The sequence below is a fragment of the Python bivittatus genome, unplaced genomic scaffold, assembly GCF_059951505.1.
Source record: "Python bivittatus isolate LINGU-HERP-01145 unplaced genomic scaffold, Pbiv_v1 ctg000480_np1212, whole genome shotgun sequence".
NCBI lineage: Eukaryota > Metazoa > Chordata > Lepidosauria > Squamata > Pythonidae > Python > Python bivittatus.
Genome location: NW_028277075.1, coordinates 28391742 through 28463830, shown reverse-complemented (window position 1 = coordinate 28463830; position 72089 = coordinate 28391742). Strand labels below are relative to the sequence as shown.

Below are 72089 nucleotides of genomic sequence, written 5' to 3'. Positions count from 1 at the left end.
TATAAATGGATTAGAAAAACAATGATTTTGCTCAGAATTTTTCAGGAAATACAATTATGGAGAAAACAGATAAAATGGATGAGCAGAATCAGAGATCCCTGGAATAATTTTGGAAACTTTTCCAAATAGTACTAAAACCAAGTTGAGATGGTGAGCATTTGTCTATGTAGGTGTCAGGATTCAAGTCAGACTTGATGACATCTCACTTCTACAATAACTGTTCTCCTTCCACTTGCCTCCTCTTCTTTCCTCCTTGCCTCTCTCTCCTTTCTTCCATCTTCTTTTTAGTTTCTTATGCCTCAATCTCTATCCTCTTCCTTTCTTTATAGCTCCTTTGATCTTTCCCTAAGGATACTAGATCTGGGTTGCAAAAATCTGAACAAGCAATAGGTGGCACTGAAGAAATAACAAAAGCTAACTTTGCTGCCCTACTTTCTCCTCTATTTCTTGGATCCATTTAAAAGGTTCCATAGCCTATATGAGCTGTTCTTCCCTTTTCCTCCAGCTGATTACATTCAAGCTGCCATGCATTATTTCAACAAAAGGGCTACTGTATCAAGGCCACAAAAATCCAATTACTGGACGGCAGCAAAGAAATACAGAAAGATATCAGCAGCAGCAGCAGCAGCAGCAGCAGCAGCAGCAGCAGCCAGATTTTTGTAGCCAGTATGCAGGAGCCCTGATGACCAGTAAGTTCAGCATTTGTTATTCCTAGAACAGTATGGGCAATTCTTACCTATTTGTTGCAGACGTAAAGAGAGAGAGTTTTCCAATTTCTTCTGGTCAGGAAATAATTTCCAAACGCTAACTCATTTGCTGGCTGTTTCAGATAACCATCCCTAGAACCTGTTGCAAAGGATTCTGGATCACACTCAGGAGGCACATTCAGTTACTTTCAGTATAAATTAGCCCGTGTTATTCTTATGGATTGTACTTTGAATTAATATAAAAACAGACTATGATGAATTCACTTTGCAGTTAAGTGTATCAGCTGACAAGGAAAAGTGTTTTCTGCTTTTGCTTTTTTCAAAGCAAAGATGAAAAAATGTCACCTGCTTTTGCTTGTCCATCAAACTGATATTATAGGTAGTCCTTGCTTAATGACCCTAATTGGGACCGGCAACTCTGCTGCTAAGCGAAGTGGTCACTAAGTGGGAAATCACGTGACCATGACTATGCTTTCTGGCTGGAAAGAGACAAGACTACTCAGTTTCACACCTTCAGCTTTTATTTGCCTCCTAACCACTCCACAGCTCTTCAGAATACTTGAGTGCCTGCTTATGGTCTTGTACACATCGAAAGCAATGTGTTCACGCCACAGCCCAGGGCTGGGAGCTGTGGGTATGCTACTCAAATAGCTCACTCTCTTGAAATCCTGTTCTCTCCAATCTCTTCACTCTGCGGGGGGGGGGGGGAGCAAGCAATTTCTGTAGGCAATCTCTCCTTTGCCTGACCCTTCCCCTCCCCTCGCATGCTCTTCTGTACATTGAGAGCAGTGCGATCACGCTGGCAACAGGAAAGGGTCAGGCAAAGGAGAGATTGCCTACCGAAATCACTTGCTTCCCCCTGTCCCCCAAGAGCAGAGAGATTGGAAAGGAAGGGATTTCAAGAAAGTACTGTAACCTGTTTGCATAATGTGCCGCAGCTCCCAGCCCTGGGCTGCTGGTGTGACTGCATTGCTCTCAATGTGTAGAAAAGCAAACAGCTTACTCTCTTGCAATCCCTTTCTCTCCAATCTCTCTACTCTGCAAGGGGGGGAGGAAAAAACCACAGGTCATGCACAGGACAATGTATATCGACTGTAATGGCAATCATGTGATTGAGGGACATTGCAAAGGTCATAAATGGTTGTAAATGAGCCATAAAGTTATTTTTCAGCATTGTCATAACTTCGAACGGTCACTGAACAAATGGTCAGTAAGTGAGGACTACCTGTAAAAACACAGCTACAGAGACCAACTGAATAAGCAAGCAATCGTAAACACAACCAGGAGGGGATTCTAGTGCCTGCTGAGAAATTTTAACTACTAAATAAATGTATTCCCTATGGGAGTAACATAAAAATAGAGACATTTGTGAAAAGTATATGCAAAATTGAAATAGAAAAGTTTCAGGATCTTCAGTTAAGGATCTATGTTTGCGCACGGGTAAGCAGTGGGGACAGAAAGTGGGGAAGTGCTTGGGGGAAATTTCTACCACTGGCAACATTTCATGCTGAATTATTTCCACAGCTGCCTTTTGAAAAGCCATAGCCCCAATTAACTGTGCATTAGGTCTCACCCACAGCCCATTACGATATGGTCAATGGACTGTGACAAATTCCCTCTCAGGTTAAAAAAGAGCCTTATCTAGAGAAAGAATGAAAGATAAGAATCAAGTCGGTGCAAAATGAAGCTTTTGGCTTTCTCTCAGCATTCCAGGCATGCCTCATTAGGTTGATTTAGAAGCCAGGTATTTTTTTAAATGCTGCCTCAACCATTTCCTTGTCCTTCTCCAAATCCTTGAATTAGCAAGAAGTGCAGCTACAAGTGTTTTGTCTAGCTTGTGAACTCTCTCCAGCCCCTGGATATATGACATTTGGCATGCAGAGCCACTCCACAAACCATACCTAGGTCTGGCCTAGATGCTGTATGGAGACTGTCACTCTGTCAGATTTCTCTTCACATCCCTACCCTCATTATCTTAACAGAATTTCCCACTTGAGCTGGGTGCATTGCAGAGTTCTACGTCAACCACAAACACCACTGGCATGGATCCAATCTAGGTGGGTACACCCTGGGAACTGGTGAGCTTTTTGAACTCTATGACATTTCTGCTACTTCTGGTAAAGTGTAACTCTTTTTTATTTTTTAAATGATTTAGACCAGCCTTCCCTAAGGAGAGACCCTTGAAATGCTTCAAGTCACAACTTCCATCATATTTCATCAATGGCCATGCCGGCTGATTCAAACAGGAGTCATGTGCAAAATGTCTGGTGGGACTTCAAGGTGGGAAAAGGCTGATTATCTACAGTAAGATTATACCAAGTGGACAATTGAAATATGAAATGTTTTCCTATTTCAAAAACACACTGCAGCTATATTCTTACAACACAAGCACAAATGAGCCAACCAGACTTTAGCCTACAGCATGGCGCAAACTCAGCCTGTATAGTCAGATTATGATTCAGTATGTTGTGCAAATGCAGAAAACTGGGTTAGATGAATAAACTATGACGAATTTAAGGAAGGGTAAGCATGTAGTATGAACATGGACAATGATTAGTCCAAGGTCCTTAAGCACTACAGCATACATTTTGGCAGTTGAGACAGACAGCCTCTCATACACTTGATGTAAGTAGTAATAGTAATAGCAACAGCAGCAGCAGCCGCCTTGGTTCATGCAACATGTTATAGCCCAGCATGTTGTATGAATCCAGCTACTATCATGCATTTTCAGTATGTATGTTGAAAAGGCAATGTTTATCTTAGTATATAGGGATGGGGGGAAAAGGGACAGTAAGGCTTCAAACCTGTGTGGTTCCATCCTGGAAAATGAAGATAAATTGCCAATCAGGTTTTGGCAGACTGAGAAACTTGATTCTTTCATCATGCTAGAAACATTCACCATCAGCACACAGTAATAATGTGAAGATTCTGATGAAGCAAAAAGTCGATGAGGATGAAAGCCACAACAACAGCAACGCGTAACAAGAAGGACTTTCCCTGATTCTTTTTGATCTCTCTTAATATATCCCGAAACGCATAGCAGGGTTTGTTAAAAGGCCCACAAATCCCCAGTGAAGCAGGAACGCTTCTGCGGTAATTGCTAAGGAAAAGTGGGAGGTCAATCATAGGAGTTGCAGCAGCAGCAGGGGTGTGGTGGTGGTGGTGGTGGTGTGTGAATGCAATGTGATAATTGCTCCAAGCGCACCTGCCTTGCCTCTGCTAAAAAGGCCCATAAACGCAAGGTCAAGTCTCAGCAGCAAATCCGAGCAAAGCCTGGATGAATGGAGTGAAACTGAAAGTGGTGAGTTGCTTTCTTCCTTTCAATTCTTTCAGTTCTGCCATGACTGAGAATGAGAATGAGAATGACCAACCTCCCCCCGCCCCCCCATTAGGTTGGGAGGAAACTGGAATTCAGCTCAGTCTTGCCTTAAGTGTCAGCGCACATCAAAAGCCACAGCTCTATAAAGGATGGCAGCAACTTCTCTTGTTCTTTTGTGGCTTTAGGAATACAAGAAAAGAATTCTGGGTTGTGAGAAGTTTCCTGAAGAGAAAAATCATCTTTGAACTTGTGCTGTTTAGTAGAAATAAATGAAAGGTAGTTCATAGGAAGAGACTGAGGATTAGAGAGGCCCTTCAAGTGACGGAGAATCAATTCCCACCCACGCACTTGGGCTGTTTTTGTATAACACACTAAACCAAAAAGTCCCATTACCAACTACATATGTGCATCGTATTTCCCCTCTGCCCCCACTGAATATAACTCTTGAACCAGAATTGTACGTTTACCCTGTTATCCAAATCTGGAGAATCTGTCACTTGAAGTTCATGAAAAGTAGAATTTGTGGCCTATGACAAGCCTTGGTTACCAGTTCCATTCATCTAGGTTGAGACAACATAACAAGGTTAAGATTTTGATCAAAGAGAGTTTGGGCTCGGCCAAGTTGATCATTTTGCTATCAGAGTAATACTGCAGGGGGAGGAAGGAGGAGATGTGTGAAGATTTCAGAACACTAGATTGCGCTTACCTGAAAGGAAGACTCTCTTTTCCCCCAAATAATGTCTGAAACAATAAATCTGGAGGCAGATTAATTTTTCTATTGAATCTTGCACTTTAGAATGTTGTTTGTGGAGATGTATTTCTCATTTATATTTGAAGCAATCTAGGATGTGACCTACAGGTGACAAAAAGGAAGTAGTTCTCTAGTGAAGGCAGCACCAGTGCGCTTTGCATCACCCTCAGAGAACAAAGCCTTGCATCAGGGCATAGCCATTCCAACCTGATCATGATCTAAAGGGTCAGGAGAAGGCAGCAATACAGAGTGGTTAGAGAAAATTCTAAATTGCAGAGAAAAATGTCCAAAGATGGGGAAAGAAAATAAATGCTTGCCATTTGGAAATTCTGATCTATGGGTATATATTCATAATTGGAAATAATTTCAGCCCTGCATGCCTCAGCAGGTGGCAGCATTGGGGCAACCTTCTCAGGGCTCCAAAGCTAAGCAGACAGGGGTGTCCACAGGGAGGGGCTCAGAAAAGTTAAGATGGCAGCCACAACGATTCAGTCAAAGCCTCCCTTCCATAGGTTGTTCCTTTCCTTATACAGTACAGAATTTAGGGGGCACAGGGAAGAGTAATTGCTCCTTTTTCTTTAAACTGCCATCAGCAGCAAGCTGACCTTGGGTGGTGAAAGGGTCTTTTTAGTGGTGCATCCTGGATACATTTCCCAGCAGGTCTGCCTGGCAGCCATTGTGCTTTCGTTCTTGTTCAGTGCCAAGCAAAGGCCTTTTGACTTTCCTGATACATTTACTTGCATTCATTATAGCTTTTCCTTCTGTTTCAGCCTCTCTGTCGCCTTCTCTCCTTTTTATATTTAAGGCTCGAATAATAAATATTTCTCCTCTTCTTCCTCTATAAACTTTTTTTGGGTTTTTGGTGGGGGGGGGGCGTGGAGGGAGATCACAAGCTACCTGCAGAATTTTGGCCTTTAACTTCTGCAAACAAATTAAAAAAAAAGAAAGTTGTGGAGTCCTCACACCTTTAGCTTTCTGGGTGCCAACTGGTAGGTAAGATAAAGTGGAAATTGGAGCTCAAAACCAGACCTGGGTAATCTGGTCAGTTAAGTCACAAAGACTAGCAAGTTCTTCTATGCGGGCCAAGAAAAAGTACAGGAATAACTTAAGAGATATTCCAGTACCTTGTGGGTGCTGCTTCTGTGATGTGTTCCTTTTAAAGTCTCTCCTGTGTCAGATTAAAAAAAAATTATTAGCCACTTAAGAAGAAAAAGATTACTGGACTGCATTTAGGATTCATCTGAACAAATGGTTAATGGGGAAGACACAATAATAGGAAATTTTGCAAATGGGGATGCTAAGAACGCTCAGATGTAAACACCCCATAATTTATAAACTTTTATGGACAAGAGGCATGGTAATGTCATTAAGATAAAGTAAACAGTCAAATATAATTGACCTTATAACATCAGCCTGCTTAAGATTTCCTGTTAGACAAATACCTTGTAAGCTGTTTTTTTGTTCACAGTTAGCATAAGGAAGGCCTAGCCAGATTCTGGCAAGTAAAAATGCTAAATGCTGAAAATGTAAAACATCAGTGGACAGTCACATGGTCATGTTGCTCAGATTTCTTGAGAGCAAGCCTGAAGCATGATGTTACAAAAAGGGGAATCTGATTTGGGTTTATACTTTTTTTACTTATATATTTTAATGTCCTTGATATCGCTCTCTCTTGGGCAAAGAAGTGATTGGTCCCAACCAACAGATTTGTGGCCAGATCAATGTGGGCAAAATATTTGACAAATGAATTCTGAGCTTCAGTCCACGAATGGCTATTTGAATGTTTAGCTTTTCAACCATGGACCAGTTGACAAAAGTGTATATAGAAGAGCTGGAAACCTACATTCAGTAATGGAATAATTTCAAGCTTACTGGAATGATAATTGTAATCATATTAAGTAGGGTGGATCTTGTTTATTTCTGTTTGGGGTTTTTGGAGGGGCATTAAGTATCTTAACTCTTTATAGTTTACCATTCTGTGATGAGCATAAGACATTGGAAATGAAACAAAATGCCCCTCTTTGAAGTCTTTATGAACAGGAACTAAGCCTTGATGCCTTCCAGGGTTCAAAATTTATCTCCAATAGATCAGGAGCTCTCCATTCTCAGCACGGTGTCGTGTCCCATGACGAATAGAATTGTGATAATCAGTCCCAGCAGGGTTAGTTTCTGTTTGCTAGGGATTCTGGGACAAGTAGTCCCACTTCTGTCCTTGACACAACAAGATGATCCACTGGGACCAGGAGAGCCTTTCCTCTCATCCATGTTAATGCACATTTCTCATTTCTTTGAGTTAGAAGGGAAGTATGCCACTATAAATGGTGCTGCCCCTGCACCACATCTCAGCAATGAGGCTGGGCAGTGTTGCATGGAAATTTCAGAACAGCAAATGGTGGAAACGCTCCCTTGAAACCGAGAGTCCTCTGAAATGATTTTATGGACAACCTCTAGATGGCAGCTTCTATTAAACTGTTTTACACAGCATAAGATTTCTACTGTACATCTAAGCCAACACTTCCCCCCGCTCCAAAATCTGCCTGATTAATTTGAAATACAAAGCAGAAAAAGAAGCAGAGAACTGTTCATGTTATTGTGCCTCTGGATCTTTCTCTTTTCCGTCTCATACCAAATTTCCTCCAAGGATCATTTTTGCTCAGGAAAAGAGCCTCTTCTCCCCCCTATTCCCTCATTCCACATTTGTGCATATGTGGATGTTGTGTGCTTACCCTACTTTACGATCTCTCCAGCACACATGAGTGCATACACATACATACCACAACATATATATATATATATATATATATATATATATATACATACACACACACACACATACACACACACACACACACACACACATATATATACCAAATAGCAAGATTCCTGGATGATAATCTAATGAAGTTTAGTATTTCAATGTAAAGCGTAAAAGACCAAGGACCAATCCATTCTGGAAGCCAAACCAAACTGGGCATGGAGGCCCAGAGCCCGGCATCCTGATGAAGGACATTTCTATAGTAGACTTGTTGGATCAGATGAGCAGATTGCTGATAGATGCCAATATCATAATGCCCTTATATAAATCAAGGGTACAACTGCATATACAGGTTTTTTTTTTTTACAGTTTTTTTATGTGTAATTGTTTTCATGTAGTTATTTTTTTTAATTGTTGTATGCTGCCCAGAGCCACCTTATAAATATGATAAAAAAATAAATCTGGAATATTGTGTGCAATTCTGGTTGCCACGCTTCAAAAAGGAGCTACAGAAAGTTCAGAGGAGGGCAACTAAGATGATCACGGGGCTGGAGCAGCTTCCCTATAAAGAAAGGTTGTGAAATATGGGGCTTTTCACCTAGAAAGGAGGCAAATAAGAGGGGACATGACCAAGGGGTACAAAATTATGTATGGTGTGGGTAAAGTGGACATATAGAAGCTATTTCCCCCTTCCCAAAATACTAGAACTGGAGGTGGCCCTATGAAATTGAATCTTGGAAGAATCAGGACAAAATTACAACTCCTAATTCACCTTTGGAATTCACTACCATGAGATGCAGCGCTGGCTACCAACTTGACTGGCTTCAAAAGGAGTTGGACCAATTCATGGAAGTCATGGGGATCAATGGCTGTTAGCCTTGATGGCAGGGTAACTACCTCGGAAGGCCATCTACTGGGAGACTAGTGGGCTTCCTTGTGTAGCTGATTGGACACTATGAGAACAGCCTGCTGGACTAGATGAGCCAGGGGTCTGATCCAGCAGGACACTACTTATGTTCTTATGCTTTTCCTGCCCCTGTCTTGTCCCTGAAGCACACTAGATTTTCTGCATGGGAGGTTTTGAATCAGGAGAAAAAGGAAAATACAAATGATGTCTTTAGGCTACCTCAGCATGATAGATAACATTGTGAGAAGTGTCTTCATGCTGTGGCAGGCAGGACAAGATCATAGCCAGAGTATAGCATTGCCACAAAAGCCAAAAAACCCACAAAATACAGAAAACCCAAATGTATGTTACAAAATGAAAACGCTATTTTAACTCTCTGCATTGTGGTAATGCTGTTTAAAATATCATGAACATATGGTGAACCACTGAAGAGTGTTTGTATTAATTCAGTGGCCTTTTCTCCATTTAAACCTGAAGTTAAATATTATGTGGCGTAAAAAGTACAACTGAATTAAGTAGCATTTCTTTTTATTGAGATTTTCTAAAATAAAACTGAGACAAGAGTGTTAATTTAATTCCACTATGCACAGAAAGAAGTTACTGGAATCTTTGTTACCTCCAAAACATAGTTTTTATCAACTCAGAAAATTGTATAATTGAATCAGCTGATAGCATTTGAATACGCTATTACTATATCATTTTATTTCAGTTTATAACCCACTTTTTCATCTTTCAGCATTCTAGGTGTTAAAAGACCACTACAATTAAAGTATCAAACAGTTAAAAATTTTTGAAAACCTAAAGAGCAGCTAAAATCAACAATCTTACTCAAAATACTTCTTTGTAACATGGTTAGATACATGTACGGAAATATGCTGATTCTACAAATTTTAGAGGAAGCTAGTTGGATGTAAAGCCTGAATCTGCCAAGCAGGAATAAGCCCTACTCAGATCAGACAGAGCCATTGTATAAAGCTAGAGCAGGTGCCATCTGATCCCAAGGCTGAGAAGAGAATGGCCGAAAGGCTATTGACCCAAAAAGGCAAGAGAAAAAGGGCTTAAGATTTAAACCCTGAGGTTGATAGATGTAGTTAGGGCTTTGATTTCTGTGTTCTGCATTAGACAGATCTTCTGAATGAATATATATATAAAGATCTTTCTTGTCTGCCATACTGAATTTTTTAAGTTTCCAGTGTTAGCTAGTCCTGAATGCAAAAATTAGTTTCTAAAGAGATTTAGAGTCATGGCTTACTGTCTTGAAGTGTGACGTAGCCCATTGAATTTTACAGGTAGTCTGCAATGTTGTTGCTATGGAACTGGTACTATCTTAAGTGATTGATTCCTGAATCCTCTATAATGAATTTTTAAAAATTCATTATTTCAAGATGCTATAAGATGTAAACGATATGCATATTTTGTGCTGTGTAAATGGCAGCCAAGGGGAGCCTTCAGGTCTCCAGGTCTGTGGAAGCTTTCTTTCATATGCATATAGCAACTTCAGGGAGATTGTGTTCATTAGCATAGTGCAGGGAGATGAAAATCTGATTTTCCTTTTCTTAGAGCTCCATATAACTTCTATTTGCTTAACAATTAAAAAAAATGCTAATTTAAATAGTGCAATTAAGATCATATATAGTTTCACCTCAAGTCACCCGGAAATTATGCCAGATATCCCAAAATGAACTATTGCTTGGGAATACTGGTACCTCTAGTTGCGAACGCCTCTCCTTACAAATTTTTCAAGATACGACCAGCTCTGGCCCCAAAAATTTACCTCGACATGCGAACTCCGCCTCTACTTACGAACCGGATCTGCGGCCATTTTCCCTGCTGCCACACGGTCGCGGCTTTCTGTGGGCGAGATCGCGGTAACAAGGAGACTTCGGTGAGGCTTGTGGTGTGTTTTGTGGTGTTTGGAAGGTTTTTGTGGCGTTTGGAAGGTTTTTGAGGTTTAAAAATAAAATGCATATGTTTCAGAACTGTTTAGCCATATTTACATTGAACCTTATGGGGGAAATTTACCTCGGAGTGCGACCAAATTCGGAGGGCGGATTAGCCGTATTTACATTGAACCTTATGGGGAAATTTGCCTCGTGGTGCGACCAAATTCGGAGGGCGGAATGGATTAACTGTATTTACATTGAACCTTATGGGAAACTTTACCTCGACTTGAGGCCAACTCGAGTTGCAACCAGAGTCACGGAATGGATTAAGTTCGTAACTAGAGGTACCACTGTATACTGTAAACCTGAAAACAGATTACAGTAAAGAATTTGATTTAAATATTTGGGTTAATAATCAGCTAAAATAGTCTTACAATGCAGACATATGACACTGGAATTCAGCCAGTTGGTCTCCTTGTCAGCCTCCAAAGTTGATTCTTCTACCACTTGGAAACCATAATGTCAGGAAGCTTGAATATATTACTTGATGAAGATAAAGGGACATTCTGAAGGAGCCATAGATCTACTAGATTCAATGCCATGTCCCCACCTATTTGAAACATTTGATAGAATCAGAGTTGGAAGGGATCTCAGAGGACATTTAGCAATGCAGGATCTGCTAAAGCCTCTGTTTGGAGATCTCCAGTGAAAAGGAACCTACCACTTCATGAGACAACCTGTGCCATTGGTTGACATCATTTTTTTGTCAAGAAATTGCTGGTAATATCTGATCTGAATCTGCAGTTTCAACCAATTGGTTATGGCCCTGCATTCCAGGGTGGCTGTGAAGAATTATCTATACGACCACTCTTTATATATCTGAAAACTATCATATTTTCCCTCAGTCATTTTTTTCTGCATAAACATACTAGTTCCTTAACCTGCTCCTCATAAGACTTAGTTTCTAGCTCTCTCGCCATCTTGGTAGCCCTCCCCTGAACTTGATCAAATTTATTCCTGTCCCTTTAGACTAGGATGCCCAGAACTTGACACTGGGGCCAATCAAGGCACAATAGAATGAGATACTTATTTCCCATGAACAGGATTCTATGTTCTTGTTCATATGTTCCAAAGTAGCATATGCCTTTTTAACAGTTGCATGACACATGAGCATACGTACTATTGCCAAGCCTGGTCTCCCTCATTGTATACTTATGTGTTTCATTCCCCCCGCCCCCCAGATGCAGGACTTCATTTTTTTTTCCTTATTAAATTTCATCCTTTTTATTTGGCTTATGGTTCAAGCCTATCTCAATCTTTTAAAATCTTATTTTTCTCTTCTAAATGTTAGCTATTCCTTGTAGTTTTGTGCCATCTACAAATTATCTTCTCAACACTTTCATCCAGGTCATTAATAAAAATATTGAGCAAGACAGAACTCCATGCCATTCCACCTGACATCACTCTCCAAGCTAATCTGGTAAGTACATTTATAAGTATTCTCTGAGCACTTTTTTATTATTATAGAGAAGTTTACTCTTTTCCAGTGTTCTGGACCTCATCAGTTATCCAGGAGTTCTGAAAGATTCGTGATTTTGCATTTGACCCACCTACTTCCTTCAATCCCCTAGGTTGTAATTATCTGCTTTGAAGATTTGAATTATTTTGGTTTAGCTAAGTATTCTTTTACCTCTCCTTGTCTATCCTGAGCTGCAGCTCCATCCTTCCACAACAGCAGCCAGCTGGGGTTTAAATTCTCTTCTGAGAAAACATAAAATGCAAGTTAAGTTCTGCCCTCTGGTTATTGCCCATTAACCAATTCATCCCTCCTGCTCCTGCCCCTGCCCCACCTCACAACAGGCCTGTATCCCTTTGCCTTTCCCTTTGTTTCTGACGTACCTTTTTTGTTATTATTTTGGTAATTTCTTGCAAGCATCAGATCACTGTGAGCTCTAAACTTTCTGACACATTCCCTTCAGGTTCTGGCAATGGTCTTGTATTCTCCTTTGGTTATCAGCCCCTTCTTCCATTCCCTATACACAAGCATTTTCTTTTTAACATTTTAGAAAGCTCTGTCTGAAGGCAACCTATTTTTCCTTTTAGCAGGAATTGTTTGCAGTTGCACCATCAGAATCTCACTTCACAGGATTTCCCATCTTTCTGGACACTTTCCACCTTCAGGGTTTCAAGCCAGTGGATCTAACCTATCTTCTGAGTTCATCAAAATCTAGTCCTCTGAAATCCCATATACAGTACATATCAACTCAACTGGTTAAGAAAAGGTCTTTCCATCACTGTACCTGCCAGAGAATTAGAAACATTAGAATAGAGGTCCTCACGCTTCATCAGTATAGGGTTGTTGTGTTTGTTGAATCATACTATTAATTCTAATCAATTAACTTTACATACAAAAGCAAGAGTTTTGAGGGGAAAGCACGCTGGCTGAAGATCTCAAAAAGCTAAGCAGATCTGGACTTAGTCCTTGGATAGAAGATCACCAAGAAATCTGTGTGCTGCACATACTACTGGGAAGTTTTTTAAAAAGCATTCAAGAAGAAGTGAGTAGCAAACCATTTTTGTCCTGTTGCCAAGAAAACTATCTGGATATATCCATGAAGGAGATCAGTTTGATCTGAAAGAGAGAGACTTTGGCTTTATAACAACCTTTGTTTGGTTTGGCCTTAGTACAGTATGTGAACCAAGCCATTGTAGGTTTCAAATGACTTATGGTTTAGCATGATGTGTGAATCAAGCTACTGTGACTTATTTAACAAGCCATGCTTAAACCAGACCAGGGCTGAGCATCCTGTGAGCGTATGCATGTCTTTTCTTTAAAAAGAATCTACCATACAATTAATTTACTTGTTGATGAAAAATTCTTTCCTAGTGGAACCAGTTAATCTGCTGAATGGCTTGGTCTGCTCTATTGTAAAAGACTGATGGCCTGGGCAGGGGGAGAGAATGAAGTGCAGCATTCACTGTTGCTGCTCCTAGGTAGCAGCCCTACTACTGAAGGGAAGAGCCAATTTGGTGTAGTGGTTGAGGCATCGGGCTAGAAAGTGGAGGGTGTGGGTTCTAGTCCCGCCTTAAGCACAATGCTAGCTGGGTGGTCTTGGGCCAGGCACTCTTTCTCATCCTAGGAAGGAGGCAATGGAAGCCACTTCTGAAATCTTGCCAAGGAAACTGCAGGACTAGTCCAGGCAGTCACCAGGAGTCAACGCTGACTCGAAGGCACCAAAACGACAACTACTGTAAGACCCCATACCTACATTTTCAAACTAGCCCCCCTCCCCCCGGTATGTCTGCAATGCTAAATTGCATTTACAATGATATAAATGATATGAATGAATGATATGAATGAAAAGGGGTGGGGGGCAATTTATAATAATTTATTTATTATAATGATAAATTGCCCCCTCCCCGCCCCTTTTCAGGCAAATGATCTGGACCACAAATACTTCACAGGGGTTAAAACAAAGACATTTCCTTGGAGACAGGTCCCTGGGGAAAACGCCTAAGGTCAATGCCCATGCTTCTGCCTTTCTGCCTTTTAGATTTTCCTCGTATTGCTGTTCATTCTTCCAGAAAAGAATGGTGCTGATCTTGACACTGGCATGTGCTTGTTTGCATGATTGGCTTTTGCTTTGTTTGATTTCGGCAGACTGCTCACTTCCAGGAATATCCTCCAACACTTTAACCTTCTGCAGTTGTTGTGTCTCTCTATTCCTACAGCAGGGCAGGGAGCAGAACCCTCCTGTTCTTCTTTTAGTGACCCCCTGCCTGTCACAGCCTTGCCTGGGAGGTTGAGATGGGTGATTCAGAGATTACATAAGAGATCCATCCCCTCCTACGCTAGGAGGCATGTATGTGCTACCAGCATAAAGAATCAAGGATTTAACATTTCAGATGGCAGGCTTTTAGGCACCCCAATGGTTGGCAATAAAAATTCAAATCCACAGGAGAACAGAGGATGAATTCCCTATGAACAACACTTGCAGATACTTACCCCTCTGGAAAATGTTCATGTGTGTGACATGGACTTTTTCCTCTCTTATTTGATGAGAGCGGCCACAGTCTGAAGTACAACTTTGGAGTAATTTCATTGAGTTTCTCATTCTTGGAGCATCATGCCAGGTTCACCCATAGTTTAGTTTAGCCACAACCAGTTCCTACACTATGCTAAGCCATAAATCATGGTTTGCAGAGGAACAATTGGGTTCATACAACCCACTAAGTAAAACCCATGCATTCCATCTTATTGCTCAGGATAAACTCAGTCTCAGAATCATAAGGATTTGATTTGCAAAGGCTTGCAAAACCCCAGTGGAAAGTCAGGTCCCTGGCCTCTGCTGAACCCAGCTCAGGAAGACATGTAATGGTCCAGGAGGAAATGTTAGAGATGGCTAATTTGAGACAAAGCAAAAGACTAAACCTAAGTGGGGTTGTACAGTTAAATTAGGATGCTTTTTGAAAAATGTGATTGTAAAATTGCCAGTACTAATGAAATCATGCAGACCCTATTAAGATGTTCTGCCATTACCAGCTACAGAAAGTGAGATTGTACGATGGCTGTGTAAAACGTATGCACCCCTTGCACCGAGTCCACCTAACAACAGGCTGCAGAAATTGCTGCTGTATTCCAATGTTGGCCTTGATATCTTATTCCCTAACAGCCAGTTGTTCCTTTATTCCCTTAAAGTTTTGTTTATTGTGGCTGATATGTATGCACTGACTTTCTCCAGTCACAAGAGTTATTGTTTGCATTGCTGAGCAAACTGTAATAACCTTTGCTCCTATTTTACATGGCCAAATATATGCAGTGTACCCTACCAACGAAAATCCATCTCGATTGTAATTTCCAATATGCCTCTGCAAACCTTGTAAACCTATCAAAAGAAAATACTTCTCTGAAGCACCCACATCCTCCTCAGTCTTCCTTAATAGGAAACTCTAAGACAGAGATCTGATTCACGTGTAACACTAATCATATCAGTTTATTTCTCGTATCACATTAAGTCATAAATCCGGGTGGCTGGGTTCACGCATCACGCTTAGCATGATATGTAAAGCCAACCAGTTGTGATTTACCCAGTAAATCATAGATTTATGAGATATGTGAAGCTAATCTACAGGTTAGCACAATACATGAGCTACAATAGTTGTTCCTTGAACAGCTGTTGTACTCAGGCTTGTTTGCTGCCTTGACCTTCTCTTTCCATTCCATATGATGCCAGTGAATGGGGTCTATATGAAGGTTTTCTTTCCAGGGCTCCTGGGAACAATATACTGGAAAACTGGTGAGCCAAGAGAAAGGAAGCCAGCAACAACTTTCTAAAATCAAGCTCCCTATTAACGTCTGTAATCCAAAAGACAGCCAGGGTCTGTGCACCTGGAATGTAAGTCTTTGAGGTTAATTACCTGCTTCACAGCCAAGCATTTGGATGGGCTCCTATAATAAGAAGTGAAGAATGTTTTATGAAGGAAAAGGGGGTTTGGAAGCTCTACCTCTGCTTTGCACAATCTTCTTCATAATGATAGTTCGCTACCTGAATCAAATTGTTTACTCAGAGATGGCTGTGTGACTTAAAGTACACACCTTGTAGTTAAATTTGTTTGGACAAGTTACCTAAAAATATAATTACATGTCCTACTCAGATTTATTTAGCAGAACCCAGATGCTCTTTGTTTTTCAGGAAAAGCCATTCAGAAATGAAGTGATTTAGAATGGAAAATGTTGGTGGACTATTGACTCTCCCTAAGTTGCTTTTTCCTCTAAAAAGGTAAAGTCTCGTTTGAATCAAGCTTGACTCCATGTGATTTTATAGACTTGTCTTATAGTTTTCTTGGCATGAACATAAAAATGGCTTATTATCTTCTTTAGGAGTTTTTTAAAAATTCCCCAGTATATCCTACAGCCTGCTGGTAACCCATCCAACATATTCTGGGCCCTACTTTGAATAATTTCTGATCAGCAAGGTCAGTTAGATGCCCCCATCTAGATGGGCATCTCAAATGCCCGTCGAACATCTTGTCTATTCCTTGGAGCATAATATTTCCACTTGAAAACAGTATTATTCATTGGTAGGGTTTACATAACATGTTCAGCTATAAACACTGCTTTTGGGTTAGCATATTGTAGTTCATAAATCAGGGTTTATAGCTTAGCATGTTGTGCAAAATCAAATAATCATTGTTTATTCAGCAAATCAATGGTTAAATAAATTATGGCTTAGTCACATGAATTACATCTGTATCACAAAAGGCTGCCTCACTTCTATAAAAGTTTCTGCATACCAAGAGGGCATCCAGAAAGCCATAGTTTTTTTTTGCTTTGTAAAGTGCTGAGTCTGACACTGTGCTTTCAATATCTGGTTAAGAATCTGCAGTTAGTTTATAAATGGCTTAGAGGAAGAATCCAGTGAAAGTGAATCAGAAAACACCTTTGCTCTGTAGGAATGGAAAGACAATTCATAGGACCTTGAAGCACAAAGCATATTTATTCCACAACTTCATTATCACTGCTTTTAGAGCCCAGCTTTTATATTCCAGGGTTTTGTTTTGTTTTTTGAGAGCTCATGGGGGCTTATATGAGGTATCCTCTCATTTTCTTACCACAACAAGGTTATCCCCAGAAGAAAGCTGTGGCTGACAAATGTGACTCATACCCTTATCAACGCACAGCTAGACTTTTGCAATGCAAAAACAGAGAAACTGGCTTGGTGGTCAAGCTGGGACCTGAATCTGGGTATCCTTTGTCCAAATTCAAGGTCATAATCACTAAACTACATTGATTCTCATGAAAAAGGGGCAGAGGAAATACTGGGCAGAAGGAAGAATTGAAAATTAGGCACCATAGAGAACATACAGTTTTACAGTAGAACTCTAAACCATTTGACAGCCTCTCTCTAGTGGGCATCTAGTCACCGTCTTTCCATTTCTATCCTACCATTCTTTGCTTATGAGGGAAGGCAAGCTGATGTGAATCCTTTTCATAGTGCTACCCAGCACTGGACTTTCCACTGCAGCTGTCCATGTGATTAATTAACAGAGTGATATAACACTATCATCAAAAATAAACTGAAATACTCCTCCACATTTTTCTCTTTCATGCTTATGAAACATGACATAAAAATAATTGGCACCAGAAATGAAATTCAACTGGAAGCTAATGGAAGTTCTCTTCTCCTTAAGACACTCTTAACCAGCAACTTTTCTAGCCTTTTCCCCTGTCAGTACAGTTAAAACTGCCAGACCTGACTGGTACAGCACAGAGGGATTTTATGCCAAGGCAGCAGGATTAAGACATTAGGGCAAAGAATGAGAGAAACAGGACCTGCCAGTCCTAAGGCTGTGAAGCAGCAAGAGCTATGAACAAAGATTTAGGAAGTTTGGTTCTGATATATTTTGACTTTGCCTATCTTCCAGGGAGCTCAGGAAGCGATGCCAGTCTCTCCCCCTCCCACCCAGAAACGCATCTTAGGTTCACATAGTTCTATGAGGCAGCCTAGGCTGAAAGGCTGAGTTCCCACATTGCACTAAGCTATAATGTTTTGTGTGTGTGTCTGAACTCAGGCATTGTGATTTGTAAATCATGGCTTATGGTTAGTATATTATTGTAATTTATTTAGTAATTGGGTTTATACTTCATACTAAACCAGGGTTTTATTAACCACTGTTGATCAGACAGCACAAAACGGATTTGCTCTGGATGTTATGCTAAGCCCAAATGTTTTTAGGAAGCTGTGTGTCGTTTTTGCTTCTCCTCTCAAATGTCACCTTAGCATGCTGATACACTCCATAGAAAACACAACAAATAATAAGGATAGTGAGAGTGAGGATCAAAAACCATACGACACCTTGATTGGTCCCATTTACACAATCCAAGAATAACCCAGCTATCGATTTCTCAGTTAACTGACTCATCTTTGCACATTGGCAGCACCTGGTCTCAGATGACTCAATCTTCCAGTGGCCATGCATTTGGTCCTCAAAGCCAGACTGTCCCTTTCTGCCTCACTCCCTGGGGTTTGCTTGCCCCTCCAGAGAGGGTGGGAAATCCACGGTGGCATGACTGGTATTAGCAATATTGTAGGCAGGTTCAGGGTGTCCTATTAAACTTCACCTCCACCCTCTTTTTATATTGCCAGGGTAGATGACGGAACAAAAAATAAAACACCCACAGAGACAGAGTGCCATTTTTGAAGGCCCTCTCGAGGACTTTATCTCAGTCACGGCTATAGGTAGGGGTACTTAAGCCTCCAGTAAGTATTTTGCACTGTTGGGCAGAGGACTTAGCTGAACGCAGAAAACTGATTTAGTTTAAAAAAAGACTAGGTCTGTTGAGGTTAAATCTAACCTTCTCCAGGTAAATTGATTGGATCAATTAACATTTGAGGGTTGTATGATACACTTATTTGCCTCTCCGTCCTTCCATGAGCCATTTAAATGTGTTGTACAAACTGGGCCATTATGTCCCATGTTGCTGATTAGCTACTTCTGCTTCTTCCTTTTCCTTCTTTTCATCCTCCTTTATGGGCTCTCACATCTGAATTTGTTTTAATCTTTCTGTGTTAATCTCAAGATGCAAAGAGAGAACTCTTTACAAAAACTGGTGTTCCAAAACAATTAGTGACTGATAATAGGCCACAGTTTGTAGCAAAACTGTTTCAGACTTTCCTAAAAATGAATGGAATCAGACATAAAACATTAGCACTGTACCACTCATCTTACAAATGTATTGGCTGAAATATTTGCTCAAAGTTTCAAGAATGCTTGATGATCAGTGCCTGGAGAAAGCATACCGAATATAAAACTTATGATTTTATATTTGAATCTTGCAATGCAGTACAGGCAACAAGAAATCAAATGTCAATAATGTTGTTCTGAGGTCATACCTTACATTTAGGATTGGACCTTCTCAAACCTGAGTTGACAAGAGGTGTTCAGGACAAAAAGCTGAAAGAAGCTGAGCAACTTTCTCAAGCTGAAACATGACACACTGTCCAGCTGAAGGGACCAGAGGGAAAGAAGATGTGTGTGTTATGGTTGGAGACTCAACTGTAATTCTTGAGTTTCCACCAGCAGCACCTACTCCTGAAGCAGATACACAACTGGAGAACACTCCATGATTACCTGTATCATTGGACACGCTGAGCATTTATGTGTCTGGTGACAGATCTTATCCCATTCACATACAAAAGCCACCACAGTGCCTAGATTGGTAAATACAATATGACCTGTATCTTGATGGGTATATTGTATTGGGTTATTTTTATTCCTGCCTGAATAGACATGCTTGTGATTACCTTGTTACTTGATTACCTTAGGTTGTAATTCTTGCAGACCCACTGGAGCTCTTCTAGAAGTTTCAGTAAAGCAAGTGGCAGAAAAACATATCCCTGCCTCTACTTGCCTTTTATTTGATCAGTACAAAAGACACCACAGTAAGCACTAACAGTAAATCACAAAGAACCTGTCAGGGTGGAAAAAAGATAAGCTGGAAGGAGATAGAAACTCAGAAGTCTAGAATGATGCCATGTAGATTTTTATATAATCTTGAGGCTCATGCACCATTATTTATTTATTTGTTTATTTTTGTACCTTCAAGTCACTGTTGACTCTGGTGACTGCCTGGACTAAGCCTGGCAGTTTTCTTGGCAAGGTTTTTCAGAAGTGGTTTGCCCTTGCCTCCTTCCTAGGCTGAGAGAGAGTGACTGACCCAAGGTCACCCAGCTGGCTTCGTGCCTAAGGTGGAACAAGAACTCGTGGCCTCCTGGTTTCTAGCCTGATGCCTTAACCTCTACTCCAGACTGGCTCCCAAATTACCATTTACTCATCTATAATAAATAATTTAAAAATATATTCCATTTACAATTGACTTTATTTAATCAGATCAACGTGGCTGCAGAATGTGAATATTAGCAAGAACAAAATCTGCAGAATCATTCAGCTGTTTGTGGTTTCTGGCCTTCAGGTAGGAGAACTGAAACAAAAAGCTGGAAAACTGGCAGTATTTCTTGGCAGTTCTAATGGAAGCCATACATTATGCTTTTCAGAGTAGTGGAAAATTCTAGCACACATCTTTGGCTGAACAGGGATCCAAAAGTGGAGGGAAGACAAAATATCAGCATTAGATTTTTCAGAAAGGGAAAACAAACCAAATTGGCTTCATCTGACTGATAGGGCACTCTGAATAAATGAAACCTATAGCTGCAACTAACAGGTGCCTCTCATGCAAATCTTGCTTTCATATAGCTTCTGGTAGAATTACTTACCCAGATCCTGATCGAATAAGGTTTGCAATTCCCCACTTTTCAACCAGCAGCTGCTGATATGGAACATGGACAAGGAAATGCAAAATGTCAAGATGACCTCTGTACCTAAGGAAGTTTTATTCAATCGTATTGGAAGGGTAAGGGAGAGGAATGCGCAGCTGTTTTTTTTCCTAACATGATTGGGCTAGCCCAGTTTTCTTACAGACTGTTCAAAAATATGCCATAATGGCAATATTCTTTTTCTCTGATGAAATGACAGCCGGAAGATCTTCATGGAACCGTTCAGGATTTTCTGACTGTTTGGATGCCTTCAGATTAGTGAGTCAGATGTGAAGTTGTTCAGAATGTCTTTCGTTGTTACAGAGGGCTGAATGTACAGGCAAGATATGGAGAAAGATATAGTACTGACAAAATGAGTAGAAAAGAGTGTCAATGAGTGCAAAGGGACCATATGGTTAATGAGCAAAATCATACAATTGCTATTCCAGTTAATGTAAGAAAAGAGCAAAAAAACTAGCATAAAGTTATTGCATTTACTAAAAAAAAGGTCCAACAAAGTGTATGATCCAACACAGAAATAGACAGGTTAGAATACCCAGAAGCAATCAAACTTTGATTAAATTCATACCTTGCAATAAACCTGGTTTATTTAATCAGTTTACTGAGGAAATCAAATTACTGGAATGAATTATTAACCACAATGGCTGGATTCACCCATTATGGTAAACTATAATGTGGTTTTAATTTTGACTTAGCATCGTGGGAATCCTAGCCATCAAGCCTTACTCAATAAACAATGATTAAAACAAACTATGGGCTTAGCACAAAGTACAAATTCTCCTTTTTGAGTTTTACATCAGAGCAAGGGCAATATAGACCCATTTCCTCAAATGGATTTTCCAAAATGAAAATTGTCCTACTTAACACCCATCTATAGCCCAGCAGCCATTAAGTGTTCCAACCCTACAGATGGCCATCTCCTTTACTTGCAAGGAGTTCAGGTTTTTAGGTTCTCGTATGGATATTTCTTCACCTGCCTTTTTACAGTTACACCTTCTGATGTTTAGACTCTGTTGTATTGCTCTGTGATTCACATTTCCCATCAGAAGCAAAGGGAGAGTTCTCAGAGTCTCAAGGGAGTGACTCAAAAAACTGGAGGAGAGCCAGGGGTTTCGTTACTCTCAGGAGTGCAATAATAGCTTCTTTTTTAAAAAAAATCTGCTTTCTCCAGAAGCTCCAGATCTTCCTCTTAAGTAATATCCTAAAAAGGATGTATGGTGTGACCAAACTAAAGAAGCAGTGATATCAGCTTTGTTTCCATGCCTGGCTTGGATTGACCAGCCAAAGGGGAGGGGTTAGAATTTATGTGCTTTCATCTTTTTCAATTTAGAGCAGTTCTTTGTTCCATTTGACCATTATTACATTTTCCCCCAGTTAATAGAGTGAACTACAGTTGGTAAACACATGGATATTATTTACTTTGGGAACTGCAAGTTGTAATGCTGTTCTCTGTGGCTTCCGCAACTTTAATAAATCCTTCTTTTATTGTATAATCAGAACTATGTGTTGCGTTGTTGGGAATACCTATAATAGTAATGTAATATTAAGTATTTTATTTCTATCATGTGGTCTTTGATTTTTTACTTTTTTTTTTGACAGATTATGTTCAGCTTTCCAGGGAAGACTCCATTGTCTCTCCAACACCTGCTTTTTAGTGGCAGTAGTAGTTAATATTAAGACAACAGACTATTTTCCACTATGCATAGCTTTGTCTTTAACATCTGTAATTTCACTACTTATTACTTTTGCAGTTTGATTAGTTTTTTCATTATTTCTTAGGATCTCAAATCCTGTGTTAATGTGATTTCTTTTGCAGACCTGGTTATAATATATCTGCTAATTCTGTGGAAACAAGATCAAAGTAGGTTGAGAAGAAAATGCAATCACAAAGTTTTATTAAAGGGGAAGTTCTGGAATAGTAATTTCAAATTGTCTGCTATACAGTTGGACTTAATTAGGTTACTCCGGGATATGGCAAAATTGAAAGTAACAAGAGCAGATTTATCAGTCTTAAATGTCCAGAAAATCCAAATTTTATGTTTTCAGAAAAAAAAATCCAAGTGCTCTTTGCTTCATCAGTTTAAGATACACGCTACTGTCCAAATGGTACACTAGAAAATCCTATTTTATTAAAACATGACTACTGTTATTTTCTTGTTAAGATGAAGAAAGGTTTGATAACACTGCAAGATGCAGTCAAGAATTAAATCACAAAAGTTGGGGGAAAGTAGAAAGTTATTCATTTTCTGTATATTTTTCTGTGAGATGATAGTTGTGAATTTTCTGAATATTTTTTCAGGATGATAAAATAATAATTCGTCTCCCTCTTTCAAATTAGGAATTTTCAGGCACTATACTGAGGCAGTCTCACAGCTGGGTAAGAATTGATATCCAGCCCGTGGCTTAATTCTTAATTCAGCTCAATTCATGTGGCTGCTGGCCTAATTTCCAAAGTTGGTTGTGGCCAATTTTGGCAAGAGCAACCTCTCAGACTTAAAAATCCCACTGCTATCTTTCCAATAATGTTCTCCAACGAGGTACAGAAACTAGATAGTGATGTTTTAGCCTAATGTGATTTGCAAACCCAGTTTAGTTTATAGTTCAGTTATGTTATACAAGCCTAGAAATCTGAGTCTGCAGAATAAACTCTGGGTAACTGTGTCATGCAAACATCATCTAAGTGACAGTGTGCTACTGAGGCCAAGGCTATGGAGTTTCCCATTTTATTCTCCTTTGATTTCACCAACCTGATCGTTTCTGAAGTAACTCTTCTAAATGATCAAAAGTTTGTTTTCTGGTAAGGCTAAAACTGACAAGAAGTATCCACTAACACAGATTCATTCTATTGTTTTGTATTATTTCACAAACATTGGAAAAATCAAACACGTCTATCCAAAGCTAGCGTGGTACTCGGGTGTTAAAAGTAAGCATCCATTTGTGTTATTTATGCCACTGCAGCTATGTGGTTTGAACACTTATCTTATTTATGAGCCCTAAGAGCTCTCAATTGGCTCAGTGTTACTATAGTAACAAGGGAAATGTCCAGCCGAATAATCATATCACATGAGGCCACTAATATGAATGGTGACATGTTATACCTCCAGTACCAGGTAGGTAGTGATTCAGCAGTTTTGATTTGACTCTGCTGCGTCAACCCTTCTTAGCGCATCTACAAGGTTTGCTCTAGGCCCTGATCTGTGCACTGGACCTCTACTTATCACTGATCCCGTATGTGACAGACTGGAGAAGATAGACATGTGTATCATTTTGTCACATGACCTCCCGTATTTTCTTTCCCTCTTTTTCCTATTGAGTTCACCTCTTAGCTCCATAAGCAACTGAGGACAATTTGCGTCTTTTTCTGAAATGAGCAGTCTCATTCTGACAGAGATTTTAGTTTACCATGTATCACAACCACTCTGCAAGCCACAGAAAGGCAAGAAAGTGAGAGCAAAGGAGATTTTTCCACTGTCTTCCTCCTGAGGAAATGTGCAAAGAGGAATTTTCTCTGTAAAAAAGTGGGTAGTGGCAGTGACTGATCAGATTCTCCAAAGGATTGCAGGAAAGTAAAATAGTATGGATTGTGGAGGATGGGGAAGGACTCCTTTTTGAGGGAACCAGAGAGACCAACCCACCACATCCCTGGGCACATGTGTGCAAGTGTATGCTCCATTTCACAATAATGTAAAGGTAAAAACATTGAGGTTTGGTATTAGTCCACTACAGCTATTATGTGAACATGTCTTAAACACGTGCTTTGTTTTGCATTTCATCTCATGATAACATTACAGGGGTGCCTTGGCTCAAGAATTTATTTTATTTTGGGAAAGGGGGCAGAGTCAAAGACTTTAAGGAACAAGAATTCTATCTTGGAAAATTGCAGAAGGATTGGTGTTGAATACACTACCTTCATTTATTAAACTACAAAGAGTGAAGTGCAGATGTTGCTCTGAGGACATGACTAATGTGTACAAGTCTCTACCAGGTTGCCAAGTCATCATTTCCTAGTTAATCCATGGTATCTGTAAATTGACCAATACAAAATCTTTGTGAGAGCAGTTCTAAATTACTACCCCATAAATGTTTAGCTTGTACAACTATAATCCCTTGTGTTTTATATACCAATATTTGCATGCATTCTATAGTATAGTTTAGCAGTATTCCATTTGAATTCAGTCTGGCAGCTAGGAATCTTCTGTAGTTTCTTTCAGTCCATAAGATAAGACTACTGATCCCCACTGAATGCTGCCTGAATACAACTCAGACAACTGAGACTTGTAATTTTTGTTCTGAATTCTTTAACTCTGGTCACATTTGGACACCGAGATTCCCTTTTTCTTCCTGGGTGTCTAACACATACGTTGCTTTTACCAGAGCTTTAAAAGAGCCTGAAGACTTGCCTGGTCCTCAAGATTCTTCCCTAACTTTCAATTTGGGGCAGATTCCCTTCATTCAGTCTGTTGGATTGAAATGGCAGAGTGCCTTTCAAGAGACTTGCAACACACCTCTGAGCTACTGGTTCTGAACCCACTGGCATTGGTGGTCAAATAGGCATTTAGAGAATTTGGGAAAGCTGCTTCCAAAATCCTGAGCCAAGTGTAACATCTTCTTAAATTCTACTTTTATTCCAAATTGTTTTGGCCCTAGACTCTATGATAAACCTCCATTGTCTCCTCATAATTCCCACAGGAACCTGTCGTGTCAGAACATATCTTCCATTTGGCTGCTTTCTGACAACAGTGTTTTCAAATGGACCTAAACAGCTTGAAGTGTTTTGCCACTTTTAAGGTAATATCTGAAAACTGGGAAACCCAGAGTCTCTCTAACTTTCCACAATCACCCCAGAAATGAAGTCTCATGTATGTCTTGGCTATTTCTTCTCTGCTCTCTCTCTTTATTTGGTTCATTGTTTTCACCAGTATTCCAGCTTTCTTGACATAAAGGAATCCTTTGCCATAATGCTCTGGCCTCTCCTTTTATTCATTCTCTAAGAAATCCCAGTCTCCCTATCTATGTTAGGACTTGACAGTAAGGACTGTATCTAGCACAGGGTTGAACTGTTGGCTTCTTGGTGTTCTCTGAGCTTGGGTGTTTTCCTGGAGGTGTCTCATTACCAGGCTAGGTAATATTATCAGTGCATGGAAGAAGGGAGTTTGCTGGTTGTTTATACAACCCTATGTATATAGTAGCTTGCCCTGCCAGCCTTGGTTGGGGTGTGGCTACTTTTGGATGGTTCTTTGATTAGGATATTGTTTCTTCCCTGATTGTTTATCTGGTACTGTTTCCTACTTTTGTAGGTGTTGGCTGTTAAGACTATTGTTGTATAATAAACCATTTTCCTATTGTGTAATCTTTTGTTTATGTGTTAGAAACAATGGATTTGTGATTTTGGAGTAACCTATAGTAGTAACCATTTTAGTTTGGGGTAATTTATGTATAACAGCAACCTGTGCTAACTATGGACTTAAGCTCTAGACAACTATTTTAGAGTGTGACTGAAGGAATGAATAGAAATGCACCAAAGTGGCTGAAAAGTCAAAAGTAAGACTGGAGAAATAGTGAAATATTGAAAGCAAGTTTGTTCAGCCTATGCAATGAACACGTTACAATGGCTAAACATAGGATGCCAAAAGAAACTATCTTAGATTGTGAGAAAAGTACCAGAGCCTAATAAGAATAATTTGAATAATCATTGAGGTGCTACTTATAATTTGTTATGCCAAATCAGTGGTGAGATTAAGGAGTTGAGATGATTGACAGACTTGAAGAGCTTGTACACTATCCCACCATGATCAAAATATTAGCTTCTTGAAAGTTGGCATTCCTTTTATATCAAGATAATGAAGCTGTGTGTTGCAATGGTTAAGGTATTGGACTAGGCTAAGGAGACCCAGGTTCAAGTCTACCTTAAGTCACTGAAATATCTTGGGTGACTAGGACAGTTTTCTTGGCCCAAATTACCCCACAAGATTCCTGTTATAGGAAACGGTGAAGTGAAGGAGAATATTCTTTCTACTAACTTGATATCTTGGAGGAAACTTAATAGAAGTCTCACAAATAAATTGCATTGGGGTTCTTATAATCCTGAGCCTTTTTAAAACTTTGTCCTCTGCAGAGTTGCTTTCATTATACTTTGGGACAGAACTCTAATTTGCTCTTTCCAGTTGGGAACATTTTTATAAATGCTCTTTATTGGTTTCAGTCCAATTGCCTTGCTGTTGATCTGTTCAGTGATCTGGAATCAATCAACAATTTGCATTTTCAGACTTGAGAAGGTAAAGCTCATTTATTTCCTGGGAGTCTTGGGGAGTCATCAGATAGGGATGAAATTGAAAAAGAATGGGGATAACTTCTTAACGTACCGACTTCTTAACGTACCATTAATAATTGTTTTTTCCATTTATCTTCTTGCTAAATTTTCTGAATACAATGTCATACCATAAAGTCTGAAAAGAGGAATTACTGAGAATTTTATAGTGAGACATTGAGCTAGTGCAATGTAGTGGTTAAGGCACTGGACTAGGATCAGGGAGAACCAGCTTCTAGTCCTCCCTTATCTTACAAAAGCTGGATAGTGGCTTTAGGCCAGTCACTCTGCCTCATCCCTACATCTCTCCAGCAATTCCCATTGGACCAGCATGGTGGATTACAGTCTACAACCTTCAATGAAGAGGCCTTTATCCTGCAGTGGATTCTCTTGGGATGATAAGAACACAATGACATGACATGAATTCTGAATGGATGGGAGGCAGGAACATTTTCACTGATCAGGTCTGGGTGGTGCTGAGGGAGTCATTTAGTTTGATGCGGATAGCATTATGATTGTTGCTTGGCATGTAGAATGTTATTCCTTACACTGTTATTTTATTATGTAGTTACATTTATGTTGTTATGCTTTAGCTTTATTACTGTTTGGGACAGTGCACAAGCTACTTAGAGTCAGGCATGATTGGAGTGGCATATAAGCCAAATCAAACAAACTAAATGAATAAATAAGCTTCTGCTCCTGACATGTTACATCCTCAATCTAGATCATAACTGTGGAGCAAAAAGCAACTCTGAGAACTCTAAGTCAAACATTTAATATAGTGTATATGTAATACAGTATACAGTTTTAGTATGCATTACTGCAATCCAGGTCTCTATGATGCAAGTACAAATTCAGAACCAGTTGTTCTTGGGAATGTCAATTACATAAGAAAACCACACACAGTTTGCTTCTACTTGCTTAGTTGCAAGTAGAAAGTACAGAAGGTCTATGTAAAAACAAATCTTGGACGGCTGTAGTATTTTGATTTAATTGTTCATTTAACCTACATTTATGCCAGATGATTTTAAGGAGTTAGATGGCACAAATGCTATGCTTTGCTGGCATTCAGCTCCCTTTTAGAAGCCTATAGATTTAACATGCAATTCACAACTGAAACGCTGAGAAGGTATTATAGGAACACAGCCATATAAATTTAGACAGGCTTGATGCTAACCGGCCAGAGAGCATTCTGATTGTGTCCAGCTTTTCTTTTTTAATAATTAACACAACTTCATTCATAACATCCTTTCCATGAACACATGTCTTTGTTTCTAGGGAGTTCTACCTTTCATCCACATAAATAGCCCACATAAAGCAAACCCTTTAGTTAATAGCTGTTCATTTCAGGGACAGCTTTTATAATGATGCAATGAATGCATAATAGATGTCAGTCTCTAAGTATAAATATAACTATGCATCTGTGGAATGGAAGACATTCTGGGCATAATTCATAGTTCTTAATTCCAAGATATTGAAAAGACATTGTTAAGCATGTTTATTCAAAGGTAAGACCTCCTGAATTCAGGCTCTTATGGGACTTATTCCTAATAACAATTTATTTGTTTATAACTTAACTTCTAAACTAGTAGTCAGTGATTATTAAATATCAATGGTATGTTGTGCCAAAGAAGATGTTATTTACAATCATTAAAAGGTTAAAAAAACTCAGGTAGCAATGCATTATTTTAAGAAGTGTGCATGAGAGCTATGAACACTTTTCAATATCTTGGAATTAAGAACTATGAATTATGCCCAGAATGTCTTCCATTCCACAGATGCATAGTTATATTTATACTTAGAGACTGACATCTATTATGCATTCATTGCATCATTATAAAAGCTGTCCCTGAAATGAACCATTGCATTTTCCTATAAGCAGATGCCCATTAATTTCCTGGATGTTTTCTCTGGCATATTTTAAGCCTAAAAGCTCTGATTTGGTCATAAAATCATAAAACTGTTTTGGCCACTAAATCCAACTCCAGCAAGGGCTGATGGCAGGAACATGCCCTGGTAACAAAAATTTCAACTCCTCCTCCTCTGTTCTCATGATGTTTAAATCATCCTTATCTGTGTTGATGTTAAAAATAACACCATCCTCTTTGAACAGGCATCAGGCAGGGTGGCTTTTGGCATGGATGCAATCTGAGAAGCTTCACCAACCTCTAGGTGGGATTAGGGGGGCACCTATGGGCCATTTGGGACTTGTATAGGTAGGTCCTCTCCTCTCTGAAGCCTGAGCATTGCCTTCTAAAGCCATTCTTCTCTAGGGATCTCCCTTTCTTCTACTGCATCTCTGAGCCAGCTCAGAGACCTGGTTCAGCTTGAAGGGCAATGAACAGTGGGTGATTGGTGGGGGCACTGCACTGTGAAGTGGGGAAGAAAAAAATCTCTCTGCTGCTGCTTCATGATGCAACTCTCCCTGTGCCTGTCAGCTGTTGCTTTTGAACATGGGTTTAGGGCTCTTTTTGGATAGAAGGACCCTGACTATCAGCTGATATAGTGAGGTTGGGTTCCCTTTGAACACAGTCATGCAAAATACTTGAGTAAAATCAAGTTTTGACAGATGATTACATTTGCTTGTCCATTCACCTATCAAAAGTTGCCTACCCCATCTCCCTTCCCCATTAATGATAGTTATTGTTGGATGTCTCCCCAATCACTGGTATGGGTTGGGAGGCGGAGAAGTAAACTCAGGGGAATCCATAAACCCTTGTCCTTAATGTGCCCTTGTACAGTGTAAAAAAGGTTCGCGCCACTTGCAGGCCTCACGCCTGTGGCAAGATAGGGATTACCAGAGAAAGCAGCACATAATATGCCTGAAGTGTTTTCTACCAAATTAAAGACTGTGGTAGAACTTTAACTTAGCAACAATGATGAACTCTTAGTCTCACCTGCTACAAATCTACCCAACAGTAGCTTTCTCTATTCCCCATCTAACCAGTTTATCAATCATCCTGCTGAAATCAAAATATCCTACATCTGCAGCATACTCTTCATTTATCACACTAGTGATAACTGTACCACAAAGGGAAATAGAGTTAGCTTGATATGTTCTTTAGAAGTTTGTTAATTACTTAATGCTCCCAGGCTATAGGCTAGATCAGTGTTTCTCAACCTTGTCAACTTTAAGATGCGTGGACTTCAACTCCCAGAATTCCCCAGCCAGCTGGCTGGGGACTTCTGGGAGTTGAAGTCCACGCATCTTAAAGTTGACAAGGTTGAGAAACACTGGGCTAGATGCTATATCCTTTCCAAATATTGATGTCAAGCTGATCTGATTGGAATCTTTTTCCCCCGCATTTTGAAATGGGAAAAAACAATTGCCCACCTCCACTCTTTCAATACTTCATACTGTACTTCATATAATACTATCTGTCTATCCATCTATTGTTTTTTAATTACCATAGAATGGATAAAGACTTTGAGAAAACTATTGCAAGTCCCTTTAGTAACCTATGATGCATTTTATTCTACCCTTGAATTCCTCTAGAGAGGCTTAATGTTTCTGAACTACCTCTTTATCTATCTTGCACTGCAACTTCTTCCCTTTATTATTTGATCTATTTTTGGCATGGTTTCAGTCATGGAAGGAGAATAAGAAATGAGAGAAATTAGGCAGGTATAGTTTCCTTCCATTGTAATATTTTAGAGAGTCATTTTCCCAGTGCAAAGTGACTGAATTTTCACACCCTGTTGTTCACACCCTATTTAATTACTGCAGTAAGTTAAAGGCAAGCTTGCTTCATTGCAACAGTCCTATTAGATTCAATTCACACAGCTGGAAAATACCGTTCAAGATGTTTTCCCTAGTCAAGGATAGTATTTATATAAGATGAAAGAGCTACGTCCTTGATAGCAGATAGTTAAGAGAAGCTTATTTATCATATTCCATTGCTGTTGTAATGAAAAAAAAATGTTTGCATGTACTCAACTTGATAAAAGGATCTGAGGAAAAATTACCCCATTTTTATAGATCTTTCTAATCCTGATTGTTTAAGCCTGATCTGTTTGCCCAGTCATTAAAATGTGCTGTTTAAACAATGCCTGATAAGTTTCTGATGTGAACTTATTGAGGGATGGGCAACATTCAAAAGCTAGACGCTCCCTGCTGTGAAAAGGATCCATTTGACTTCCTGAAGCACATGTTGATTTCATCCCACTATTTAATCAACTTTCCCCATCTAGGCCTTCTTCAGATTTGTTGGAACTGTAACTTCAAGAATTATTAGCAAGTATGGCCTGCTGGCCAGGAATATGGATAATTACAGTCTGATTGGAAAAGGCCAATTTAATAAATCGTTATAAATGAAACCACAACAACCTTTTCAGAAAGGAAAGGTAAGGATAATGGAAATGCTGGGAGACTTATGAAGTATTGTTGTGGATAGGAGAGGCCTGAGAAAGATGCAAATATCTGAAAGGACTTGAATGCACCCATCAAGAATAGAGAGTACATGAAGGTACTCTCATGGATGTAACTAAGCTTCAAGAAGAGAATGTCCATGTACTAACATCATGTCTAGCAAAGTTTTTTTCTGTGGTATCCTCTTAGTGGATACAAAATCAGGCTACTGGCTGTTAACAGACCTGGGTTTTAGTTCTGCTTTTTCCCATGATTCATCACATGACCTTTAGATATTCAAAGCATCTTCTGTGCAACATGTAAATCTTTTTTTAAATTAGAAATGTAAAATTTAAATATCTGTGATAAATGAAGATGGGGAAAAAAACCCCCAAAATTTCGGGGAAACACCTAAATGGCTTTAAAATAAGTTATCACAATAGCCAGACAAAGACGGAGGATGAAAGCCTTGAGCAACGGGAAGGACATACGACAACTACATCAAGTGAGAAAGAACGCAAGAAAATATTTCAATCAAAAATGTCAACAAATAGAGAGAAATAACAAGAAAAGAAAATGAGAGATGTTTTTCAGATAATCAGTGAAATCACCAAAAAATGTATAGTCAAGGAAAGCATACTCAAGCATAATCACAGAAGAAATCCAGTAGAGGCAAATGAGTTGAAATAAAATAGAAAGGCTACACTGTAATCCTTTAAAAATTAGATTAAAGAATGACAGAGGCTTAGAGAGAGAATAAATTTAGGAACAGTCTCTATTACAAAGTGAGGTACAAGAAGCAAAAGAGCAGTGATCAAATAAGAAAACAGTAGGCACAGATAAAATATCCATTGAACTGTTTAAAGTGCAAGAGAAGACACAGAGAGCTAACAGCTTTATGTCAGCAAATATGGAATGTGACTTCCTTGCCTAGAGGCTACAAAAGATAGTAGTGAAGCAAATGGATAAGCCCCCCTCCCCCCTTGGGCTCAAGGATAGATAAAGATGGGCAGTGTAATGGATAAATAAATACGGAATTAATCTGTCAACAGAAGTCAGCAATAAACTTAGACAATACTATAAGGGCAAGGATGACAAGATTAGTTAAAATACTGGACTTCTTTTGGTAATGCATGGCTATAAAAGCTGAACATTCAGCAAAAATGAGAGACAGCATCAGTCCTGGAAGAAATGAGGACTGAATACTTGTCCTGAGACAATGATTAACAAGCAGAAACTCACATACTTTGAGTATGTGATATAAACATATGAACAGATGGACTACGCTGAAGTAGAATGTGGAAGACAGTGGATGAATGGGATCAAAGAGATTACAGAACTGTCCTTAAAAGAGCTATGAGATATTGCTGGGGACAGGTTGAGATGGGAAACATTTGCCTGAGAGGTCACCAGGAGCTGAATCTGACTCAGTAGCACCTAACTAACAAATTTCAAATTTTTATCCCACCAAAATCTCCACAGTGCCTAAAGCAGGTGTAGGCTACACTTCTATATCCTTATCTTCCTCACCTGGGTCATGTAGATGTTTTGTACTAGATGGGAAAGCTGGGAGTTGTAGTCCTAATACAACTGACTGAATTGCTATACATATTTCCCTGGGAATTCTTTTGAATAGATGTCACAGAGTTACTTTAAACACAATATTAATATCACACGTGAAAATATGCTTAGTTTATATGATTGCTTTGTTGATCATGAAATTTTCTATTTATAAAAATTTGAGAAATTTGAATTTAATGTTATTTTTGAAGCACTTTCAGATCTTTGCTTAAAAGCTATTCGAGATGTATAGAATAATAATCATTCTAAAAAATAAGGTTTTTTTCCACTAATGGATCAACACAACGGGAGCTAAATCAACATGTGTTTGTGTAGGAGTAAATGACTCACTTGGACAGCTTAGAAACTTGCTGCTAACAGTATTGTAACATTCCTCAAAATAAAGCCTGACAAATACCAAAAAGCAAATGGATTGATGCAATGATGAATGATAAATGTCATATACAGATGCACATAGATCATCCTTGTACATTTAATGATGCCTGTTGCTCTAAATTGCACTTCATGCTTGGTATATTATAGACATTATTTAGTTCAAAGGTGCATTGATAAAGCATCAAGATTGCCAGAAGAGAAATTCCAGAGGAGGTCTGACCATTAGATCATATGTTTGCGTGTTTGGGGTGGAGGGAAAGCTGTGTTCATCCAAATCCAGTAGCAACAGCAGGGTTAAAGTCCATATGAGGCACATATGGCTGTTGGGTCAACCTTTGTTGTTGTTTCAATTGAGATACTAAGCAAATGGTTTCCTTGAATTTCTAGACTTATCCCATGAGTGTATATTATTCCAGTATGTTTCAGTGAGGGGAAATCTGAGAAAATACAGAACATTAATTTGGATTTCTCTTTCCTGACTTATTTATATAGGTGTGTTCCTCCAAAGAACTCAAAGGATTTATACATGGTTCTCAAGTTGTCATTCATTTGGGCAACTTACACATCCAGGCTTTCTTCTAATAATCCTCTGTCACGGGCCTTCAAGGCATTCCCTAAACCCAGAAGTATAAGCAAGCCTACACCACAGGACAATTGGCTATCACTGCCCCATGTACCTCATGTCAACAACTTGGTGTTTGGATCTCCTTTTGATTTCAAAAGTGATTTGGTGTGAAGCTTAAGGATGCTTTTCCGGGAGCAAAATTCCAAAGCAAGGGTGTTATCTAAATTAAGCAAGGCTAACCTTGGTCCCAAGCCACAGCAGATTGCATGCCAACAGGGACAGTGCAGCTGGTAGCGACAGTACAGAAGGCAGCACCCTGGGTCTGCTGCCGGAAAGCATGAATGCTCTGTTCAGCTTCAGCCTGCCGAGCTGCTATTTCTTTCTAAAAGGAAGAGGAAGAATCTAGCAACCAGTTTGTAAGAACTAGATCAAACTGGCTAGATAACAACCTTAGTCCTAAGCCATTCTAAGATTATTCAATTACTTGTAGGGTTCTTTGAACCTTCAATATACAATGGGAAATTAAACATGACTATCTCTTTAACATAGTGCCTTGCAAGGCTAGGATCCATTCTTGAGGTTGTATATTCCTTTGTGTGGTTTCCCCAATCTTGTACCCCTCCTTCCAAAATGTTGGGATGAGAATTTCCAAAATACTTAGCCATCATGGCACCAGGTTGCTTTAAATATACATATAGTCTTCATTGGAGGTGCTATGAGTAAGCAGCATTCTGTACAAGAATTGTCAAATGGAAAGCCCCATATGTATGCAGAATATTGCATTATTTAATCAGGAAAAAAAAAAACCTTCTGAGAACTTGGAGCCTAGAGGGATTTTTTTCACAACTTCCTAATATAACAGAATGTAGCACTAAACACATTTTACAACACAGATTTTTCTCTGTTTGGGGAAGAAGGTTCAACTCTTCTGCTCATCAGAACAAATCAGTCTTTGATTTTTCAATATGTGCTAGTCTGTGAAGTAAAGCCTGTTATGAAGGTGTCTTTCTCACTGTAGCAGAAGAATCTGGACACAGTTCACTAGGAACTTCTTCTGTTACCCTGTCTCTACTTGCAATTAACCCTGACAAATCATACCCTGCTAGCATCAATTCCCCATGATAGTATTCTTCTCTCCTCCCCAGGCTTAAATCATTGTTAGCTATACTAGCATAAAAGTAGCATTTCCCCCATAAGCCAGAATTATCCCATCATAGCTTCAAGTTGTGTAAAACCTGTTATGCTCTGTCCCTGATGATCTGAAAGAGGTTGGCTGACCTGTTGTGGGTATTGGTGAAGGTCTGTTTTGGTGTTCCAGGCTGATGCAGGCACATGCCTTCTCTCTCCTCATTAGCCAGTCTCTGTCCCAGCCATTTGTCTCCCAGGATTTGCTATTTCCACAAGCACTTTGTTCTTTTCATTCATTCTCTTCACCTCTGCAACCCCCTTGGACACCAACTTCTCTCCAAGCTTCCAACAGGGGACAGCAGGGAGCAGAACCCCAAGGTTTCATTTGGCGAAGATGGGGATTGGGGAGGGGCATGTGTTTATGCTAATCCATTTTAACAGTATTCTGATTTTTTCTTGAACTTCGCTTGCAGCAGCCTTGCCATCCCTCTTTACAGTTTCAGAGAATCATGAGAGATGTTGAACTGGCTTATTTGTCAGTTTCACCCCATCCCTAGCAAAGATTCACAACAGCTCTTCTGCTCTTCAGAGATCTAGTTAAGTCTGCCTCCCTCCTCTCTTGTGCTGTTTCTGCCCTTGTTCCTTCCTATATGTTGCTTTATTTCACATTATTTTAACTTGCAAGAATGACCAAATGGGTCGTGGAAGAAGGGACAGACAAATCAGCCTAGAGAGTCAGATTAAGTCCTAAACCAGACCGTCCCCATCCCTGCTTCATTCCTCTGATAGCAGATGTTTCTCCCACTGGGTGGATGACGTGGGAAGGACATGAAACACACTTACATAAAACCAATTATCTTACCTATAACCCACATAGCAGACTTCTAACTTAGGGCAACACTATTTGGCAGTGACTTGGAACTGATGCATTAGAGATAGGACAGCAGATTTTATAGTGGCCCTGGTTTGTGTTGCTTTAAGGATGGGTGGACAGCAGTTTAATTGGGTAATGGGGAAAGGCACAATGCTCCCATTCTTATGCTCAGAGATAGAATGGGTCTTGCCCCATAAAAAAAAAAAAAATCCTTGTTTATTTCGGTGGGAAAGGAAGCATTCTATCTCCAGGGTTTAGTTACTCTAGTACAGTGTTTCTCAACCTTGGCAACTTTAAGATATGTGGACTTCAACTCCCAGAATTCCCCTGCCAGCATTCTTGGAGTTGGAAGTCCACATATCTTAAAGTTACCAGGGTTGAAAAACACTGCTCTAGAATCTAAAGAGTTGGGGGGTTGATAGCAAGAGCTGTGGTAATGATCAATCCAGAGTTCAGAATCAAACAAGGCAGTTTTTGTAGGGTAAATTCAGTCAGTAGGCACAAAGCATATGGGATATGGCACACTGATCAGGAACTGTGGAGGATCCCTTCCAAGTGTTGCTAACTGATACAAACGTTGGCTGGACTCACACACTGCACTAAGTCCTGGCTTATTTAACCATGGTTTATTGAAGAACTGCATTTTCTTGATTTCCATAGCATATTAAGCCATTCACCATAGTTTACAAACCACAGTAGAGATGCTCATGGAGATGCTAAATCAAAGTCAAAGAAGCTACCTTAAATCTCAATATAATGTGCAGAATCTGCTGGCTGGGATCACAGCTTGTGCTCCGCTAGAGCACGTTGCTGAGAAACTTTCATGCTTCGGCCTTCAGAGCTCCACTCAGTGCTGCTCATCTAACTGGGCAAATGTCCATATGGGGAGCAAGGGTTAGCTTTGAAGGGGAACAATGATTCCAAGGAGTTGTTCCCACCAAGAAACCCCATGTCCCCTGATCCCGTGGCGTTTGTAGAACTTGGTAGTATCTCTGTCCCTTGGTCAGATTTGATTGCCAAGTCCCTGAACATAACAAAGGACAGCCCAGGAATATATGCCTGCATATATCTGGCTGTGCGCATGCGCACACACACATTGTGTTAGGTGGGATAAACTTCTGGTAGATGCAGGAACTCTCTGTGTGCATTAAGCCCCTCTTCTTACAGCTGAACTACCGGTAAAACGATATGAGAAATTGTGAGAATTCTTGTGGCTCTTTTTCTGGATCATGATGTACTTCCAGCAGGTTTATGACATTTTTCCTAATGTATTAATCTGCAAACTACAATGAAAATAGTTCATGGCAATTATTTATACAGAAGAACTGAGCAGACATGCCCAGAGATTTCATTATGATTAAAGTAATACTCTCCATGACAACGGATGTTGTTTTCCTCCCTCAGACTACAGCAAAAAGGACAAATAAAACCAGAGGATAGACTGTGAAATCTTCATCACCTTTCAGAGCATGCTGTTTATTTCCCAAAGCTTTCTTAAAAGTATGAGGGTCTTAGTGTAGGTCTCATGCCGCTAATAAAATGCATATCATATTGTTCCTCTAAATCTGAGACATGTTTGCTTTTCGGGAGCTCAGTGAAGTGACTCAAAATGAAGGACAGCCATCTTTTTCCTGCCTTCATAGTCCCGTTTCTTTTCTCTTTTCTATATTAACAGCTCACCTAGAAGATTAAAGTTTGTTCCTTTTCATATTGGCAACAGTACTCTAGCGATTTTGCATTACCAGCATTGTGTTGTAAAATATTGTGTCCCTTTTATTAAAAAGAGCCTGCAGTAATATTAATTGTCCATGTGCCTGTAGTCTAGGAATACATATGTACATTAATATCTGCACCAATTTCAGTATGTTAAGATATAGATTTAATAATTTCACAGATCAAAATGTTACCGAACGGTGCAAAGTGAACCAGCAGCCATAGTGCTATGAATCTCTTACAGCAAAGGGCTACTATAGCCTTGCAGCCTTTAATGTATCAAAGTTCTTGCCGATATGACTTGTCAAGATCAGAGAACCATAGATTGCAAGAAAATGTACTTTGATCAGGATTGTGGACATGTTTTTTAGCTACAATGTTTAAAGCATGCACTAGTAGACAGGGAAGAGGAGTTATCACAATAGCCTGTCTGTGAGGCGCGTTTTGAATTATGGGCCTGTGACAAAATGTTGCAGTGTATTTTCACCTTCTAACACAGTGTTTCTCAACCTCAGCAAGTTTAAGATATGTGGACTTCAACTCCCAGAATTCCCCAGCCAGCCATGCTGGCTGGGGAATCCTGGGAGTTGAAGCCCACATATCTTAAACTTGCTGAGGTTGAGAAACACTGTTCTAACACAAGAGTGTTCACATTCAGGGTTCCAGCCAGCCAGCTTCAGGGCACTCCATTCTGATTCTCTTTCATAAGGTTTCCATTTTGCTTTCCAAAATTACTGAGATAATGAATTTTTGTTATTACCTGGCATTCATCATTCCATGGCTGATTGTTGGGGTGGGGGGTGGGGGAGATGGAGTTGATGCTTTCTGATTCTGTTTTTGTTACTTTTTTAATGTGTTGTTTGACATATCAACTATCAAAGAATTTCTCCATCAACAATATCACCTCCTTTTTTCCAAGAGTAGGTGTGTAAAGATATTTCTCACAAGCAATATGGCATCCAAATGTTTCTAAAAGTATCCTGATCAGTTACAAAAGGGTAACACTTACATATCTTACACTGGGCAACAGTGTTCACCATATTCCAAGGGTTGCTATGCCACAGAACAGTATGAATGCATAATCAAAGATGTATGGCTTTTTAAAAAAATTCTTTCTCCAGCGATCTCCAACATGGAATTTGCCTTTTTCACAAATTCCAAAGGACACCAAATTGTAGAAGGCTGAGCTGTTTTTCTCTTTCAAAATTGTGTGGTCCTGCAATTACCAACTCCTTCCATAGGTTTTTTTTTTTAAGTAATGTGTTTAAAGGGATATACAAAATGCCACTGCATGAGTGTGGGGATATTTCAGGGAGCCTGGTGGTTTCCAGAAAGATGCCTTTGGCCCGACTGTCGACATGGGCACCCTCCCAGAGTGCACCCTCCCAAAATAAGGGCTCTTCTCAAAAGGTACTGAGATGTTTTGCAACAATTGAACAAGGATTGTATGTTTTATGCTGAAAAAAGTAAATCTAGAAAAACACCTAGTAGTAAGTAGTAACTTAATCTCACTTGTTGGAAATAAAATAGGAATGGAGAAATAAATAATGATAAAGAAAATGGTATAAGAATATAAAAGCAATACCTATTGCTGATTCCAAAAGATGACCGAGAGGAGGAAAGAAAAACAGGTGGGAAAGGGGAATATTTTTTTGTTTTTAGATAAGGGGCAAAGCTGGTAAGAAGAAAATTGTAGAACATCTGAGCCGCAAAGCTGCAAATATGTCCAAAGTGAATTTATTTCTTTAAAAATAGCAAGAGGTGAATGAAGAAGACAATGAAGTAATGTGAAAAATGACAGTTCAATGTACTGAGAGGAGAATCTATTTTCTTAAACAACTTCTCTGTATTTTCTTTCCAAATCTCATTCAGTCTAACACGGTCTCTTTTGTATGTTATTTTGTTTATTTATCGTATTTATATATACGCACAGCTCCATCTTATTTTGTTTCTGTTTTATCACATTGCAACAGGAGTTTCAGCAAAAGGTTTTCCTCAGATGGCTTTTGTTCCATAAGCTTTCAAAGTCTTTTACAACATTTCTTAACTAATTTGGAATTTACAGCCACTTTACGTTCCCTTCTCTGCCTACCAGATTCTGTTTGAGTCATTCCAGCCTGTGCTCTACCAAGGACAAACAGCTCTGTCAAAACATTCTAGCAAACAGCTTTTTTAACAAAAGATGTTTAAATACAAATATCGACCTGAAGTGTCTTTTAACAGTGTTTAAACAATGCTTCATCTCGTTTTGCTCATCTTCCAATTCCATGCCATTGAAATGAAACAACAGTAACTGAAAATTTATAAGCAAAAGACCTGATTTTGCAATTTCTCATTTTTAGCTGTTTTATTATGTCTTACTGGAGAATATGAAATCTCTTTGAGAACATTTGCTTTCAAGGGAAATGAACATTTGATTTATCAAGGGAAAAAGGGTTGCGCAAGCAAAGAACACATTCAGAATAACAAAAAATAACTGACCATCTTCTTTAATAATTCTTCATCTACAAAGAATATTTTTCTACACTTGAAGAAATAGCCATATAATTAACATGAAGGCATATATCCTTAACATAGTTTGTAATAAATTTGTTTTCCCAAGGAGGTTAGTCCCTACTCTTTAGTATATTTAAATAATATGTGGCTGTATGTCAATTCCGCTGAGTTTTTAGTGAATGTTATTGTTCACTGTTTTTTAAAAAAAATCTACTCCCATTTTGATTGTTTTGATGTGCAAGCAGAATTTAATTTAATTTAATTTAATTTAATTTAATTTAATTTAATATGCTTTCTTGAGTTTCCATTGGAAGAGGACTGATCTATAACTAAGAAATAGATGAATGGCAACACCATGGAAAACCTGATGAATATGATTCTGTGTGGTTAACTAATTGTTTAAGACATGATACCATTGTATATTGAATTATTCTAATGTGTATTAGCTTTATTCCCCCCTCCCTCCCTCCCTCCCTCCCTCCCTCCCTCCCTCCCTCCCTTCCTTCCTTCCTTCCTTCCTTCCTTCCTTCCTTCCTTCCTTCCTTCCTTCCTTCCTTCCTTCCTTCCTTCCTTCCCTTGTTATTTGTTTTGTTTTCTGTACCACTTATTACTGTATATGGCTATTGTCTTATATTTTTCTTTTGCTATAGCTTAAAAAGCTTTTTAAAAAAACATCAAGTAAGTGAATAACTGTTTGTTGACAGAGAGACCTTGGGTTGAAAACTTTGCAGATTAGAATCAAATTCCCTGCATTCTATGTCAGCCGAGCTGTGTAGGATGAAAAGCAAGCCCTTCAACTATAAATGTTTCCATAACAATCCAGAATCCTTCTGGGCAAAAGACTCAGATGACATCCGAGGGCCAATCCCATAGTCTCTGATAATGATCCAAATCAGTTGCATCAGCTGATATTGAAGGAGGCCTGTATCTGTTGGAACAATTAGCCCATGCCTCTCCCATTTTCTAACATGTGGCCAATTTCCAATACTGTACAGCATCCAGGCCTACAGCTTGAGCAGAAGTGACCTATATTCAAGGATCTATTAACTCTCTGTACTGTTGCCTATATAAATATGGGCCTGAAACACTATAGTGGAGGAACAGTTTGGAGGGGAGCTGGTATGATGTTTTAAGAGAAGAAAGAACAGCCTAGGGACCTTTCATTTGGGGTCAGTGGTCCATTCAAAATAACAGCTTCCCACAGATGCTTTTTATTGAAAGAACAAAAGGAAATGCTAGCATCTTCATTTACATATAATAATGTGCACTTTGTTTCTCAGGCCAAGTCAAATTAGTTCAAGGATTATAGAAACTTTGCAGAAGGAGCTTGCATACAATGTTGTATTTTAAGAGGATGTGATAAGTTACTAAAATTGTTTATACTTGTGATGAGGGTGGGAATTCACTTCTTTATATTTCTTTTCTTTTTCTTTACATTCTTACTTTTCTTTCTTTTCTCTCTATTTTTCCTTTTTTTTTCTTTTCTGCACCTTCTAATCTTTCTTCGTATTCTTGTATTTTTTTTAGTTTGTATTAGTTTTTACTGATTACTATAAAAATATCTATTCCTTTTGACTTTAAAATCTGAAAAGTAGTCTAAAGCCCTCTAGACTGCTTGCTGCAGCATATAACAGCAGAGGAAGTCATCAACGTGAGATGCAGTGACCAGTGATGTATCTCATAATCATGACACTGCCGGCAGATGCACTGCTGCAAACATTACAGCTCAGGAAGGAAATCAAAAGAGTTCACATGGCTATAAAAACACATAACAGTAAGAGTCTGCATAGGAAAAGACAGCATAATTGGTTCACAACATGTTTTGCAATATAATATTTACAAATCTGTTTAAACTAGGCTGAATTTAAGCTTGGGAGGGCGGTTTCTTCAAACAATGAACATTTTATCTTTATCTATTTATTTTTGTTTTTTTGTTGGGGGAGGAAAACTCTGAACAGCAGCAAACATTTTTGTTCCTATAAAATACAGTGGCTACCCTCACTGGGAATCAGTAGTGTGACATCACAATGCATGTTTTTTCTTTTAATCGGGGACCATTGTAATCATCCAGAGGGAGGGCATTTTGGTTTAGTTTTGTGAAGTCCTTGGCCCAATCTGGATGGTTATCTGATCATTGTAATCAGGACATTTTCAGGGCCATTCATAAATGGCAGATGCAACTGGGTCATCCAAGCCCTGCCTCTTTTTATGCGTGTGCAGTGTGTGGGGCTGCCCTTAGCTACAACATAATGACATTCTCCCTTGCCTAGCTCCTTGCTTGTGATTATGTGGTCAGTAGTAACACATATTTGTAATAATTATAAAAAAGCAGGCAAGGAAGAGCCTCAAATAATGGAAAAGGATGTGGAAAGTGGGCATCAATGATCATTTTGGACCTTTGAAAGCCTCATTTTTTCCTCATAGTTGTTTGAGTGTGACAATTTGATGAAGCTTCATCTTAAACTGGCTTCAAATGACTAAAGCAAATTATATGTTCTACAATTTTAGATGCAAGGTATAAAAAGTACATTTCCCCCATTTTGAGCTCTTGTTAAAAACCTAAGTTATCAGTTGCCTGGATGAATCAAGAGATCATACAACCAAAATAGGAGGAGATTGTAGCAAAGTCTGTTTATCTGAATACAAATGGGCCTAGCTGAAACCAAAACACATCAGACTGCAGATGCTGCCCAGTGCTACAATTGTACATACAATAATGTACAAGAACGAAAAGATAATAAATATTAACAAAATGAAGTACTTTCCAGTCTATGTTAATCTCACGCCAACAATTAAGGAATGCTAAGAGGCACACAATTATTTCAGCCATTCATTCTGAGTAAGAAGTTGATTATGAACATATGGGTATTTTGGGAGGAGCTGCCGTGAGCCCAGGTGGACTTAAAAATGAAATCCTTATTTCTGCCTTACTATACAAAATTAGTAGCTTTGTGTTTGCACAGGTTGTCTTGACTGATAAAGAGTAACATACTTGGAAAAACTCCTACTTGCCAGGAGTTTTCATTACTGTTCTAGTAATTACTATTCTCATATCTTAAGAAACTGTTTAGATACAAAATGAGGGGGAAGGCATTGTCACTGATTATTCAGATGACTGGGAACACACAGTTCTAAAGAAGAATAGGAGAAGGTGTTAGCAAAATTTCGTGGAGGAAAATCTGTCAAGGGCTAATAAACCTCAAGAGTTACTCTTACCTCCCAGTTAGGGAGAACAGGCATCCATATAACTGTTAGAGGGAGACAACAGTGGAGGGAAAGTTACAGTTCCAACTCCTGCTCTTTGGGCATCTCAGAGGTTTGGTTGGCTTGTGAAAAGGAAAGTGCCAGACTAGGTGGAGGCTTGGACTGGTACAGATCTATTCTTATGTGCTTAAGAAATTTTGGGTTATATGTGTTTCTCTTCCTGAATTACTGAACTGTTGGGTTGACTATATTAATGTTAGACCAATAATTCTTTTAGCCCAATATGGTTAACCTGCATAACTTGGGGTGCTGAGCCAGAGGAGATAATAGAGACAGAGATGTTGAACTCATGAACAATATGTTGATTGTTTATCAGAAACTGGTATTATAGAATGTAGCCTATCAAAAATCCAGCATGTAAATTTATTAACCTCCCACTAGTCAAAACAGAAAAAAGTAAACAAACAAACAAAAAAAGTAGAAGGTGATACATGGTTAGCTCTTCTAGGTAAACCTTCAGTAGCAATTCTGAAAGGCTGGTGATTTTACTTACTTTTTCATATTGGTCTTCCCATAGTTAAAACAAAAAGAGTTTTCTGGTTAGCATTTGCCTCATGGCCATGAAATATAGTACCTGGATATTTTACCTTATAGGTAAATTTATTTTTCTATTTCTGCATGTAAATCCAGGAATGGTATGAACATAGCTCTCCAATTTCTATGATGTGGGCTTTGCCAATGTCAGAATCTATGACAGAATTGTACATAGCACTTCCAAAAGGAAGTGAATGTAAGCTAAAGCTACAAATCCATATGCACTCTGCTTTATAATTTATTTTAGTAATTGCAGCTACCATGGTTACCAATTGTGCACTTGGCTACTTTCAGTTGAGGAGATTTGGTGTCATGATGCTTTGCATTGTCTAGATAAATCATGTGGGAGGCTTGTAGATGTGACTAACCACCCACTGCAGAAGGAGCAAGTTTGCAGATGCTTAGTAGGTTAGATGTTAGAGGAGTACATTTCTAGATCTTTTTACATCTGGTAGATCTGTAAAGATGCCCCAAACAAACTGAACTGAGGACTACCGACAGAATTAGGGCATATTTTGGCTCTAGCCCTCAATGTATATACATTATATCTATGTTTTAGTTGGGTTTTACATGTTTGATTGCATTTGAATTAATTTATTATGTTTATGTCAATTTGTTTCTATCCATTGTATCAATTAATGATTTGTATTCATTTGCAGAATTAAAGGTATAAATCCAATGAATACCTGTAAAAAGGTAATGCAAGTTATATTCTATGGATATTTAGAAGTGATACATCTATTTCAGAATCTTCTTTACCTGGCACACTTTTTCCCAAGTAAACTGGGAACTTTTTTGTTGGGGCAAGCTACACATTCACAAGGGCAGCAATAAAAGCATTCTGAGAAATGAATGAAACTGACATCAATAGAACTAAATTTCCTATTAATAGCTTAGCTTCACAATCCAGTATTTATAGTACAGAAACATAGATCTCATTGAGTTCCAAGATGTTCCAAAAAGGATAAAGGATTGCCGCCTAAATCAGTGGAATTCTGTTGGTAGGATATAAATATTGTATAATATCAGCCTACTCTAATGGTACCTTTGACCTTCAAAGCCCTACCTGGCATTGCTCCAAGGTATTTCCTGAGCTGTCTTCTCCTTCCAGTATGAACCCACCAACATGAAAGTCCCAGGAGGATCTCTGATAGTTCCCCAGGTTCAGGAAGCAAGGGAGATGGCTTGTTTTTCTGTCGCTATGCCTGCCCTTTGGAGTACCTCTCCCCCTGATTCTCAGAGTATTAGCTTTTCAGAAATACTGAAAACAGAAATATTTAGGAGAGTTTTTGAACTATGGATGTCACATTCTATTTATAGGTTGTACTTTTTGTCTGTTTTTGTATGTTTAAACAATCGTGTTATATGGTAGCTTAATCATTCGCTTTTTAAAATTTTGAGTTGATTATTGTTTTATACCAGAGACATTTTAATATACCTGAGATGAGGTATATTAATTATAATCTTGATGAGAATATAATCTGCCAAGTGTATTTTGACTGTGGGGGCAAGAAATCAAATCAATAAATAAGAATTCTACTCTGGTTTAGAATTCTGGAAGCTATAATCTCAGAGAACCAGAGGTCAGTTCCATAAAACATAAGGCTATAAATCCAAGATGAAAGATTAAAAAAATGAAGTCAATTATGCAAACAGTCATAGCTTGTTTCTAATCTGCCCCAAAATGAAGTGATACCTTGGAGTCACATTAATTACTAATTAATTCCTAACCAGGATGTCAATTATTTAGCTACAATTTAATGAGAACAAGTCAAACTGATGATTTTTTTCCTTTTTTTGTGAAAATGTTTATTAAAAAAAAGATTTTACAAAGATTTAAAAAATTACAGAAACATAGAAGAAATAGAAAGAGATGATAAAAAGGTAAAAGAAAAAATGAAGAATAACAAAAAAGCAGGAAAAAGAAAGATATCTAAAGAAGCAACTTCTGATCTTTGCAGCAGTTTCAAACATAGCAATTATTATCTCCACCCTCCCATATTGCATATCATAGTTCCCTTCTTCCTATAAACAAACCTTTTAGTCCATAAATCCATAAATCATTTTTATCAATTTTTAGCAAAAAGTCTATAAAGGGTTTCCAGTCTTTTATAAAAGTAGCTGTAGTTCCCTCCTTAATCAAACAAGTCAATTTAGCTATTTCTGCAAATCCAGCCATCTCTCTCTGGTGTCATATACCAATGGTACATCATTTTAAAAAAGTTTTTTTTTTAATTGTAAGACAGTGTGAAGTTCAGACTTTTTAACCACATTCTCTCCCATTGATCCCTTTGAATATTATAACCAACATTCTTAGCCCATTTTACCACACATTCTTTAACTTGCTCTTCCTCCATTTCAAATCTCAGCAAAAGTTTATACATTTTAGCAATCACATGTTCATCATTTGTATATAATTCATTTTCAAATTCTGTTTTATCACATTCTATTCCTGGTACTTTTTAATCTATCTTAAACCTTTCCCTTAATTGTGCTTATTAGAACCATTGAAAACTAAATCTCTCTGCAGTCAATTGTTCTCTTGATTTCATCTTAAGCTCCCCATTTTTCTGTACTAGCAAGTCTTTATATGTCAACCATTTGTCTTTGCCCACTGTTCCTTTTCTATAAAACACTTCATGAGCTGAGGCCAACAGGGCATAGTATCTGGGCTTGTATCTATTCTGTATTCGTAGTATGACATTCCTAATATAATGATTTTTAAAATCTACATTTACTTTAACTTTATCATACCATAAATAACCATGCCACCCAAATCTCAGACCATGATCTTTTAAATCTAAAAGTCTCTTAACCACAGCCATTCCTTCATCCAAACCAAACAGCAGCCAGCAAAATACAATTTAAAATCAAGTAATCCCAGTCCTCCACTTTCCTTTGCATACTGGAGAATCTTATATTTAACCCTTGGTTTTTTCCCCTGCCACATATATCTGGATATGTCTTTTTGCCACTGTTTAAATGGCGCATCAGTTCTCAAAACAGGCATTGTCTGAAATAAGAACAACGTTCTAGGTAACACATTTATTTTTACCACAGAAATTCTTCCCAACAGTGACAGTTGTATTTTTTCCCATCTTAATAAATCCTTCTTAATTTCATTCCATACGTTAACATAGTTATTTTGAAATAACATGCAATTCATGTTAGTTATAATAATACCCAAATATTTCACTTTTTTCTCAATCTGAAAACCAGTTTTTATAGACAATTCTTTTTGGTCTTCCATCTTCATATTCTTTGTCAGCATCTTTGTTTTTTCCTTATTAATTTTAAATCCAACCAATGCGCCAAATTCTCTTCATTTTTCCATTAATACATCTATGATTCTCCAAAATTAAAACCAAATCATCGGCGAATGCCCTTAGTTTATAGTTTATTCTTTTTTAACTTTCACTCCAGCAATTCTCTCATCTTGTCTTATGTCTCTGTTCAAAACTTCAAGAGCCAGAATGAATAACAATGGAGAAAGAAACTGATGACCTTTTCCTACTTGCACGTAAACACAGCCCAAACATGCTGTTGTAGCTAGTTTTCCTGTCATTTCCTCATCATGTTGTTTTTATTGTATCTCCATCCCTTGCCTGAGGCAATTTTCCTTCACCTTTAGCTATTCTAGTGTTAAAGTGCCATTTTTGTCAGACTTTTGTTGTGGCAACCTGGATTGAAAACTTTTAAATCAAACAGCAGTTTCCTCAGTGCTAAGGGTGGGAATATTTACTAGAAAGAAGATTAAAGGTACAACACAAGAATTTCAGCAAGTACTCTACTTTCAGCGAGAACTGACTTTGAGTGGGGAATTCCAGATTCTACTCTCCACTCTTAGCTGTGGAAGCTCACAGGGTGACTTTGGGCCAATCATTCTTCCTCAGTCCAACTTAGGTCACAGAGTTGTTGTGGGAAAAACTCCAGAAGAGGAGTGTCACTTTGCCCTCCTGATATAAACCAAATACATCACTATAAGTAAGAAAACTATGCATAGGCAACTGAAGGCAGAAATATCCAGTTTCATTTTCTTGTACTGCTTTGTTGTAAAGGAAAGGAGGCTGGCCTCTTTAGTAACAATGGGGCAGACTACATCTGTTGATTAGTTTGAAAATGGCTACTATGTGAAAACAAACTCTCAGAGTCTTCCTCTTTAAGCAGTTTGGCCATTGGCATGACCTGATGTACTCCACTAACCATTGGGTCAGTCAGCTGAGCCCTATTGACCACTCTGGCTGGTGTGGGCTTCCCTTCCTTCAAGACCATTCTTTTTTGGGTGAGGGGGGGCAGTCCAGAGCTTTCAGTCTGGGCTTTCCCCTGTACTAACAGGTCTCCAAGCCAATCCTCAGTTTTGAGACCTTGAACGGCTCCAGTAACAGTTGATTGGTAATTGCTGGTGAGGCTTCAAAGTGAAGCAGAAAAAGACTCTGCCACTTCACAATACAGGGCCCACACCATGCAGGTGAGCTGTTATTCAGACTGTTTTAAAGCACTGGTTTACTCCCCCCAACCTTTTTTTTTTTTTTTTTAAGAATGCCAAAACTACATTTAAAAATAACCTGACTTAAAAGCTATCAGATGCCTGAATCCAAGCTGAAGTGGCAGAATTTTCCCACTGCACTGAGGATGCTCCCTGCCAGCTGTTAACTGGGCTACTTTTAAATACCGGCTTGGTGCTCATATGAAAAAGCTGTCAACCTGTGTTCAAAGTGAAACTGGAACACAGATTTAGCATTATTTCAGTACAGTACTAAACTGGGGTTTAAATGTAGCCCCCAAGACAGTCGACATGTCCTGAAAGGGCATGTAGAAAATCTCTCTCCTCTTCCCCTGCCACCCTCCCAGCCTGGAGATCACCTGTCAACTCTTTACCTGTCTGGTCATCTATCCACAGAGCTGATCTTCCTCTGCTTCTCCTCCACTTCTTTCAGCCAGGAGATCAGCTGCTAAGGTTTGGAGGCGTGGCAGCAAAAGTAGGGCAGCCTTTCCTGCTTTAACTGGCACCTACCTCACAGATCAGGTGTCTCAGTGCCAGTTTTTGACAGACATTTTTTGACCAACACTCCTTCCTTGTAGTATTGTATGTTTGTTATAGGTTATTAAAGAAGAACATGATTTTGCAGCCCACAAAACCTTTGGGGAAATAAAGATCCAGCATTTTCTCCCTCCCATGCTCCCTTTAACCAGCTTATCAATTTCACAAGCAGATCTAATCAGCAAATCCAGTCTTCATCCTTTCTAGTCAGTCCGACCATTCCTAAAGAAAATCCCCCTCCTTGAATGTGTTACGTAAGTATCTCTAGCAAGATCCAATAGATAAAATTGATAGTATTACAACTTTAGCACACTGTACTCAGCAGACACAGAAGCTGCAGTTGTCCACCCCCCCTCCAGATTTGTCATAAAAACAGTCATGGAGAAAGCAGATTTAGAAGGAAAATAGCATCAGGAGGATGGGTTGGAATGTATACTATGTGTTCCATGAATAAAACATTTAAAAAATAACAAAATATAATATACATATAGATCCACCTCCGGGTTAACTCATTCTTCATCTGTGAGGCTTATCACATGCTTCTGGGCAAATGTAACTTTTCTTACAGAGTTATTGTAAAGAAAATTATTAAGTTTATTAAGTTTACGCACAGGTCTGGAAAGGCCTCCAGCATCATGACTTCCAGCAATGGTGGCAATACAAAATCTAGGACTCAGGGCATCTGCATTGGCTATTGCCTATCCTGGCTTATAGGTAACTTTGTAATCATAAGCCTAAAGCAAGAGGTTTCAGCACTTCATACAAGTGGTAATATTGGCATAGGCTTGGTATTAGAGAAGATTCCCCAAAAAAGCTTGAGGAGAATTTTAACACTGGCATGATGGGTCTTCATCATCAACTGATTGAAGATCTCCTTGCCTGAGAAGACTTTCAAGCTCTTCTTTAATTTTTCCATGTAAGACAAAAGGGACATATCTGGCTTTCATGGGAACTGGTGCAATGGATACATCCAAATGAAATGACAATGGCTTCTCTTTATGTGTTCCCAGTTCCTCAGATTACCCTTTTGAAAACCTATTAACTAATTCTGTTAGTTGAACAGTGGCAGTAGTGTCTACCCTCCGACAGTATGCCTGATCAACTCCTTAAAATGTTTTTAGTTTCCTCCCTACCTCAGTGATTGGAAGCTTCCCTCAGAAAGATCCAGACTGCATATCCACCATGTAGCTTCCCACCCGCTTTCTGTTATAATCCCAGAGAAAACATTATGGCCTCCACATCTTGGGAGGAGGCTCCTGTGAAAATACATGATGGAAAGGGTCCTTGTTAATTACAAATAGTCCAGAGCCAGAGTCAACTTCCATCTTGTATTACTAAGTTTCAGCTCATATCCTTACAAGCACTGCGTCATTTTGAGGGACCTTGTTACACAGATTCTGAGGCATGATACAGCTTCTGATCTTTGTTATCCTGTGGAAAGTCAATTAGGCGATATTGTCAATTAGTACAATGCTTAGTCCATACTAAGGAAATGTATATGGTATATTCAGTGAATATTCATCTTCTGATTAATACAAACTACCTTCTACATCCTTGAATCTGCACGCAGAGTGGTGGTGTTGTTGGTGTGGGACAGGCTTGGTTGAAACCCCATATTTTCCAACAGATGTAACCCTCCACAGCCTGAGCAAGGACTGGTTTGCCTGGACCTATGTTTGGTCATGGTGGAGGAGGCATTTCTTATATTAGCTAAGTTTGCTGCCCTGCGCTTTCAGTCGGCTTGGTGTGAATAACATTTACCTTAGTTTCTGTCTCCTTGTAGTGATGCAATTTCACCAGCTACTGCCCTTTCTTGAGTACTGCAAATGTCAGTTTTGCTTCAGACAAAAACCTCTGCTGGGTGCTCCACTGTGAGTCCATGTACTAGGTAAATTTTCAACATCTTTTCTAGAAAGTCCCTAAAATTGCAATGGGGCGGTACGTAGCATTATAATATAAGCAACAATACCTTCCCCAGGTTGCTGAATGTGAAATCCAAATTGCTGTTCAATGGCTGATGCTACAGGTAAGAAATGATCCTTCAACTGGTAATTTTACAAATTCATCAAATGTTTTAGACTTTAGTGAAGGAGAAGTGGTGGGTGCTCTTCTTATAGCCAATGTCTGGGCTGCTGAACAGGCAGACCAGAGGATAGCTTGTTTTTGTTTAGGCTTTTTTAAAACTTGGAGATAAAGAGAAAGCTTCTTTGCATATGAGTTGCAGGAAGCAGGCTGACTAATGTCAAAACTCTTCAATGTGTCCAAGTCTAGCTGTTAAAAAAAAGAAGAAGCCAGAATCTGTTCAGGTTTCCAATTAGATTGTACTTCTGACTCTTTGCCAAAGCCCTTGATGAATATGCAAGCACTTTCCTGCTGATCTCTAGCAATTAATAATCTCATCCTCGTCACCAATGATGCTATGTTGGGGTTTATGAACAACTGTTAGGACTGCTGACAAAACTAAAACAGGGCATCCATGGGGTGGGTGAGGGTGGCAGAATTCAAGAAGGCATTCACAAGGGTGGGATCAAAGGCCTCCCCCTTTTTATGTGCATTGTGGACATATTTTTACATTTTTGTGATTCCCCCCCTCCCTTATGGAAACACCTGGCCCAGCAGCTACAGCTCTTTCAAAACTGCATGTTACTATTGCATAACTACCCCCTAGCATGCGTAACTACCACCCTGAATAAAAAGGTTCAATCTGAACATTTCAAATATTGAAATATACTTTGCCACCCCCCGCAAAGCTCTTGAGTGGATTAGATTGGCAGTTGAATGGTATGGAGTAATAATCACTGCACTTGTAGACAGCAGCTAACTCGTTCAGATGTTGCACAGCAAAGTACACAACACACAGCAATATGTTCTTGCTCCTCATCATTCTAGTCAGCCCTGCCTTCTTATATTCTATAAAGCAGCTTTGATGGCAATGTGTGTCATTAAACAGATTATCTAGGCTGGCTACCAGCCCTCTGTTTTCTTTCTTGTTCAGGGTTTTTTCTTTTTCGCCAGTAGTATCTATGATATCATCACATAGCGTAACCCTCTGCCAGTTAACAGGCAAATAGTATCTTCCCTGGGTTGCTGCTGGCTTAGGAAGAAAGCAATAATTGTGGGGCACAGATAGGCAAATGCTGGGGTGCGGTGGGCACATTTGTAAAGCTATTAGATTTGGGCTGCAAAAATCCAGATGTCAAGCTGTTGGGAGCAAATAGATACAGAAAACCCTAATTCATGTCATCTTAGTGATGACAACCTAAGTTGATTTTTGCAGCCCAAATTTAGTACCTCCATGCATTTGGAATTTTGAGAGCATGCTGTGAACTCATTTTGTACATAGGCTGCCATGGAAGCTTCACAAATTGGCTGTAATAGTGAGAATATCCATAAAAAGCTGCATTTCAGAAGGCAAACTGGTGAGGTTGTTCCCTCTGTGGAGTCCTTGGGGCCTCTGAGCTTGGTTGTTTTCTTGCAAACGTTTCATTACCCGGCTAGGTAACATCTTCAGTGCTAAATGAGTTGGGGTTTGCTCTCTATTTATATACTGTGGCCTGCCTTGCCAGTGCTGGTGGGGGTGGGGGTTTTGTTTTGCTCCTCTGGTAGTTCCTTGATTTTTAAAAAGGAACAACTAGAGAAGACACATGAAACCATCGACAACATCTTCAAAGGAATAAAATTCACCAGAGAGGAAGAAAACAACACGCTGCCCTTCCTGGATATCCTTATCAGCAGAGGAAACAACAGTAAATTAGAAACCCAAGTTTATCAGAAGACAACCCACACCAATCAAGTACTCCAGTACCAAATTAACAACCCCACCTCCCACAAGAGGAGCTGTGTAAGAACATTATTCAAGCGAGCGCAAATGCATTGCAGCAACCCAGAACAGCAGAAAAAGGAAACAGACCACCTATACAACATCTTCCAACAAAATGGATATCCATGCAACTTTATCGAAAAGTGCCTGACCACTCAATCTACTACAACACAACCAACACAAACTATGAAAAGGATCACACAGCCATACATCAGGAATGTCCCAGAAACCACCAACAGACTATTACAACCACATGGCATCTCCGTAGCACACACACCAACTAAAGCCCTCCAAAATATCTTAAGTAAACCAAAAGACCCAATAGCCCAAGAAGAAAAAACAGGAGTCATCTACAACATACAGTGTAAGGACTGTAACAACCACTATGTAGGACAGACAGGCAGAAGGCTGGCAGAGCGCATCCATGAACACCAACTAGCCGTCAGAAGACATGATGAAAACTCTTTAATCTCACAACAGATGGACAGACTCAACCACAGTTTCAACTGGGAAACTGTCAGCATTTTAGACCAAGCTAAATCCAAAAATGCAAGAGAATTCTTGGAAGCTTGGTATTCAGACAAGGCAGCAATTAACAAACACATAGAGATAAACAGCATCTACATACTATTCAAAAGAGACAAAAGACCAGAAGATCGCCTCACCAGCAACCATCACCCAGATAAGCAAAGGTTACCACCAGGCACACAATCAAGCAGTAAACATATGCTAATCAAGGAACTACCAGAGGAGCAAAACAAACCCCCCACCCCCACCAGCACTGGCAAGGCAGGCCACAGCAGATAAATAGAGAGCAAACCACATCCCATTTTAGCACTGAAGATATTACCTAGCTGGGTAATGAAATGTTTGCAAGAAAAGAACCAACTCAGAGAACCCCAAGGACTCCACAGTTCAACCCTGAGCTACACATATTCACCTCTATTGGTTGTTCCCTCTGCCCTAGAAGCTTCCTATCACTCAAGTTTATCTTCTACACATTTGGACATTTGGACATTGCCAAACAAACCACTGGGGCTCAGAGGCATTCTTGTCAATAAAAATGATAATAAAGGCTTGTGCTTTGTTTTTAGTTATTTCATTAAAGAATCTAAAACTGAATTAAAGTGTCCATGAGTATCAAGTTGTCTAGTCCTGCTTTTAGGGTATTGAATGCCAGGATAAGTTTTAGATTTGTTTTCAGTTTATCTGAAAAGTTGCTTCCATATCTTTAGAGCATACCCTCTGAAACTTATTTCACCTAAATCAGTTTGTAAAGCATGGTGCTAATAAGCAATCTATCTCTTGGTTTGCTTCTTTTATGGTTTGTAAAGGGTACAGCTGTCAGTCTGCTGACTCGTTTATAAAGGGTCAAGCATGTGAATGGATTTGTGACCCCTGTCAAAATGTGAAGGCAGCGATTATAGTCTAGACTGGGGGGGGGGGCACATTATAATATCTCTTGTAAGATTCTTTCAGTCTTTTAAAAATGAAAATGCTTTTGAGTGCTCATCTAGGCCATCTCTGTAAAGAATTCTGTAAGGTTGGCCTAACCTACCTCACAGGGGTGTTGTGGGGAATAATGGGAAGATGAAACAGCATGTATATCGCCTAGAGCGCTTTAAGAAAAAGTGGGATATAAATCAATCAAACAAATACATAATCATGATTTACAGGTGGCCTGTTGAAGCTGAAAACTAGAGGTCACTCTACTCCAGCATTGTCCAGTGCATTCTTATGGACAACCTGATCTCGTCCAGACAGTTTTATGGAACTTCTCAATGTTATATGCTGTGGGTTCTTTTTTTTCCCTGGCCCTTTTATGTTGGAATGACCACCCTAGCTCAAGGGGCAGGAAGAATAGACACAGGACTAATCTGTGGGTTGCCCCATTTGTATTTAGTTTTGCTGAACATGACATAGTTAACAACTAACACTGTGCAATTCCTTGAAGTCTGTTTTGTAGTGCTCTTTTAAAAGTTTCCAGAAATAGTGCACTGAGAGGTATATCTACTTCCCCAAACAGCACATGTAAAATGATGCATTTGCATGCCCATAAAAATGCTTCCTCATCTAATGAGATACCAAGAAGTGACTGAAAAGTACAAATGGGATATCCATGAAGGTAACAGATTCTGAGTTTCCGCGTTAGAAAGTTTGTTTAGGATCAAAGTTCACTGTGGACTGAGTTAATGATTTGAACAAAATAAATAAAATCAATCATATAATTAAATCTAAAATATGTCTTCACCCAAAGTATCTTTCATAGAGCTTTTTGAGACAATATTCTATGTTCTGAAATACTCAGTGAGCTGTTCATTCTTTCCAGGAGATCTGCACTACAACCATATTTTGAAAGCATTTTGCTACCATAAGGAAGCACAGACTCCCCTCCCCTCCTTCTTGGTTAAATCTCAGGTTCCCACAGTGACAATTACAGCCACACAGAATTTGGGCTATTATCAAGCACAACACTGCTCACAAGGCAGGAAGGCAGCTGCCTTGATATAGCTAGCTGTCCCTGATAAAGGGATACCTCCACTGTCTAGGAAGGTAAGAAGGACAGGTAATGCTAGGTCAGTCCCAAGTGCCAGCTTGCTTGTTTTGGCCCTTAGAGATAATGTAGAATCTGTCCCACTGGGGGCTTTCTCAAACAAATGGTCTGGGTGGTGTGGGTCTTCCGGGCTGTGTGGCTGTGTTCTTGAAGTTCTGTTTCCTAACGTTTCGCCAGCACCTGTGACCGGCATCTTCAGAGTGCAGGAGCACAGACAGGAGCAGTTCTCTCTGTGCCCAGGGTGATGTGACCCTTTTGTGGTTATTTATAGAGATCTGGGGGGGGGGGAAGGGGGGATTGGGTGTGTGTGTGGGGGGGTTGGGTAACTGAGTGGTTGCTTGTTTTGGTGTCAGCATCTGTGTGTATCTTCCTGGGGATTAGGTAGGGTTTTTTTCTTCTATTGAATTGTTAACGAGGGGGTTGCTGGGCGTGATTAGCAAGTTCATTGTGTGAACTGTTCACATGTCCTGGTGGTTGAGCTGAGTTCGTTGAACTTCAGGAGTTCGTTGATACATCGGGACCACAAAACGCAGCATCCATACCAGGATAAAAGAACACGAAAGACACTGCAGACTACAGCAACCAGAAAAATCTACAGTAGCTGAACATGCTCTCAAGCACACTGGACACAAAATCCTATTTGAAAACACAGAGATACTGGACAACACTAACAGCCACTATACCAGGCTATACCGGGAAGCCACTGAGATTCACAAACACCAGCACAGTTTCAATAAAAAAGAGGAGAGCCTAAAAATCCACAAAACCTGGCTACCAATCCTGAAAAATACAGCCTGCAAAAGGTCAACGAACTCAGCTCAACCACCAGGACATGTGAACAGTTCACACAATGAACTTGCTAATCACCCCCAGCAACCCCCTCGTTAACAATTCAATAGAAGAAAAAACCCTACCTAATCCCCAGGAAGATACACACAGATGCTGACACCAAAACAAGCAGCCACTCAGTAACCCAACCCCCCCATACACCCCCAATCTCCCCCTTTCACCCCCCCCAGATCTCTATAAATACCCACAAAAGGATCACATCACCCTGGGCACAGAGAGAACTGCTCCTGTCTGTGCTCCTGCACTCTGAAGATGCCGGTCACAGGTGCTGGCGAAACGTTAGGAAACAGAACTTCAAGAACACGGCCACACAGCCCGGAAGACCCACACCAGCCATCATATGCCGGCCGTGAAAGCCTTCGACAATACATGAAATGGTCTGGGACTCAGAGAAAGATCTCTCTCATTGCAATGGTAATATGTGAATCAGCCCAGTGGAACATAGAAAGAGCCTTGCTGGGCCAGACTAAAGGCCTGTATAATCAAAAGTTTGTTTCCACTGTGATCAACCAGACATTGCAGGACATGACAGAAGGAGGTATATTATGATCATGACAGGAGGTAATATTTAGCCATCAGTTATAGAGCTGGTCCACGCATCAGGATGAGGTTTGCTGAAGTTTGTCTTAATGAATTTGTCTAATCTGTTTGAAAGCTTTTAAGCTGGTGGCCATTGCTACAATTCATGATAACAAGCTTAACAAAGTGCTATTGAGGAATGTGTTGGCATTCCCAGCTGATGACTCTGCAAGTCTATTTTGGGTTTTATTTGAGGTTTTATCTTTGCTTTTGTTTTGGGGACACTAGATTTAGATGAAACTGCATAACTGGGCTAATTTATTATTATGTGGGGTTTTTTGTTTTGTTTTTCATTTTGCATGACATGGTGCACCACCAGTCTCCTCTGGGATTGGGGCAAGTTAAAAGCACTGTTAAATATACACAAACAAATACATTGCTCCCTTTGATCTGTTCTGAATCCTTGTTGGATGATCCCAGTTCTAATTAATCAGAAAGCGGGGTGGGGTGGGGGTGGGGAGGTTCTTATCCACTTTAAGCACTCTGTGTATAATTTTCTACACCTGTACATGTTCTTCCCCATAAACGTTGCAACCTTTGCTTATATGGGAGCTATTTCAGCCCTTTGATCATTTTAAATGTGGATTATTATGTCTTTTCTTGTTTATGGTTTAAACATTATTGTGATGAAATTCTCTACAGCATCACTAAACTTTTCCAATAAGGTTTTGGATCTATTTGTTGCTTGAGCCGGCAGTGTTCCTTTGTGGGGTTTACCACAGTTTCCCTTTCAGACTTTTATTAACCCTAAACCAGCATCTGACTAATGGCTTCAGTGAGCCTTATAGCTGCCTGGAGGACAGCCATCTTAAGTGTTGTGGTTTTTAAAGCCTTTACAGTTTTTCCTGTGGTCTTTCATTCATTTTTCCTAAATTATCTGCTTCAATAATTCAATTACCTTAAGTTTCTAGAGGAAGGCTAAGAGATGTGGATATGGTGTTTTTGAAATTATTTCATCTAGGGTTTTTGCTATCACTTCATTAGAATATTCTTTTTCCCAAATATAGGCAAGCGGAAGGGTTGACATGAATAGAGGTAGTTCAGGGAACGCTTGTTCTTTCATTCACTTCTATCAGAGCTGACATGACCCCCAATCCAGATGGTTTAAAAATATTAGATAAATCAAGGAAGAGAGCATTAGGGCATCAATGACCTGATGGCTATGCATTACCTCCAAGATTATAGACAGCGAGCCTTAAATACCATTTGCTAGGGAGATGTTTTCCACCCTCAAAGCTATACCTGAGCTTTCCTGATAGATCAAGTCAGCCACTGCATGAGTAGGTAGGCCTCCAAGCTGATGTAGCAAGACTCTTCCCATGTTCTTTATGCTTCCAGAGGGCCTTGGGTTCTCCACTCCTGCTTACTACCCCCCATACTAGGTCCTGTTCTAAATTCAGTCATGTAAAATAGTTAAAAATTAATTCTTAAATTTTGGGGACTTAATCAGTTCATTAACATGATGTTTGTCAGTTACAGTAAATTTATTTTCCATAATTATGTTACTCATCTGCCCAAATCAGATATGTAGCATCACTACAAATATCTGAGCACGGGGCCAAACATGGGGCTTTTTTCCCCTTTGCTATTAGCACATTGTGGCACAACAGAAGCATCATCAGAAGGGTGATAAAGGTGAGGAATAATGCTGCTCCGATTTGGCACACACAAGACAAGAGAACAGCAAATAAAAGCTTGGGAAATAGTCTCACTGAGTCATCTTGCCAAGTCTCCTTTCCACAAGGAAGAGAAAAGTCATATTTTTTAAACAAATCCACAAGTTTATTTTCCAAAAAGCTTCTGGCGGGGTGTCACAAAAAGGAAAGACTATGATTAGCTGAAATGTCATTAGCCTGTTATTCTTTTCAAAGGTGCCATGAATAGGGATTAAGTAATGAAATTTTGTCGACAAGAGTTCCATCTAACCCAAGCAGATTTCTCATTTTAATCCACAGGGAGTGCTGGTGGTTGAGGGAAGTGAGATGCCTCTCCTTGGCAGTGTCTCTTCAAGCTTCTGCACCAAAGTGCGTCAGCAGTGGATAAAGGGAAAGTAGTTTAGCAGTATGCTTTTCTGCAGAAATTTCAGAAAATGCTCATTTGGGCAGTTAGATTGAATCCTGTGACAGTGCATTGTTTGCTTGTCCTTCCTGAAGCACTCAATTATTATATTTTGTAATAGCGTCCCTGTAAAGCCAGAGATCAAAGGAATAAAACAGACTCTGTCCTGTGGGAAGTTCATGATGAATTCAAACACTTTTAATTATTTTGCATCAAAGGGGGAAAATCAAATGATAGTTTAGTCTGTTATAGAATTATGACTAGGAAGAAGTTCAAGCCACATTGTTTTGCATCAGGATATCAGTTGCTTATTGTGATAACAGCATTTTGCCAGATGCTATCTATATCTAATTTCATTTCATGTTTTGTGGGTGATAGTCCTGCTAAATGCACAAATCCTCACTTGTAATCTTTGAGACCTAGTTGCAGAATCTTTTTTCCCTTTAATAAGCAGTGTTGATGCTGCCAGGACAGGACACTGGACTGGAAATTCATAGTTCTGCAAATAGAAAGGCCCCCAAATTCAGCAGGCTAATTTACCACATTTTGAAGAAAGTGTTTGGCCATTGGCCATTTAACTTCCATCCCAAATGTTTGTCAAAACTATGAAATGCAGAATCTAATTGTACCTAATTCAACTTTCTCCCAATTGGTGCCCTCCAGATGTGCTAGGATTACAGACTGTTTTACTTCTAGCCAAATGATGGCCAGGCTTGCCTGAAATTGGAGTTGTAATCTGACCACATCTGGAGAGCATGGGATTGGAGCAGGCTGAAAGAAAAATAGCAAATTCTAACATGTGGCAAAACCTGTATGGATTCTGCCTTGTTAATCTTTGGAAGTATTTTTGGGAGTGTCAATGGACACATGGATTGAGATGACTCTGATTCAGGGGCAAATGATCATATCGGGAAAACAGCCAATCACTTAAGGCACAAGTTAAGGAGGGCGTGAAATTTTGAGAAAAAAAAACACCCGAACCTCCCCTTGCAATTTTGGGATGGGGCAGCAACTGCATGAATCTGAGTAGAAGGAGATTTAGAAAAGACTGAAGGAAATAATTCTTCATACAACAGCACATAATTAATCTGTAAAATTTATTACCAGCTGATGTGGATGATGGCCACTAACTTCAGGGGACTGGATACATTCCTGAAGGACAGGTCTATTGGAGAACTCCACATTACTGGATTGGGAAAAGCATGTCACCAAATACCAGTTGCAGGGGAACAATAGCAGGAGAGGGGTATGTCTCCATCTCCTACTTTGAGAACATACCAGAGGTAGCTGCTATGAAAAACAAAATACTGGATGAAGATAAGCCTTGGCCTAATCTAATGAGGCTATTCTTCTGTTCTGATGTCAAATGCCTGCCTTGAAATGAGAGTGCAAGCACTGCTACTCAACTTTAACTTTTTGCTCAGTATAAAGATTTAATCCTAGGGGACAGTATCAGTTCAAGATATTCTTTTGCTTGAAGTAGAGGTCATGTGGAAAAACTGATTCTTGCTAGGACCAACATTTTAAGACTTTTCCTGCACCACACCCATTTTTGTCCACCATGGAATAATTCCTTCTCTCTTATCTTGAAACTTAACCTAGGCTAAACCCTGCACCACATTCCTGTTTCTTTGCCTGTGAACTGGAATGTATGAAGTACAGCTGCAAAAAAATTCCTCATGAATATAAAGATCACATATCATATAGTGGTGCTCTTTGAATTAAAATGCAGACTTGGGTCCTAATGATGATACAGCACAGTTAAAAGGGCTAGGCATAAGACTTCTGTAAGCATTCGGTGATTTCTCTGATCAGCAATTTCTCCCTAACAATGGGTATGGTGGGGGTGGTCAATTTTTTTTTTTTTTTTGCATTGGAAGCCATACTTCTTTCTTCTCTCCTGTCTGGGAAGATGCATCAGCAAAGATGCTGGGTTTTTTTCCTCCTCTTTCTCTTTTTGTTTTAGTTCAGTTTTAAGGGGCAGTGTTGGTTCCTCTAACTTTGTATAAGCTGAAGACAATTTTTGAAGTATAAGCTGAAGACAATTGAAAAAAAAATCACATCAATTTGGTATTTTAATAGATATCATTTTGCCTTTTAAACTCAACCACCCATCCTGCCCTTTAACCTCCTCAACTTCCACAAACCTCAGCCACTCTTGGGGAAGCTCTGGGTACCCTGGGGGGTTGCAAGTAGGCTGCTGGAGCCACATCTGGCTGAGAGGTCATTACTGTTCTCCCTTGGTGTCGAAGGAAGCCCCTAAAGGAGGCTTTGTGGTTAAACAGTTACTTTATACCGAGTCAGACCATTTGGTCCACCTAGTTCAGAACTGTTTACAACATCTAACAAAAGCTCTCCAAAGTTTTAGATAGGGGACTCTCCTAGACCTATTTAAAAATTGGGGAAATTAATTGTGCAAAAAATTTAAGCAGATGTGTTACCTCTTAATGACTCTTAATGACAGCTGTTCCTTAAGTATATGTGACCTTTTGGATCCTAGCTTTCAACAGAGGCAGTGTGCTGCAATACAACCAATGGGATTATTTTATGCCCTAGGCTAGGCTCTCATTTTACTGTTTAAGGAAAGTATACAACCGCTTCTGTTTGGTTCCATTCAGTTTGTTCAGGTGGTAGAAAGTTGTTGGGATGGTAGAAAGGAAGCAGTCCCAGGGAGAATTTATTTCATATGATTGAACCTTGCTGTGTCCTATAAATGTCTACTTATTCCTTGTCTTATAATTGGGAAGCAGGAGCAATGACTAAAATATGCATCCTGCTGAAAACTCTCCACAGTTTTAAAGGACCTTAGGGAACTAATTCCATTAGAACATCACGAAACAAGGACAGCGAAGTAAGCTGCTGGAGTTTGAAACAGGTTCTCATTACATTTTCTTTTAGGCTATTGCATGTGTTGAAGGAAGAGCAGCACATTTCCAGATGCTCCTGGAAATGTTACAACATTGGCTAATTTTTCTTAACAATGCGCTGTGCTTTTAATAGCTCCACAACAGACAGAAATTCAATAGAACTAGCTTTCTCTTCAGTAGACATGCAGGAAGACAAAACTATATTAGATACTATAAATACAGAATAGAAACCATAAAAGAAATTGGCATTCTTGATTTCTGGTAGCTCGTGCTGTCTTGACCTCTGCAAATACCTGGTCTATCTCTCTGGCCTACTAATCCATGCAGATAGAATTCTCAAGTTAGGAAGTCTATTTGCATTTTAGCTGTTCTCAATCCCATTCTGGCTTGATGCTTCCTGCTTATGCTGCAAACATCTGGAATAAAATGTTTCCAGCCTTGGGTTTCCAGACATTTCTAATAAAGAAGTTGTGGTGGGAACACTCAGTTGTAGAGCCAGACATCAAGGGGAAAATTTCATGATGGCTGAGATTTTTGTCTTAAGCAAGGCTTTGAGGAATGAAACTTTACAACTCTGATCTATATATTTGTTTATTTACTAAGGCTTCTGTGCTGTTAAGCTACAATAGACTGTAAGTCACTTACAGAATGCAGCAGTCAGGGTTAGAATGAAAATGAAACAATCCAACACATAAACAGCCAGAAACTTTCAGAGGACCTTCCTGTGGGAGTAAGCTACATCTCTACATTCCCGAGTCCCTTCCTGAAGAGCCAAGTATTTATGGTCCTTCAGAGGCCCAATAAGGCAGAGGAGAATTGGATATCTATGAGTAAGCTGTTCCAAAGAAGAGGGGCCATCACCAAGAAGGCTCATTCCTGTGTCCCTATACAGGCCATTCCCTGAAAGAAAGAACCATTAGCAAGCCCTATCTTGCTGATGTCACTGGTGGGCTGATGCCATATGGAGAAGGTAGCTTATAGGTATCAGGCCTCAAGTCATGAGTTTAAAGGTGACAACCAGGCTCTTGAATTGTACCCTGAAACTAAATAGAAATCAGCACAGCTTCTGAAATATCTATATTGGTAGACAAATTTCGATGTGCCCTTAATTACATGGGCAGCTGCATGCTGTACCAGCTAAAGCTTCTGAATAGTCTTCAAGAGCAGCCCCATGTAGATCAAATTGCTGTGAGATGTACAGACCTTGGGATTTTCAGGGCCTGGTACATGTAGCTTGACTCTGTTCTAGGCTCAGTTTGAAGCATGATGCATCCGTGTCCTTAACCATATATGATTAGTGTTAAGTCAGTTGTGTCAGTGGTCATTGTACCAGGAAGCATTTTTGTCATGTCCTCAGATCAGCTATAGGATGAGTTCTTTGTTTTTCCTTTCTTGGGGTAGCATCAAAGAAGTGTACAAAGTGGATCATGTAGCCCAAAAATATTGCAGTTTTATCAGGCAAGAGAAAACTGAAGGGGAAGGCTAGGCCCAGACTCTAAAAAGCCCTCCCCCAATATACACACACAGAGACACACACCCAAATAGAGGCAGCAGAAATCAGTGGGGACCACCCAGTAGCTTTGGAACAACTGTCGGGCATAGGGAAACACATCATGCCTAAATTACAGATGGCATAGGCTCCCCAGGATGATAGTCTCTGACATCTGACGTGGTCAGCCAGATCAGGTCATTGGCTAAGACTGTATGGTATGAAGAGTTTCCTGGCAAATTCTCTCCTCATTATTGCATTCCTTTAAGAAGGATAGGCATTTAAAAATGTGAAAGCGTATGATAGGTACTGTCACAGAGGGGGCAACTTGCCTGTTCACAAAATAGCAGCCATAAATGGACATGGCCCATCACATAGTACCCTTTTATCAAACAGTAAACTTGTGAAATTGCTCCCTGACACTTCCTCTAGCCTCTTAGTATAGATTCTATTACCACAATTGACTTTTTTCACCCAGGCAAATGAGAACAATTATTTGGACTCCTGTGATGGAATGTGAGGGTGACCTTGGAAGACAGAGGAGGTGGGGGGGGGGGGAAGGAAGAGATGCTGCTTAGGGAATGATCAGATAAAAGAGAAAGGAGTCTGCAACCGAGTAATGGCCAGAAAAAGAAATTTAGGAAGGATCTGCCCTAACTTGTCAGGCAGTAAATAGAGAGGACAGGAGATTTGTACTTTCAGATTTGCAAGATTCTCTTAATGTAGCCTTACAATAAAGTAGAATTAGCTCATCTAGACGTGTTTCCTGTCTGGTTTACCTGGGAGAGCTGACAATTCCTTTCAGTTAGGATTCAGGCCCAAGCATGGGTTTGAAATGGCACTGCTGACTCTGTTGGAGAACCTTTGTTGGGACCTGGATGGGGAGAGTGCTCCCCTTCAGGCCCTATTAGATCTCTCTGTGGCCTTTGATATCAGCAACCATATATCCTTTTGGACCACCTGTGAGAGTTGAGGTTTGGAGGCATCATTTGACAATGATTCTGTTCTTAGGGAAGTGGGTGGTTCCAGTTGATCATCACAGGTGAAGAATGGTCAAGCCCATGCTTATTCCAATATGGGATGTCACAGGGCTTGGCCTTCTTACCCATGCTATTTAACATCTGTATGAAGCTTCTGGAGGAGGTTTAGGATGAGGTATCATCATCAACTGATGATGCCCAGTTATTTATTGCCACCCAAGACTAGGCCATAAATGCTGTAGAAATCTTACTCTGATTTCTGGAAATGCTAGGGACTGGATGGGACAAAACAAGCTCAAGCCAAATTGTATCAAAATGGAGTTGCTGCTTGTCTGGAAATTTTGGGGCTGTATCTTTCATCTGGTTATTGCTCTAGATGGAGTTGTGCTTCCCTTGAGGCAGCTGGTCTAAACTTCAGGTTCTCCTGGACTTGCAGCTTTTGCTTTAACAGAAAGTAGCCACGACAGCCTTTGCTAAGTTAGGATAGTATACTAGTTGCAGCCCTTACTTGTTTCAGAAGGCCCTGGAAAACAGTGACTCATGTCCTCATCTTTTGCACAGTTAAACTACTTAACACACTCTGCCGGTGGCTGTCCTTGAAGATGACCCAGAAAGTACAGTGTAGTTTTACAGTGCAAAATGCAGCAGCCAGGCTGTTAGCAAATAAGAACCGCTACTGTAACATAATACCTGCTTTACGGTTGTTGCCTAGGTTTATAAATCCAACTTAAAGTTCTATGTTCTATCTTTAAAGTTCATTACCGTTTGGCTTCAAGGTAACTTAAGGACCATCTCCTCCCACTTCATTGTGCCTCTCATGGACATGCTTCCAGGGAGGGTGTACTTAAGTCTCACCCCCAAGAGAGATCAAGGGGAAGCAATTTTCCTCTGTGATGGCCCAACCTTATAGAACATCTTGTCTCTAGAGGTTCTCGAGCTAACTTCTTTCCTGGCCTTACATTAAGCTGTCAATGCAATTCTGTTGGAACAGGCTTTGGGGAGGTGATTTGGATCAACTGTCTGATTGATGGGATTGTTGATATTTGTTTTTGGTTTTTATGGTGAAGTTGGCTACTGCTTTTCTTATTTGTAGTTTCGTACTTCGATGTATTTATCGATGCAGTGTGCCATTTTCTTGACTTGGTGCTGGGGTTTATATGAGATTCTCTTTTATGATTACTATAAACTATTCAGAAACTTGGGAAATATATTTTATGTAAACAAAGTATTTACCTGAGTAAGATAGGTTTTATAGATAAAGATGATACTGAAGGCTGCTCCTTTGCTTTGCAGGATGCCAACTTCCAATTTATTTATTTATTTAAATTAAAAGACTCTTTAAAAAGTAAAGTAAAAAATGTCAGGATGTTTGGAAGGATGTGAGATATATCTGCAAGGGTATTGGTGCCCAAAGGATGTTTCCTATTCTAAGGCTATCATGATAACCCACTTCTGCCCTTATAAGCAAATAATAAAGTTGTGGCTAAGTTATAACCAGAACTCAATGTCACCCTTTCCTTTGAAACTACAACACTACAGGTAGTCCTCATTTTGCAACCATAATCAGGACCAGCAACTTGGTTGTTAAGTGAAGTGGTCACTAAGTGAAACTGTGACTATGCTAATGATCTTACTTCAGTTTTCCTTTGTTTTACAGACCTGCAAAGGTCATAAATGCATGGATTTGTCATAAAGTTGTTTCTTCATCACTGTCATAACTGCAAACAGTCGCTAAACGAGGAAGTCACTAAATGAAGACTACCTGTACTGGCATGTACAGCATGAGAAATAGCACAATCAATTATTATTTTGTATAATAATACCTTGCTGGAATTAATAAAAGAGGATCATTACAAGAGTAATTAATTCTCTGCCTCTCTCTCTTTTGAAGCTCAGGAAAGGAAGGGAATATGTGGGTCACAACATACTTTGGTACAGTGACATTTCTTTGGTCTGAACCTCTATAACCCTATGCACATTCACTCTGATGTTAAGTCTTAATTAAATGTGCTTCTGGTAAGCTTACATAAGAAAAAGAATGCTCTGGGTCTCCAAAAAGCTAATGCAGAATATAATTTCCAAACAGGAAATTGAAGAGTCTGTGGGACAGCCCCATCAAGTGATTAGATAAAGATCTCTGCTGTCTCACTGCTACTGATGTGTAAAAGCCTTTTGGGCATGTTAGAGTATGAATAGGATCTCAGTTTTTTATTTCCTTGCCAGCTATCGATTTGTCTTTCCTCTTCTATGCCAAAATTAGAGCACAATTGTATATTCATTAGGAGTTCCTGTTTCTGAATTATGTCTTCTTCTCTTGGACTTGTGTAGTGGGTAGGCTGTTACAGAATAACTGAAAAGCCAGGTGTAGCTTTTTTAGACACACGCACACACATATGAATAATATTATAGTAATGCATCTTTTAGCCAAGTAAGATCTATTCTCCCAGAACATGCAATAGTGTTGCCATGTGTGTTACCTCTGCATATGCAATTGATATTTAACAGGTAAATCTGATCCAGTGCCAGCACCCAGATCATCCTTTCCAATGTCCAGCAACAGCTTTCTTGTTGACTGAAATGTAGATGAAGCTTCAAATCAGTGAGAAAAATCTGGAACACAGGAGTTCAGAATATGTTTAAATCTCTCTCCTTTTTAGCGCTGATCTCTCCCCTAGCAGTATAAATGGTACCTGTATTCTGTTGCCTGCTCCCTCTGGCTAGATGATCAGGGACTGAATCCTGTATGCCTCATAAAAAGTGATAAGTTGAAATGATGGAAAATATCTGCTTCTTCAAGAGCTGTTTTAATACAGTTAGCCTGTAGAGTTCTTGGTGCTCTCTGAGCTTGGTTGTTTGCTCACAGACATTTCATTCCCCAACTAGGTAACATCATTGGTGCTAGTGAGGGTGGGGTTTCCTCCCTGTTTATATACAATAGCTTGCCCTGACAGTTTTGATGGGGGGGTGATTTCCTCCTTGGAGGTTCCTTGATTGGAGCATTGTTTTCTGAATGTTGGCTGCTGGAGGTACAGATATTCTCTTCTATTGGAACAGTTAGACTTTTGTCCCACCTAGTCTAGGGAAGAACATTATGTGGATCTCCAAATTATTAAACTCTCTCCTATCAGCCTTAGCCACTCTAGCCAACAATGAGAGATGATGGGAGTTCCAGATCTGGAGGATAACAAGTCATCATGTAGCCCATCACTGTCTATTCTGATTGGCAGCAAGCAACTTTCTTCAGAGACTTCAAACTGAGATATTTTCTGGTATCCTTTTAACTTGAGAATCTGGAAACTTACACATGCAAAGCAGCTGCCCCACTACACAGTTACATGGAAGAAAATCAGGCCAGCTGTACAGGCCAAAAATAAGAAAGATGGCTGGACCAATATATTGTACTTGACACCTTGTAGGATGTATCTGTTTAGAAGAAGAAATTAAAGCATTCAAAACCATCCATAGATACTTCCTAGTGAGATGGGCAGTGACCAAATTTGAAATATAAACAAATAAATAAATCAAAACAAAATGAAAATTCTGATTATTTTCAGGTAAGTAAATATAAGTCTTTTCAATTACATTTTTCTTGATAAAATTACATGCCTTGGAAATAATACAATGATGAGCTCTCTGTTTTCTTCCATCCTTGTTAAGAGCCCTAATACAGCTCTTCAGAACCTTTGGCTGGTGCAAAATGCAGCAGTGTGGGCAGTTATGGGTGCTGGTTGTTTGGTACATGTGTCCCCTCTGCTCTGCAAGCTGCATTGGCTACCGGTATGCTTCCAGGTACAATTCAAGGTGCTGGTGGTTACCTTTAAAGCCCTTTAAGGCTTGGGGCCAGGTTACTTATGAGACCATATGCCCAGTGGCATCTATCCATCCCATTAGATCCAGCAGGAGAGGTGTGTTCCAGGTCCTGTCCGCAAGAGAATGCCATCTGGTGGGACACAGGAAGAGGGCCTTTTCTGTTGTGGCGCCCATCCTTTGGAACATTCCCTCCCAAGATCAGACTTGCCCCCACCCCGCTGACCTTTTGCAAGGCATTAAAAACTTGGCTCTGCCATCAAGCCTGGGGCCCTGATAGTGTGGGGGACCCCATTTCTTGATTATATTGATTGTGGGATGTTGTAATTGTTCTTGGCTGCTCTTTTATAATATTAATGTTTTTAATTATTGGTAGTGTTTTTATTTTGTTTTAATTGTTAGCCACCCAGAGTCATGTATATGAGCTGGGCAGCCATATGAATTTATTAGATAAATAAGGAACACAGGGAATTGTCTTAAACCAAATCAGGCCACCTTTCCCAGAAGCCAAGATTTTATACTTCAAGTGGCAACAGCATTCTGCAGTTTCAGGTAGAGAACCTTTCCTTACCTGCTACTTGATCTGTCTTTTAAACTGCTTCACTCCCATGATTGTGAAATGAGAGATTTTCCAAATATAGTAGAGGGACGCCAGAAGCGGAGCAGTGAGCTTGAAAAGATTGCTTTAACTCCCTCAATGCCTCATTCTTTCTGCTTCTTCTGGAGCTCTCCTGACAGTGAAATGCAAAATGGTTCCAATCACATCCTGGTTCCTGAAAGAACATCATTCAAAGAATAATCATATACCATTGACTTGGCTGGGAAAAATACTGTGCTCTTTCCTGGGAAAACCCAAGACTGTGCGTGCAGAGGAGTTTGGAGAGAAGGCTAGACACATTATGTTTCAGTAGAGCTGGTAGCATACAAACCTTGTTCTTGTCTTCTCTTAGCCACCAAGGCTCCCAGAATGAAAGGATTTGACTTACTGCAATGGTTAGTACATGGAACTTTTTTTATTATTTCTTTTTTTGTATTTTCCTTTGTGTTTAGTTTATTTTAGCCAGTATAATGTACAGAGTTTTTTTTTTTTAACATTGTAAGACCATTACTGTATTTTTAATTGGTGTTGTAGTATCTGGTATTTCACCATTAAGTAATTAAAAAAAAATACTGCAGGAGGAATTTGGTTTGCGAAAACTGCAAAATGGCAGTATATTCAATTAAATCATCTCTTGATTTCACAGTTTTGGTCCAGCTGCAAGAGCAGAGGCTAACACTCCTAAATAACTGTCAGTACTGAAATGTGTGTTAGATAATGCCAAGTCTACAGTATTTCAAAATAAATAATTAAAAATATATTAGTTATTTGCAAGAACTCTGGAATAAAGAATTGGAATGTCCCTATTATTTAAAGAATATCCAGTATTAATGTTTCTCATGCAGTGTTGTGCTAGAAGCTCTGCTCCTTCTGGGTGTGCATGTGAGCAACATTATGACTCAAGGGGAGCTTGAGTCATGGACTTCCTGAGCAGAAATGGCGAACTGAAGATGGCTCCGGTGGAATGAAGAGCTGGCAAGTAGACCAGCATTTTGTAATTTTTCTCTGGACAAGGAGAGGACTTGAGATCGCCTACAAGTGCTCCATATAGTTGCTCCTTGTGAGGAGACCTCAAGACAGCGATCTCTGGCAGGTTTAGAGCTCTGGGAGACAAGGGAATAGCCATCTTGCTGAAACCACAGTTGGTGCCTTTACAGACACTGGATTCCCATACTTCCTTTCCTAATCACTTTCAGAAATGGCTTGTTAACTGCTTTTCAGCTATTAGAAACCTTTGGATCAAGAAGTTTTACAGCACTGGGCAAGTCTCCTTCAGTCCTTAGCGAAAGAAATTTTAAATACAAGTTTAAGGACTTAATGTTTTTTTCTGGAATAAACAGCAAAAGGGTGATTAAAACTTTGATTTTAGAAAGTTACAAACAGACTAAGGGTCCAGATAAATTTGAAATAAGATTTTGGAATTAATTATAAGAATCCTTTCCATGAGAAAATGCTTTTGTCTTGAATTCTTAAAAAAAACAAAAAAACAAAAACATGATAGAATGGGGCTTTGAAGGTTGGATACTAGAGGGAACTAGAAGGAATTAAATATTACAATTAAAGGAGAAGAACACTTAAATTTGACTTATTAATACAGAATGGAATAAAATATTTTAACATTGGACATACTGAAGGATATTTTTGAACAATGGACCCAGATGTTTAAGAGTGTCTGCCTCTATACATTGACTGTATTTGAAATATGTTATAGAAGAGGAACAAGTTTTACCAGACAAGACTGAAACTAATCTGAAACTGGATTTAAAAATGACAAGCTACGAAGATGATATGGAAAAAGAAGCTACACTGGAAACTGGCTGATGTCTTAATAATTAAAAGGGATATACAAACAACAGACCAAAAAAGTGACCTGGATAATCCTCCTATACTGGATTTACAAAAGAGGCTTGTTAAAGCTTTGAAGAATTTTGTAAGAAGGGACAAGAAAAAACTAAAAGAAATCAAGTGTTAGGACATTATTTGAAGGGACTAAAGATCAAGATTGTTAAAAGTAAAAGAAAGGAATATAAAGTTGATTTATTTCATCAAGGTTAAAATAGATATGGTGTTGTCTCTGATAACCCTTAATGGACTTTTGCTGATCTGGACTGAAATGATGAGGTTTTTAAGGATATGTTTATAGATAAGAGATGGGATATGGGAAGAAGAGATCATTTGTTGTATTTTAAGAGAAGGTGATAAGTTACAAAAATTGTTTATACTTGTGATGAAGGGGGAAGTCCTGTCTTTATATATTTCTTTTCATTTTCCTTACTATATTCTTATTTTTCTTTCTTTTCTATTTTTTTCTATTTTCTTTTTCTTTCCTGCACTTTAGCAAGCCTGCACTGACAGTCAAAATCAAATTATGAATCCTCAGCATAGTTGTTCTTTCTTGGTTGAGGAAAACAAAAGGATTAATAATCAAACTTTAAAACAGTAAAATGTTAATTGTACAATTTGTAAAATTATTACCAACCCTCTTGTATTATGCAGGAGCTGAGTTGTGTATGGAAACATTCACAAATCCTGTTCTACTACAGCATTAAAGACATATGTCTATACACAATGAGCATGCCAGTTGAATTATATATCTATAACTGGGAATTTTTGTCTCAGTCAGAATTTTCAGTTAAGAATGTTTACAGGTTTGTATACATGTGCATACAATGCTTGAAAATTCACACCCAACATAAGAGGCATTCAAACCCATTCATTCATTCATTCATTCATTCATTCATTCATTCATTCATTCATTCATTCATTTACATGTATATGCTACCCAACACCCAATGACTCTGTGAGGCTCTGCAATACATGTACCTACTGGCAAGGCTCCTTCCTATAATACCTTTTCACAAGCCATAGGATTCATAGTTATTTTTACTTGTAATTGTTTTTTATGTACTTATTCTTTTTAATTGTTGTATGCCACCCAGAGTCACTTTTATGTGAGATGGGAAGCTATATAAATTTGATAAATAAATAAAATAAATAAAATTCATACTAGTGCAAAAGGCCTCCCTTGGTCTATAAGTGATTAGACTTTCTCAGCAATGCTGCTGGCATGATTGTCAGAAGGCAGAGCTTGCCAGCATGTTCAGTGAGTGTCTGGTATTATGCTAAGTTTGAATTAATTTTAATGTGTAAGAATGTAGTTGGAATGATCCCTCTGCTTTAGGAAAATGCAAAGTAGTATGAAATACTGAAAGATGTTTATTGGCTCCACATAATGAAGAAGATACCAGCTTTCAGAGATCTGTAAAGAGAATAAAAGTTTCCATCACTTACATTTGTTCTAACTACATGCTTATCATTTTAAAAGAACAGCAGGGGCCCATTTAAAAGCAAAGAGAATAAATTTCACCATATGAAACACTTGGTTAGTTGTTGCCAAATCTGTTATCCATTCCAAAAATCAGATTTAAATGGTGTAGATCTGTAGCTATTCAATTCAGCACCATGAATTTATATAACAGTAATGGGTTTTATGGAACAATTCCCTTCCCTATTTCTTGGAAGGCAACAAGGAGAGAAGAAAAGGAGACAGGTAGGGTGGTAATAGAGGTAATAGAACTCTTGTTTAAAGGTTGCCACATTATGGTT

General features: G+C 39.3%; 1 long non-coding RNA gene across 1 annotated transcript; it reads right to left on the bottom strand.

Moving 5' to 3' along the window:
• Window positions 1–50189: 50189 nt before the first annotated feature.
• LOC148214941 (uncharacterized) lies at window positions 50190–70340 on the bottom strand. The gene is made up of 3 exons (XR_015797014.1): window positions 68457–70340; window positions 66556–66688; window positions 50190–50313 (listed from the first exon to the last, which is right to left on the bottom strand). It is a non-coding gene; the product is annotated as an uncharacterized LOC148214941 (long non-coding RNA).
• Window positions 70341–72089: the final 1749 nt, after the last annotated feature.